Genomic DNA, 72,089 nt, shown 5'->3' on the forward strand with positions numbered 1-72,089 from the left:
TATGCAAGAAATTGGGTCTCATTCCCATACAGACTAGTAAGGAGTTACATAATTAGATAAAATAGAGGTACCTATGATTGGAGAGTTGAACTATATTCATATGCAGTTGGCTGCAGATCGAAGAGTCCAACACTTCATAGATATATCAGTTGTAGACATTCCAGATGGATATGGAATGCTCCTGAGTCGAGATTGGTCAAGGAGATTTAATGGTTACTTTTCAACCGATTTCTCTCACATGTGGCTACCATGGAGAGGTGTACCAAACCAGATCAAGATAGATAGTACCCCAAGATTAAGATTAATGATAACAGAGTATGGGGAATACAATGAAATTATTTTCCTAGAAACTGATCTGGGGAATTACAAACCAAAAGTTGCAGAGGTTTCGATGCTTCAAATCCCAGTTGAAAAGATAGAAGAAAATCATGAGATTGTGAATTCCACGGAAGTTGTAGTAGAAATTGATCATGATACAGATGAGGAAATTGACATGTTTGAAAGTTTTAGAGGATTTGTATTCAAGAATATTCAGCAGGGAGTTGAGCTAGGCAACCATGCTCGCATTCAATATTTATTGTTGCCTAATTGGTGCCGAATTCATGATGTTGCTTATTCTGAATTCTCTTGCGTGATGTGCAAGGTAGCTTTGAATGAAATACACAAGAAAATTCTTGAAATTCTGACACTTGAAGAAATTAGAGAGGCTTCTCCTATGCTAGATGAAGAAATTACAGATAAAACCAAAGAAGAAATAGATGATGAAGATCAAGTTTGGACATTGAGATTTGATGGTTCAAAGTCAAAGAAAGGATTGAGAGCTGGATTTGAATTGATCAGTCCCTCAGTACAAACTTATTTGGCCTCCCATAGATTATAGATGTAAGAACAATGTTGCTGAGTATGAATCCTTAGTTCATGGGTTGTTGTTAGTCATTCAAAAGAAAGTAAAGATTCTACATGTTTTTGGAGATTCAGATATTGTAGTGAGACAAGTGCGGAAGCAATATGTCAGCCACGACAAAAGATTGACAAAATACCGCAATAGGATATGGGATCTCATTGAAAGATTTGATGCTTTCAATATCAAGTCAATATACAGATCACAGAACCAAGTGGTGAATGCACTTGCACAGGCTGCTAGTTCCTTAGCACCCATTTCCCTGGAAGGATTGAAGAAGTTTATAGTGGAACTTGCATCAATTCCATCTATACCAGACAATATCACCAATTTCCAAGTTTTTGAAGACGATAAGCATATATTGGATTTTCTAACAAATACAAATATTTTCCTGAGTCAGGTTATTGATGAAGAGGAAGCCGAAGAAGTAGAATATGATTCAGATGGTATCCTAAATTTGAAGACAAACTTCATTCCTAAGGGAATGATAGAGCTAGAAAGAATATTTGATCGAGATAAAATAAAGGTAGAAAGATTGCATGACTTAAGTGGAAGTGTCTGTGAAAAGGTGAATTAGGGAAATGACAAAGAAGTAAAGAATGTATTCATAGGGAAAGCATGCACACCTAGTGAAAGGGAGGGCATATTGAAGAGCATGAGAGATTTTCCCGATGTGATTGCATGGGGATATGATGATTTGAAGACATATGATACATCAATCATTACACATACTATTCCCTTGAAACCAAACAGTAAGCCATTTAGGCAAAGATGGAGGCCAGTGAACCCTTTGCTGGAGCCTCTCATATATCAAGAAGTGAAGAAATTGTTATCAACAAGGATTATCTTTCCCATGCGACACTTGACGTGGATCACCAATTTGGTCCCAGTTAGAAAGAAGAGTGGAGAGATAAGGCTTTGTGTTGATTTCAGAAATTTGAATAAAGAATCAGAAAAAGATAACTACCCACTTCCATCATTGGATGAGGTTTTACAGATTGTGAATGGATCGCGGATGATGTCCTTTTTGGATGGATATTCAGGATACAATCAGGTGATAGTAGAATATGAAGATAGATTAAAGACAACCTTCACCACAAAGTGGGGTACGTTTGCATATAGAAGGATGTAATTTGGCTTAATCAATGTTGGAGCCACATTCCTGAGAGCTATGGATATTGCATTTCAAGATTTGATTGGAAAATGCATCATTATTTACATGGATGACATTACAATTTTTCTCAAGGGAAAGAGAAGATCACATTGAAGATTTGAGAAAGGTGTTTCAAAGATGCAGAAAGTACGGGATATCTCTTAATCCCAAGAAATGCATATTTGGGGTTATTGAAGGTAAATTGTTAGGGCATATTATTTCGGAGAAAGGAACCTCCATTGATCCAGAAAGAGTTGAGGATATATTCAAGATAAACCTCTCGAGCAATAAGAAAGAACTGAAGTCCTTCTTTGGTAAAATCAATTTTGTGAGGAAATTTATCTCTAGGTTTCCTAAGATAATACGACCACTAAATGAAATGTTGTTCAGAAAGATGCTAAGATGGAATGGACAATAGAAGCAAAGAAATAATTTGAAGAAATCAAGTCCACCATCATTGAGGCTCCTGTTTTGGTTAGTCCTAATTATGCGAGACCTTTTTATGTGTATTCGTTCGCCTCATAACATACTTGTGTTGCAGTCCTACACAAAAGAATGAAGATAAAGATGAACATCCCATAGCATTTATGAGCGCACCATTGAAAGATGTGGAGCTACGATATCCGAATGTAGAGAAACAAGCTTATGCTTTCGTGAAAGCAATAAAGAAATTTAGACATTACATTTTGAGGGCAAAAGTTCATGCCATTGTCCCAGATGTAGCAGTTAAGACACTCCTTATGGAGAATGAATTAGGAGAAAGAAGATGGAAGTGGGTTGCCACTATCGAGGAGTACGACATTGAGATCCAACCAATGAGACTTATTCGAGGTCAAGCCTTAGCGCAAACTTTAGCAGTTGATGGACCTGGATTAGTCCAACAAGTCTTTGCAATTGAGGATGTCACTCCAGATGAATGGTATAAAGATATTGTTGCTATTTATTGAACCAGAAATGCCCTGAAGTGTCAACATTTTATGTTACAAGGCTCAGTTTTAGACCGAAGAAATCATGAAGGAATATATTTGAGATGTGTTGGAAAGAATGAAGCTAAACAGATTGTGGAGCATTTTCATAACAGATTTGGGACAGGTCATGGTGCAAGCTTGGCTACTGCGCACCAAATTCTGAGAGCAAGCTATTACTGGCCTACCTTGTTCTGAGATACTCATGAACATGTGAAGACATGTCACACATGCCAAGTTGTTTCCCTTCAAGAGAAGAATCTAGCTATGCCGCTACAGCCCGTGATCGAGTCCAGACCTTTCGCTATGTGGGCTATCGACTTCATTGGTTTGATCAATCTACCTTCCTCTGCACAACACAGATACATTCTAACCGCGATTGATTACTGTACATGGTGATCAGAAGCTCAAGCTTTGAAGTTATGTACAACAGATGCTGTGATTAAATTTTAGATAATATCATTACCAAGTTTGGTTGTCCACATGCTATTGTTTGTCATAATAGTTTTGCCTTTACATCATTAAAATTTTTGAATTGGGCTTTTGAATATGGTATAACCCTTAAGTTTTCATCAAATTATTATCCTTGGGGTAATGGGTTAGCCGAATCAACGAATAATAGTTTGTTGAGTGTGATTAAGAAATTGTTAGAGAAAAATCCAAAAGACTGGCACACACAATTGAGATTCGTCCTTTGGGCAGATAGAATAAGAGTGAATAATTCATTGGGGACTTCCCCATATTTTCTGGTATATAGCCAAGAGCCTGTCTTCCCTGTACAACTGAGAATGCATACATTGAGATTCATACAAAATTACATGGAGGGCAAAGACAGAGTGCAAATGAGACTGGCACAGTTTATGAACTTAGAAGAAAAGAGAAATAAAGCATTAGAGAATTTCGCCAAACACTAGGGCATAGTTAAGAGATGGTTTGACATACAAGCACAGGTAAAATCCTTTAGGATTTTTGACCTAGTGCTATATTGGTATAAAACCCATGAAATAAGGGGAGATCACGAGAAATTTGACAAACTAATGAAAGGCCCCTGTCAGATTTCTAAGATACTGGGAGAGAATGCATTCAAGCGAGAACCTTAACTGGTGAGGATGTTTCGTTGTCCATCAATAGACAATTCCTCAAGCATTTCTTCCAACCTTAGGTTTCTTTTGAAGCCTACCCCTTGTATCATAGTTAGAATAGGTCTGCTTTGGTTTGCCTTAGTTTAGGTTCGCTTCCAGTTCTACTTTAGGTTTTAGGTTGGCTTTGCTTAGGTGTTAGTTCTAAGGGATATCCGCTTGTGATTTTGGAGTTGTTGTCAAGACACTCTGCGTTTCACCAAGTTTTGTTCAGTCCATTTCTTGAGCGATACCTCATGAAGTTCTTTGAATTAGAGATTATTTTTGTATGGTGTATCATAGGTTGAATCCATATTTGACGGGATAGGAAAAAATTTATTGTATTTTGACGTTGACATCATTTGATTATTATATTTTACACATATTAATTTTATCCGAGTTATTATAGATTCTTTAGGTGAAGTTGCGACTAGTGAAAAACCTTATATCCTGCTTCAGTGCCATTGTAATTCTTGAACCCTAGTAAGTTCATTACTTATGAGCCAAAGTAATTGATAGAATTTGAAAGTACGTGAAAATAAAATATCAAAAGAGAAAGAAAATAAAGAAATGCAAAGAAATGAATTATCTAAATTGGCTAAAAGGAATATGAGACTAACTCCACTGGGGCTATAGATGTCTGGCCGATAGTGGAGAAATATTCATGAGGTTATAATTGGCCACTTGCGAAGTACAGACATCTTATGTAGCTAGTCTCACTGGATCCTTTGACTTTACAATATTCTCATGAAGGTAATGAATGCAATTGCACACACGTGGATAATCAATGACTAAGTAACTTGATACAATTCTCGGATTCCATCTTTTCAAATGTGTTTTTTGACCTTTTGCTAAGTTATGCAAGGATTAATTGAAGATTCTAAGAGTCAGATTGAGCTTTGTTCTTGAAATGTTCTAGATAATTTCCTCACTGGAGTCGCCAGATGTTGTGACCTTTTCACACATTGCCCCATTGCTAATGGGGACCCCCTCTTTTCCTTCTTTATGCATTGTTAGGTTAGGGTTTTGGCTTCTTAGAGGGCAATTTTGTGTTTCCCGTGCCCGAGTCTCAAAGTTTTGATCATGCCTAGTGCCATTTAGGGTTTTTAGGTTATAGGATCAAGTTGCAAACATTGATATTTTAATGATCCTAAATTTTGTCTAAGTATTGACCTTCTTAAGCAGTAACGTGTTTTTAAAAACGTGCATCGGTGATTTTAAAGTGCAAAGGTATTTTCAGACCTTTTGGAGTTATTTTCTCACTCCTAGTGAATTATTCAAGTTGATTTAGCACTTTATCCCTACAAATTTCCTTGTGTTTCACTCAATTTTTTGGAAAATTTTCCTAAGTCCAGTTGAGTTTTATCAAGTTTTAAATTTTTCTAGCGATTTTGAGTGGTTAAAATGTCAAATTCCTAAGGGAAATCCATATTTTAAGGGTTAAAAGGTCAAAATTCCATGATAGAGGTGCTTTTCCATTCATATTCGAGGCTACCCATCCTTTTCCCCCACTCAAAATCCACACTACACATGGGTTTCCCCTGAAATCCATACTGGATATGATTTTCCACCACTGTTTATCCATGTATAGGTCATTTTTCCCCTGGAAGCATCAAATTTGACTAAGTGTCAGGATTTTTCCTGACTGTCTTCATTTTTCCACCAGAAGTGCAGACTGGAGTGCAGGCAAGAGTATGGATGAAGTTGAGGATGATTCCATGCCTAGGTAGATTTTCCACCAGGTATTTGTGACAAGTTAATGCAAATTTTTGTTCAGACTCTCAGTCCATACCCAAGTCAATTTTCCACGGAGAGCAATATGATGAGTTTTGAGTCCGGATTTTCATCCAATCTAAGGTCGAAATTCCACCAGGGAGTGTTTTTGCAGATGAAGTGAATTTTTGTGTGGATTCTTTATCCATGCACATATCGATTTTCCCCTGGCCTATTTTATGTGCATTTTGATGAGTTTTAGCATGGATTTTTATCCATACTGTAAGATTTTGCCAAGATCAAGAGCTCAATGAAATGTACAAATAAAGAGAAAAAATATAGGACAAGAATAAATTGTATTCTCATCAATAGATAGATAATCAAAAGATCAATGGTTGTTCATACAATGAATATGAGCTTGCATATATAGGCAAGGAAATATGGATATGTGAGAACACAAACATGACATGTGGCTCAATAAGAAACAAGGGTGGGTAGGAAATAGGTGTGATAGGTAGGAGAAACAATAAAATATTCCACATGAGGTGGATCACCCACCAAAGGTGGAATTATCACTCCACAATAAGTGGATATGATAGAGTGGTAATAGGATCAACACCATAAAAGGTGGAAATTCTCCTACATACACTATCCCAATGTAGCACAAACACCCAAGTGTCTCATACCCAAACTAATATGAAATGCATTTCCTAAGTAAACTTAAGTAAGGTGTAATAATATCCATGATGAATAATTATTTACACAAACACCCCCCCTTAAGTGCAACTTAGGGGAATGCACTTAAGTCTACAATGCAACTAAGCAATGCAAGATGGGTCCCAAATACAAGGCCATATTAGGTACCCATGTGCAAATGCAAATGCATGCAAACCAAAGCAATGAAATCTCTCACAAAGTAGGGAAAGAGAGAAAAAACCCTCCCCCAAAAGAGAGATGAAAGCTATACAAGAGAACTCTCATAGAAGAATATGAGGAACAAAGCCCCATGTGAGGAAAAAGTCCCCCCCATATGAGAGAAAAAGAGAAGCGACGTAGGCCCCCTCAATATAGAATCTGCGCCAATGATAAAAGCTCGATGATGTATGAAGAAACTGCTCCATGAACGTTGAACAACATTCCTCCCCTTAGGAAGAAACAAAACCAAAGGTGTATCCATGAATTTTCCCCAATCATGAAGGGAAGATGTATGAAAAAAACTCATGATGAATGAAGTCTCTAAAAAAATGCTCAAGTGTCCCCATGTCAATGCTGAAAGATACCTCCTCCAAAGGTGGTAAACTGCTACACACTGCTGAAAAAGGTACTCCAAGATCTAGTGGAGAAGGATGTAGAACAATGTCCAAAGACTCACATGTCTCCTCTAAACATAAAGAGACCTCCTCCAACTATTGTACATAAGTATCCACAATCATGTCAACCTCGAAAGAATGATCATGTAGAGAATGAACAAGAGGGCCAAAGTGCTCCCTCACAACAATTGAAGAAGGATCATCTTCATCAAAGAGAAGATGAATATCAGCAATGATGTCTCCCAAATATGCAATGTCTATCAAATACTCATCCCATGAAACTGAAGCTGGAAGACAATGAATATCCTACTACACTGAATCACAAGAAGGCAAAACTGTCACACTGTCTGCATCATCAGGTGCAATAGGTGATGTGATATCAATAGGAGGAGATGAAACACAAGGCTCAAGAACAGGGTCACATGTGAGAATCCCCAAGTGCAAGTACCCAAAGTTTTCCTCAAAACCTGAACCATCACAAGAAGTGTGATCATCATGTGTAGAATCATCATCAACAACAAAATCTGGAAAGGAGTATAATTGAGATGCATGATCAACCACCGCAGTTGCAATGATAGCTCTAGTCTCCAAGTCTCTAATGAAAACTGACTCAAGTGTGAACTCCACAATTCTCTTAGTTGTGTCATGTGTGATTTGATAGATGGAAAGGAGATTGTTTGTCAAATGGGGTACACACAACACATCATTGAAAGAGTTATCCCTAATGGCAATAGATCCTTTCCCATCAAAATTTGTGGCATGGTACAAAGATCAAATGTAGAAAACATAGATTGCGAAGATGCCATATGATGAGAAGCCATTGAATCTAGAAGCCATCTCCCTAAATCATGACTTGTAGTAGCACAAAGAGCTTTTCCTTTTCTTGTCCCAAAAGAGTGAGTCTTCCGACTTGTAGAAGCCATGAATGCTTGCCCTTTCCCCTTTGATTCTGAGGAAGTGGAAGTTGATGAATCATCCTTCTTGTAGACATTAGGCAAATCAATGTTGTTCTTTTTGAGGACGTGTGAGAGATCATCAATCTTCTTAGAATGGCAACGACAATCCTCATGACCAACCTTTTTACAATAGGCACAAGTAGGTCTCTCCGTCTTTGGTGAATTGTCCCTCTTGGAAGAGGATGAATCTCCTTGTTGTGGAGAAGGTGGTGCTTTGTCCTTAGGCTTTGATTGTCAATTCTTCTTGTTTGAGTTGTCCTTTCCTTGATTTCCTTCGTTGCCTTGATTTTCCACTAATGCTTGAGACATAGAAGCCTTAAGAATGCCCATGCTTATGAACTTAGTTTGTTCCATCATCAACATTTCGGAAAAAGCATCAAATGTAGGCATTGTGTAGCTTGAACCCATTTTCATCCTATGGGTTTGGAAACTAGAAACAAATGCTGCATATTCTTGTGGAATGTTTCCCATCAGATTGAAGATCAATTGAGTATCCTTCTTATCAATGTCACAATCCTTGAGTTGTGCCCTCAACTCTTTTGCCTTAGTGACATAACCTTGTATAGTATCAAAGTTCTTGGGATCTAACATGGTTAGATCACTATAAATCTGATATCCCCTAATCTCATCAACTTGACCATACAACTCTTGAAACTTTTGCCAAGCATTCTTGATTAGAGTACATTTCTCAATACGAAAAATGAGATCCTTTGATACATACTTTCTTAAGGTACTAATTGCCATGATATTTTTAGTGAGCCAATCCAAGTGACCAACAGGATCAGCCTTAATTAGGATCAGCAGGAGCAACAATAGTTCCATCAATGTAATGAGTTAGTCCTTTTTCCATAAGTTTACTCCATGCATCAATTTTCCATGTAGCATAATTAGGAGGAGTTAAGAGACACAAAAGCACAAGAGACACCCCCCAAAATTCAATCAATCAAAGTATCCCCCCCCCAAAAAAAATAAAAATGATGAGTTTGGCACTTTATATGTAGTGCGTGTACAATAGGCCACTTGCAAACAATGGCAAGGTGGACTTATGATTTTGTTTAACAACTGCCCCAATAGGCTGATAACTACAATGCAAAAGACCAACAAGATAGATCTATGCAATACAAGTGTCAAATTGGCCAAAAAAGACCATATACTGAAAGTATAATTTCTACCCAAAATAGCTACAACCTAATAGCATATTATGAGAGTAAACAAAAAATTATGCACTTTCAAAAAAACAACACCTGAAAAGGAGTTTGTATGAGCCTAAACGGAGTCCTGGAACTTGCAGAAATGAGGATTGGACAGGTACAGTCACCAAAAAGTGATATTTCTGAAACATTTGTCCATCAAAATCAGAAAATAATGCCACCACGAGAAATTACATGAAATTCTAGCCTATTTCAAAAAATATTGCACCCAAAAAGGAGCAAGATATGCCCATTTGAAGTTGAACTACAAAATCAAAAAGCTCAATGGAGGGGGCCTGCCAATTTTTTTTTTAAATGATGATGTCAGCAAAACATGAGGTTAAATTTGACGGTCATCTATCCGTCGCAAAAACTTAACCTCCCTACTGACTGGGCATCTGTACGATACAGACTGACACGTGGCACAATCTATTTGGCCAAAATAGTTGATGTGGTAGTGTGGAATGATGATGTGGATTATACGGAACTGGTGAAGTGGCGTTGATGTGGAACCCAAGCAGGCTGCTGACTGTGCAGGTGAGATGTATCACGTGGCAGATTCTGCTGAGTGTCGGCCAGTGTGGCAGGGGTTTATGTGGCGGTCGACGTGTCTGGACACGTGGCAGTGGGTCGGCTGTTGAGTTGGTTATCGGCAGGCGGAGAAGGCCAGTGGGTGGTGGAGGGAGCCAGAAGGCGGGCCTGGGGTTTCCGGTTGTCATAGGTTGTCAGAGCATAAATGGACGGCGACACAGTAGATCATGGCATCGATAGTCGGGAAGTAGCACTTCGGCAACGGGAGTTGTGCGGCCTGTGAGTTGTACGATCCCTGCAAAAAGTTGCAAACAAGGTACGAATCAGGTTGGGGTCAACTCACCCCCCAAAAAAATTTTGATTTTTAAAGACTTTTTCAAAAAAAATTCTCTAGATAATAATTTTGCAGAATTTTTTTTTTTGAAAAAATTTCGAAAATTCGTACCATACCGCCCAAATTGGGCAAAAATTTTCCTCCAAGCCCGAAATTTGATGTTCACCAAAATAGGCCGAATTTATACTCAAAATTCATGGAAATGGCCACCCGAATGCAATGGCAAAGTCGGATTAGGTCTAGGACGCCTCCAAAAGATGATTCTCCTCAGATATGCCTCTTGGCATTGCAATAATGCCTCTTAAAGACGATCAATAACGCTCTAATGGCTCTGATACCATGTGAGGTTTTTCCAATATCAAGAGCTCAATGAAATGTACAAATAAAGAGACAAAATATAGGACAAGAATAAACTATATTATCATCAATAGATAGATGATCAAAAGATCAATGGTTGTTCATACAATGAATATGAGCCTACATATATAGGCAAGGAAATATGGATATGTGAGCACACAAACATGACATGTGGCTCAATAAGAAACAAGGGTAGGTAGGAAATAGGTGTGGTAGGTAGGAGAAATAATAAAATATTCCACATGAGGTGGGTCACCCACTGAAGGTAAAATTATCACTCCACAATAAGTGGATATGATAAAGTAGTAACAAGATCAACACTGTAGCATCCTAAAATTGCGACACTTGCAATTTCGACCGCATTTGGGTCTTCACGATGGCGACGCAACACTGAACCTGAATGGAGACCCCGAAACTTGTTCATGACATCAAAAACTGCATTTTTCAGCACCCTGGCCTGATCCTCCTTGCACCCCGCTGTCCCTGGAGGTGGGACCATGGTGCCCAGCGCCTTGGTCCCTGGCCCTATTTTGGGCCCGGTCTCTTATGGGGCTACGGGTCTTTTTGTTTGCAAATTGGAAAATAATGTTTCCTAGTCGGCCTAAGGTTGGGAAAATCAGTTTTTTAACCCTAATTGACAAGTATATAAACTACATTTTCCTCTCCCATTTGGGAAAGATGAAAAAAGGCAGAAGCGATACTCAAGCGTTCAAGCATTCAAGAATTCAAGTATTCAAGCATTCCTTCAAGCAATTGAGCATTCTAAGTCTCCATTCAAGGCTAAGTGTTGCATTCAAGACAAGGATTCAACCATTGAAGAGGAGATCACTTACAACATATAACATACAACAACAATTACACCTTCGCATGTAAGAATACAAACATTCTTACAACAAGGTATCAAGTACTTGTTTACATTACAATCATTTACATTTACAGCATTTCTCATTTCTTGGTTAATTCCAAAACCGGGGTTTGACCTAAGGGCAAACCCCTAATCCCTCACCCCCCAATCGTCCTCTCTTTTCTGTGTGTAGGTTGCAGGTACGCGGCTGTAATTGAAGATTTGGAATCCTTGTGCAGAGACGAACAGATCCCCCCTCGTTTCACGGATTTTTCGGAGGACCGTGTGCACGCCGGGCACCATCGTCCCGTCAACTTTCGCTCAAATTTGCAGGACAGCACCGTCCCGACATTTTACTGCTAATTCCAGGTCCGCAACTTCATCCTATATTACTATCTCAGTTTATAAGTGAATCTTTCTCACTTTCCATGCATTCCTAGCTTAATCTTTCTATCTACATTCTTTACAAAAGAGGGTAGCCTTACTGTCTTAACCCTTGAAACTCATTTAGAATCCAATCTTGCATTGTGTGGGATTGGATCTTGTGGGTTTCAACCCCTCTTTTGAATGTAAAGTCTCCCCTAAGTGAAAATCGTCAACCCTAGTGACCTCCCTTCTCTCTCTTTAGAGTTGGAGAGGGGAGAGCAACTAGGGTTCGCTCGCGATTTTCCGCTTTACAAACACCATAAAAGGTGGAAATTATCCTACACACACTATCCCAATGTGGCACAAACACCCAAGTGTCTCATACCCAAACTACTATGAAATGCATTTCCTAAGTAAACTTAAGTAAGGTGTAATAATATCCATGATGAATAATTATTTACACCAACACATACTGATATCGATTTTTCGCTGTGGGGAATATTTTGGTGTTTTAAATTATTTTTAATGGAATTTCTTAATCCCTACATATATCAATTTTCCCGTAGAGGCTCAATTTTGACTTAAAATTGAAATATTTAATAAATAAGCCCCATTTTAATTGTTTTTAAACGATGATTGACGATTATTTAAAATTTTAAAAACAAAATTAAATAACTTGCAATGAGCATTTAATGTTTTTACCCTTCTAGAAGCAAGTTAGTTTTACCAAACAAGTATATAAGCAATTGTTTTATCCCACATTGCTTGTGTGGTGAAAGTGAGAGGCAAAAGCAAGTATAAGAGAGGTGTCTCCAGCAATATTTTATTATTAAGTTTGCCAGATGTCTCCATGTTTGGCGATTTTTCTCTCTTATTGGTGAATTTTGGTGAAGTGTTGAAGTGAAGTGTTTGATTGAAGGCCTCCATTTTTTCCATCTTGGCAATCCTTTCCATTACTACCATTGTTGCATCCATTTCTAGATTTTTCGATTTTTTGGTGAAGTTTGCCATTTTGGTGAAAATCATGATTTTGTTGGAAGGTGGTGATTTTGATGTTTGATGAGCTTTGGCGATTTTCCTTGCCTCCACCATTATTCATGGCTATTCCAAACCTTTATTGCAAACTTTGTGTTGCATATTCAAGCTTGATTGAAGACATTTTTTAGAATTTTCAAAAATGGCACCATAGCGGGAAATTTCGATTTTATTTTGGCAAGTGTTTGTGCCCTTGTTTGGGGTGGATTCCTTTCACACTTGGTGGCTTCCATCATTCCCATCTTGCTGATATGTTGCAGATCTGACTTTATCCTCCATTGTTGCAGCTTGTTTGATCTCCATAGCTGGTTGGAAAATCAATTTTTAGACTTACACTTTGTTCCCAGCTATTTTGTACCTTAAGAGATTTTATCCAAAGGGTTGATTGGAGACATTTTCAATCAAATTTCATAGTTATCTTCCATTATTGCAGACTTGAAACTCCATTGTAGGGTGTTGTCCTCAGAAAATATAATTTTTTTCCAGCCACCTACCTACCTTGCGATTTCACTTGTGAAGCATTCATGCTTCATTATGGAGTTTATTTCTGAGTATTTTATCATTCCTAAGGGTGCTGGTAAGTCTGAAAACTTCATTTCTAGATTTATCTTCAGACTAATTTTTCATTTCCAGCCTTACATGCATGCTCGTATTTTCTTATGTTTTCCTTGGAAGGTTGATTCTCATCAATTTATGCATATCTAGATGATTACAACATGTTTTGAAATTTTAATTTTTCAGGTTGTCTTTAGATTTTGTTGACCTCCATTGTTGACTGTGGAAGGTGTCCTCATACATACTATGTGTGAAAACACAACCTTTCACACCTTTCCTTAGTCATCATTGATCTGGTATACTCCTTTGCACTTTAGTTTGCACAATTTCTAAGTATAAGGATGTATTAATAAATTTTATAGAGGGTTTCCATGCCCTAGCATTGTCACATTTTTAATCTAAGTGTCAAAATCTACCAAGAGTGTGGACTATTTTCTTGACTTTATGTTCTAATTAGCTTAAAATATTTAGAAATTCAGGAATATTATTTATTTTTCTAAGTTCTAACTTCAAGCTTCGTACAGGTGCGATGTCGAAGTCCGGATTTAAGGAAAGGAAAGAACTACTGAAGATACTAGCGACTGGATTCTATCCAAAGCCCAAGATTTTATCCAGATGGAAGGAGATTACATATACAAACATGCATTTCCTAGACCTGAACCAGATATGACAACGGATGTTCAGAGTTGAAAGTCATATTCCTTCCCCGACATATGTGAACGTTATGAAGAGAGGTATTTTTCATGCCACTGGATTTCCACAATCCATACAATGCAGTGAACTTATCCTGGAGTATGCACGATGTTAGGATCCTCTCACACGAATGATCAAAACTCTTAAGGGTGTTGTCATTGCCTACCTTGCTGAGGATGCTATTGCTGAGGTGCTCAGAATTCCACATGGAACAGATATGAAGGATGCGACCAAGGATGAATATAAAGAGCGGTACACGAAGAAGATGGGTGCTTGCAAGAATATGATAAACAAAGAGTGTGTGATTGAGCCTAGGCTTCATCATTCCAAGGCTCCCAAGACACTCGTGTGCACAGACTTTAAAGAGGAGTATAGTGACTTAATATTCCTACTCAACAGAGTGATGGGGATGACACAAGGAGCAATATTTCATGGATGGATATTTTATTTCATCCAGCATTGTCGTAGAGGAACATTGGTAAATTGGTCTAAGATTATGTGACAATCTAGACTTTCAGCTGAGGAATGTAGAGCGGTCCAAGTCATTCACAATGACTTCCTACCTGGTATACCTGCTTGCACGGTTCATTTCATACAGAGGATTGATATGCAAAGGTGAAGTCAAGAATGGGCAAGGACAATTTAGGAGTCATGAGTTCTACCCCAAGCTAAGAATGTATAGAATTGAAGTATATAAGAGAGTGAATGACGTATTCACAATGTACATCATGTAGATTCTGCAAGGCAAAATCCATAGAAGATTTTCCAAGGAGGCAATAGAGCTAATAGAGAAATATGGATCATGGTATATTCAGTTTCCCACTTTCACGTACCTTAGGATTCATGGGTTTCAATCCGAACCCTACAGGCTTCCTAGGTACCCATCCAACAGAATGATCTTGTTGGAAGTGGTGAGACAACTTTTAGAATTTGATGCCATTTAGAGAGAGAATCATAGGATAGGCATGACATTCCCTATTTTAGTTGGGAAGACATCAAAGGTTTGCCAATCAACCTTAGCTGCCAACACTGCGACTGAGGAGCTTGCATTCTATCAATTTGCAACCTTCAAGAAAAGAGAAAAATTTGATCCAGACAAGAAATTTGGAAGGATCAGAGGAGAGAAGTTCATCCACAACATTGACATAGAATATTATTGGGCCAACCTGATGGACGAGCAAGCAGTAAAGAGAAGAATGTGGTCCAGAATTTTAGTGGATTTCATGAGGAAGTGTGGACTTTTCCTCATTCCTGATCAAGTGTTAGATGGCATGGATCATACATATCCATAGTATGAGAATGAAATGAAGAAGGCAATCTTGTTTCCTAATTGGTCAGAGTCAGAAGAGATTGACCTGAATGTATTGATGAGAGAGGTCTTGAGTTTTTTCCATACATGGGTAGATATACAGATAAATAAATTAGTTGATATTGGTGTTCCCTTCACTTATGAAAATATGAAGCTGGAAGAGTCTTCTTCCAAAGATGATCAGAGGACTATCATTGATGTCAAGATTCATGTAGACGAAGAGAGTCAAGCTCCCAAGAGAAGGAAGAACATGCTAGGAGAAGTCAAGGCCAGAGGGAAGAAGAAACAAAAGAATATCATTCCTCCACCTATCACTCCTTCACCACCTCTCAGTGTCTCATCAATTAAGGTGATTGAGGTAACAGAGCAGAACAAGGAAACCCAGCAGTGTTCCAACATAGTGATACTACCAGATAATATTCAGGAGTTACATGCCACAATGACATCGGCACCTCCAAATGAGAACGATGATCAGTCGGGATCCCCTACTGTCCTTTTGGAAGTTATTTTGGGAAATGAGATATACGATTCGACCAGGGATAATCCTGATGATGATGATGATGATGTTATCTCGGAATTGAGAGGACTTGATCAATAAATGTGTCTCGATGATGGTATGGAGATGTCTGCTATTCCTGATTGGTTGATGAGAAGTATGGAGAAAAGTAAGAAAATGATAGAGGTACAGCCTATTGACGACATTGATGACTACCTATCTAGGAGTGCTAAGGAGAAAGAACCCAAGAGAGCTGATATTTTGTCGCACATAACTAGAGATGAGACAGGAATGCAGATTGCGCAGGTTGTTGTTCCTATTGCAGGCGTGACAACTAACATTGCTATTCCTATGGATTTCCAAATCACTTCAGTTGTCCTTGGTCATACATCAAGAGAACAAGAGTTTCAGGAGGTTGGTGATAACCTCAAGGCAATCGATGCAAGGTTAGACAAAGAGATTACGAAGAAGGAAAGGTATAGAGAAGAGAATATCAGACTTAGAGTATATTGTAGGGATAAGGCTTGAAAATCCCACCCTTATTTCCCCTATTGCAATTGACCATGGAATACATTCACACTAAGAGGCAGCAAGAGATAGACTCTCAGAGGTGTAAAAATGGAAGAGAGTACAAGAAAGCAGGCAGATGATTTCCTTACGAGAATTAAGTCCAGAACTTCATTGATAAATCTTAAGTTGTCAGTACACCTATTCCGCATCTTCATGATTGAAGAAGATAATGCAAACATTTGCATAAGTCCCCAAGTGAACACAACAATTCACATCGACCATTGAGTTACATCTGAGGTGATTTTTTTCAAGAGAGGGTAAATTACCTTGGTATTTTATTCTGAAATGTTATGTGCATAAAAAGCACATCAACAATTGTATGCATCGATGGGCTACTTTTTCCAAAAATCGTATATATGACACTTAAAATTATTAATAAATCGTAAAAAATCATAATAGGTAATATATGTTATATATTACTATAGTTTATAATATATAAATTTATTTTAAATATTTTAAAATTGTAGAATTAAGATATAATTGTTTCTAATTTTATATTTTTTTATATGAATTTTTAGTGTGTTTTTTCTTATATAAATTTAGAAACTTTGTTAATTTATTTTTTTAATATTTTTTATAAGATTGTGTTAAATGTCAATTTAGAATAATTATTTCTAATTTTTAAAAATATTGTAATAAAAAAATTTAGAATAGTTTCTATTTTTATTATAAAGAAGATTTTTGGGTGTGAATTTAGAAGGTTTTTGAGTGCATTACTAATTTATCATTGTTTTTTAAATTTTAACGTTCTTTTTATCCAAATGGATTTTTATTTGGATTTTTATTTTACAAATTTGTGAAGCTTTATCTTGCATTTGCAATAATAAATTTGTGAAGTTTTTCCTTGCATTTGCATTTTTTATAAGTCTACATTTGTTTTTGTTTAGGTGCTTCAAAAATGTCTTCAAAGAGAAAGAAACAAGCTACCATTGGAGAAATGTATAGGTAGACTGGAGACAAAGATTATGGAAGTTTAAATTAATAACAAAATTATTTGCACATTGATTTATTAAAAATAAAAAATGTTTTCCATGTTTGATATGTATTATTCATTAAATTGATAAAAATGTTTAAATATAAAAGAAATTATATTAACTATTCACAAATAAATAAAAAATGACACTTCATAATTATCTTAAAACGTAAAATAAAAAATATTAAAATGACTTAACTGTCATTAAAAATTCATAAGACGGGCAGGGGTGGCCATCAAATTGCAGGCCTGATTTAAACTGGTAAGAGTTACCGAGGATCCAATGTGGGTGTTGTCTGCCACCTACACAATAGTTTTTTCCTATATTTGAAGTGTCCTCCAAAGTCTGTCGTGCCAATATGTGTTTCAGCCAATCGTAGCTCATGGATCTTTGCAAAACAATTCGTGTTAATAGTATATTCAGTATTATCAAAGTGATCACTGCTGTCATTCAAATTACAATCAAATAATACCCAACAATGGCATCGAAGAGGTAAATGTGCTACTATAAAGATGTCCTACTAGTCATAATTTCAAAGAATAACAAAAGCCCTAAATATCTTAATGAGCCATTGCCTATCAATTTATCCAAGACTATAGATTTTGTTACAGCTGTGGGTGTTGAAGCGTTTGCATGCCATCAACAGTGAAGCCGCTCTCACATTGTTAATATCAGCAGCACTTCCAGAATTTCTGTAAGTGACGCTAAAGCTCACCCTTTGTTTGGGAGGCTTACAGTTTCATAGCAGAAAATTTTAATTTGCTAAATTTTCTTTATGATCTGCATTACATCCTCATGATCCTATAGAAGAAAGTGACAAACAAAAGAGTTGTTTCAAAAAAGCTATGTTGATGGTATAGACGGCAAGTTCAGTTTACATGCAAAGTAATTAAAACTTCCCGTCAACATGCAAGATCTTACCTTCCCAACTCTTTGTGGTTTATGCTTTGCGCTGGAACCCCATACCAATGCACTGTTCAGTACATAAAAGGTTCTACATATATGACAATAGAACAAGAATATAAAACAATAGCAAATGCATAATATCATTGTAATCAAACTTACTAAAACTGTTTTTAACATATCCTTATGAATGCGGATGCAGAAATCTTCAACAGTCCGCTTTTTTGATGGAAGAATGACAGGAACTTCACAATCAAGATTGAGCCCCTTTGGCTTTGTATATATTCGAGTTAAATCCAAATATTCCCACACTTTCTCCAGCAGACAATCCAAATCCCATTCCAAGTGAGCACTATATGAAAACGAATCAAAGATTAGGATTAACAGACAGATCTGTGTCCCTAGGAATGTTTTTGTTAAATTTCAACAAACCACTGAGTGCAAAACCAATAACTGGTTTCTGACTTTGAACAACTCAAATAAACATCATAATGGTGCATGTCCAGCAGACCCTGGTATAGTTGTAAGATGAAGCAATTCCATAATGGTGACCCAATTTTTCCCTGCTAGGAATGTTTCCAGCTTTTAACCAGCCATAAGTGCAGAAAGGATGGGTGCAGGTCACAAATAAATTTTGGGAGAAGACATAGCCTTCAATCAGCTTTACTGAAATTAGATCCTAAGCTTCATAATGTACTTCTGATGGGTATGAGTGCTTACGGATTCAAAAAAAGATAATAATAAAGGCACTGGCAAGGGTTGTCATCTATAATGAGACTATCAAAGTTGCCACTAAGAACTCTGAGCCTATGTGTAGCCCATACCTACCAAGAAGAGTTATTCATAGGCTAAAAATGTGTGAACCAAAGGTTAAATAAAGCTTTCATCAATCATGTAAGTAGAGCAGTTAACTATGAGGCAAACTCTGTTGCCGGGAATAATCATTATGTTATGTCGTTATATTATGTTTATGTTGTCGTCGGTAATAATGAGTTACGGCGGTTGGTTAGTTAGCCGACGGGTAGGTAGTTGGAGTCGCGACGGTTGTGTCGTACCCCTTCGGGTATTATATATTGTGTACCTTTTCTTCGAAGTAGGATCATGTTAGTCATGTCAAATGTAATGTTATAAGCACTTATTGTACATGGACTGTGGAATTAATAGAGAGGTTGGTTATTTAATATATTTCCATTATGTTCTGTGCATTTACTTTCTGCATTTAACCGTTTACCCAAGAGGGCAAACATTTGGCGCCGTTGCCTAGACGAACTCGGGAACGGAAGACATGGATGGCGCACAGACACAATGGGCCTACCCGTTGGTGAAGTAAACCCGGAGGCCGACGATGCGCGGACAGAACTTTACACAGGAGAAGACACGGCAACGTGAGAATTTTCAATTTTGCTCCAAGTAGCCATTCAGACATACGTTCGATGAGAAGCGGCGGAGGCAGAAATCCCACCAAGTGCCGGGTGGACAGCGCTGGAGGTTAGCCCAGCAGTAAACCGGTTAATGAACCACCTCCCCCGGTTGCTTGCACAGGCATCATTGGCACAACAAGCCCACCTGGAGGAGATTGCCCAGGAAGAGCGACGACAACAAATCATGCAACGCTACAAAGAGAACAGCCAACGAGAAACGGAACGAGATGGCGCCAGGCCAGGAGGAAATTGAACCTTATATAGAGTGATGAATGGGAAGTGGCACAAACCACGTTGAATCTCAGACAGCAGATAGAACGAAGGCATAGGCTAAGGCAACTTGCCGAGGGATGACCGACCGAGGGGTTGCCCGAAGGGAACCCAGGAGGTGTCACGGAGGTTGCGGAGGCAGAGATAGACGGAGAGAACTACACTGTATACACTATTGTAGGGCTGCCAGAAGGAGTCATGGAGGGTGCCGGAGGAGAACTCTACAGTTCGCCAGAATACCACCGTAGGGTAAGAAGCCGCGAAGAGTTGGTGGAACAAACAAGGCGAAGTCTAAACCTGGTCGACGCTACTAGAGACTTGCTAAAGAATTTGTCCATTTCAGAGGACAATCGGAGGGAGACACCGGAAGGTGATGGTATGACCGAAGGTGTCGAGGGAGCACAAGGGTACCGTACGGGAGGCAATTTGTTTGGTTCGGTGTCAACAACTTTTTCCGGAGGACCCACGAGTGGAGGTTCAGTTGCAGGAGGCGGAGGATCGCTAGGTACAAGCACACAAGGAATTAGAGGAGCGAGACCCAGTGGTGGGATGGTGAGTAAACAAAAATTGCCAAAATTCACAGGGGAGGGCAAGGAAGACCCCTTACAGCACTGCCGTACATGTGAAACCATTTGGTCCGCCAACGGAGTAATAGACCAGGATGACTGGGTACAACAGTTCCCAGCCACGTTACGAGGAGTTGCCATAGATTGGTACTCCGATGTGGACAAGCAAAAAGTGGCCACGTGGGCCAATCTACAGAAGGAATTCACGGGGGAGTTTCGGTTGCTCCGTGATGACAATGAAATTGTAACGGAGATATACAGTACCAAACAAGGTACCAGGGAGACAGTACGGGCATACAATCGGAGGCTGAAAGAATTCTTGGGTAAAATGGAAAGCCAACCCGCAGATGGATTGAAGAAACAATGGTTCGTTGAAGGGTTGAAATCCTCCCTACAGAGGAAGATGAAAATTGTACCCCCGACGTCATATGACGACGCTTATAATAGGGCGATGGACATGGAGAGCGAACACAAAACATCAAAGAAGAAGAAAAGTAATAAATCCTCATCCGAGGATGATGACTTTTCATAGGAAAGCAGCAGCGACGACGAGGCTGGCAAACGGGTGCAAGCGCTCCAGAAAGACATGGAGCGAATGAGAAAGGAATTCAAAATAATGAGAAGCACTGGTTGGAACGAAGGGGACATATGGTGCACTGAGTGCAAAGAGAAAGGGCACACCAAGGGTACTTGCCAAAAGAAGGCATTCTGCGAGATTTGCCAAGTGATGGGACACTCCACCAGGGAGTGCCCATACAACATGAAAACCCGAGGTACGCAAATGAACCAGGTGATGTTCACGAAGCAGGCCACAACATCCGCACCAGTGGGTACCAGCCAACATACTAACACAACGGCATCATCTGGAGGATACCGGGACAATAGACGCAGCAGCAGAAGGAATAGCAACAATACCAATAACGGAAGCCGTATCTAGTATGACGCCAAGGGCCGACGGTCAATTATCCAATGTAGGGCCTGTAATCAGTGGGGGCACTTCGCCCGTGATTGCACGAAGGAAGCCACCCCTCAACACCTCTGCCGTTGGTGTGGGCCAAGCAACCATGAGGATGCAAATTGCTCGCAGGCAGGGGTTAATCTCCTCAACATTGAGAAGGCTGAGAAGACTGGTGAGAAAGAAGTACTGGCGATCACTCGTGCCCAGATGAAAACAGCCACTTATCCCGACCCCCATACGGAGGAGAGATTACGGGAGGCAAAGGCCAATATTGAACGTGAGATGACGACCGAACGATGGGACAACGAGGTGGCGAGTACATCATCCCGTACGGAAGCGAAAAATAACATCATTGGGCAAATCTTGCAGATGGAGGTGCCGATAAAGGTAAAAGACCTTCTAGACTCTATGCCACAATTGAGGACTGCCATCCTCACCAATGTGCAAAGCACCGCATCGTCGAGTGCACCACAGGTAGGGGTTCCCGCCACCATATCGTCGAGTGCACCACAGGTAGGGGTTCCCGCCACCGCTTCGAAGAGTACACCACAGGTGGAGGTTTCCGTCAGCTCTTCGACTGACCCGATGTTACTAGCCTTGAGCAGTGGTAGACACCCAGCTGTGGTAGAAATGGGTATCCGTGGGACCATTCTGAAGGACACCATTGTGGACGGGGGGTCTGGGGTGAATGTAATACCAGAAGAAACATGGAAGCGGCTGGGGAAGCCCACCCTGTGGCCACCCACATTCAACCTAGTGGGAGCGGACCAACACGGCATTAAGCCACTCGACCTGTTGATGGCCCAGCAAGTGACAATTGGTACGCAACCATTCTTGTTAGATTTCGTGGTTATTCCCTCGAAGAAGAAAGGCTATGACGCCATCCTGGGGAGAGTGTGGTTGATCAACGCGAGGGTAAACCACAATTGGAAGAAAAATACACTTTCCATGGAGAAGGGAGGGCGGAAATATACCATTGACCTACACACCCAAAATGTCGGCGAAGAGCTCGCCTCTTCCGACTCGGAGGACTCTAATAAAGGGGAAGGGGGTCCTGATGAAAGCAAGGGCAAGAACGCGATGGAGCCGAACAGTGAAGGGGTGCTCAAATTGGAGGGATGTTCTGAAGATGAGGTATGCTCACTTAACGGGCTCTTCCACTGGCAAAAGGGGGATTACGAAATGTTCCAAAGCTACAGGCTAGAAGTAGAGGAACCAGAGAAACCAACAGAGGTGTACCTGCCGGAATACAAAGAATATTGGAAGGGAGACGCCCCAAACCCTGGCGACGTAGATAATCCGAAGAGTGTTGGCAACAATTGGAACCTTGTGTGGAAGACCGCAGTCTTCAAAATATTTATTATTCTTCTTCTTCTTATGTACGGGAAGGAGACCATGGTCCTTGTAGAATTTGTGGTTCCAGGTCTTCGGATGGCCATGGAAAATAAACTTGCCACCAATAGGTTCAAATTGAAACCCTACCACGAGAAGCGCATAGGGGACCCGAGAGGCCGGAAGGACACCCGGGAATCCAGAGGGGGACCCGAGAGGATGGAAGGGGACCTAAGAGGTCGGGCAAGCGACTCGAGAGGCAAGGGACAAAAGCAGGAGACTTTTGGGCGAGGAAAATCGAGAAGGATGAAGAGCGATCCCAGAGACAGGGGACTCGAGCTGAAGACTCTCTAGACAACTTGACCCAAAAAAAAAAAAAAAGAAGAAGAAAAAATTCGCACGGTCGTACAACAGCGACCGTACGGTCAAAAAAAAAAAAAAAGAAAAGGGAAAATGGTCACCGTGCGGTGGAATCACCGACGGTGGCACCACTGTGCGGTGGGAGCCACTGAAGGCAGTCACCAAGCAGCCCGCGAAAGAATAAAATGCCGCCAAACATCAAAGACGCCGCACAACACCACCGCGATGAAAGAACAAAACAGCGCACTTGGGGCGCTGCCCCAGGACCCCGCAGGGGCACTGCCCCAGACCCCGCGAGGGGCGCTGCCCCTCGACCCCGCTGGGGGCGTTGCCCCTAGACCCCCAGTTTATTTTTGAGCTACAGAATACCACGGGAAGTGTTGTGCTTGTCCATACTGTGAGAAAGAAGCCTGCAGCTAAGCATTGGCGGGGAAAAAATAAGCCGTAGAGAGAGACGGATTTGGAGGTTGCGAACAAATAGAGTTTGAGGGAAGGCATTATAGGTCCGTGCAGTCGTACGACAACAGGGAGTTATTCAGTTCAGTTTTTAGCCTTTGGGGAGTATGATGGAGGATTTGAGGTGTCTCCTAGTATTTGTGCTAGCGGATTGTGGCCACCTTCAGGCATGACTGGTACGCTTTGAGGAACTCAGAGTATGTCTCGATTGGACGTGAGGTTGCCGTGGTGGATGCACAGAGGGCTCGGGAGGAGCTGACCACCAGGTTGGAGGCACTAGTCGCGTGAGACTTAGTTCAGTGTACCCAGGAGTTAGATGCCGGGAGAGCAGCACGGGTGGCTATCGAGGATAAATTGGCTAGGGAGACAATATCAATTGAGTAGCAGTTGGTGGAAGCTGAGACTGAAAAACGTGTTTTGCAGACAAGTTTGGGTTAGGCACAGGAGGACTGTGATGGCCAAGGAAGCAATATTGGTGAAATCCGCACTTGAGCATCGGATGGTAGCAGAAAGAGGTTTTCAGGCGAGGACGCAGCAAGTGTATAAGATCCGGGTCCGACTGGCGTCAGTTGTTCCTGCCGTTCATCTCTAATTTGTATTAAGTAGTCGGAGTCAACTTCTTTTCTTGGGGGGGATGATGTTGCCGGGAATAATCATTATGTTATGTTGTTATATTATGTTTATGTTGTCGTCGGTAATAATGAGTTACGGCGGTTGGTTAGTTAGCCGACGGGTAGGTAGTTGGAGTCACGACGGTTGTGTCGTACCCCTTCGGGTATTATATATTGTGTACCTTTTCTTCGAAGTAGGATCATGTTAGTCGTGTCAGATGTAATGTTATAAGCACTTATTGTACATGGACTGTGGAATTAATACAGAGGCTGGTTATTTAATATATTTCCATTATGTTCTGTGCATTTACTTTCTGCATTTAACCGTTTACCCGAGAGGGCAAACAAACTCCCTTGCTTCTGTCGCTGCTAACTGTGATTGAGAGGCTCATTCTTAGGTGGCAGGAAGTATTTGAGAGCTTTTATCGGCAATCATGATAGTACTGCTAGGACTTTATCAAAGAAAGAGGAAAGCAAGAGCCTATTAGTTAATAAAATCAGAATCTCCAATCCCCATCACATCAGATGTGGAGTCATCATCATTTAAACGATACTATGGTATGGCCAGATTAGAGCAAATGATAGCTTCAACTATATGCATCTCAAGTACTTCTGTAAATGACCTTAGCTCAAATGTCATTAAATAATTAACGTAGAGGATGTGAGGGGAGAGATTATAACAGATTTGAATTCTTAGACAGAAAAATCAAAATCATGACTGGTAATCAAAGAGTGATGGCCCAACACACAAAATTTACTAAATATAACCTTGAATCTATCATAGCTATTCATACCTGTTAGTTGGGGAAGAAACGACTTTGTTGTCTTTCTATTTGTTTCGTGGAGAGGTTTCTTTATATTTACCATAGGTATGTAGGATGGTCGTTGTACTCAAGACAGACTCGTGACAGACTTAGTGTTGACCATCTATCTGCAAGGTAGCCTGTTATGATGAAACAGCTCTGCTTGCAATGAATAACATCATTGCATTATAAATTAGAAAGTAAGTTGGAAATATAAAATAAAATTAAGAATTACCTGACCGGACAGTAGTGTGGAAGTTTGCCCAAGATCTCCAACTCCTCGAGAGTAATTTGGTCAACCTTGTTAATAACATATATGCAAGGCATATATATACAACTACCTTCAATCACATCTATAATGTCATCTGCAGTGGCATCATAGTGAAGAGATATATCAGCATTGCGAATCCTGTATTCTCCACAGATGTCCTTAACAGTTTCAAGGTCCAAGTTTGTATTGGTTGAAGTAGATGTGAAGTTTATTCCACCCTTGTCCTTCTTCCTAAATGTCAGATTAGGAGGTTCCTTGTTCAGCCTGCAAAATAAAATATCCTTATGGTTAGCAGCCTACCTCTACCTTCCTGTCAAGGTCCAAAAAGTCTGAGCAAGCATTTCATTCATGTACTATACTCATTCTATAGTGTAAAGTAGTGCTCAGTTACCAATCAAATCAAAACACAACAAACAAATACAAAATTGCAATTGCTGGTTAAGGCACTTACAGCTCGCCAGGATACAAATCACCGAATATTGATTAGTTAAATTAATATACAATCTTCTAATATTTTTAAGCATGTGACGGTCTGTTTTGTTGTTTATTGTGTTATTTCAAATGTCGCGAAACCATGCAGCTGGTTGGAAATGCAAATTAATAATCACATGGAAAAAGAAGTATCAAAATATCGATGAGCAATATCAAAATGCAAAATGAAAAGTTAGCATACTATTGACCTTATTCCAAAACCTTCAAGCTCCTTTCCTATCAGGCGTTTGTGAGTAATTGGCTTAATACTATCAAGCACTACTAAAATGCAATTGCATGTTCGAGCAGTACTGATCACCTAGAAAAAAACATGTTTTACGTAAGCAACTCTTGGCAGCAAGTATAACTTAAGAAGTTACAATTCAGAGCCTCATTACTGAATATAGGACTTCTTGCTTGCCTTCCTCTTCATTTTCCATCTTTTGCACCGTCAATAATCCCTGGAATATCCAGTAACTACAGTATACAAAAGCAATCAGAGCTATTTCATTTTTTAGTATATTGCATAGCTAGAAGATAATAACTATTAAATGGTAACAAGTAAATTTGATCTGAATCCTTGCACCTCGATAGCGAATGACACGAGGAATGCTGCATGTAAGAGTTGTGAACTCATATGATGCCACCTGATACAATTTCATGAAGTAGATTAGTTTCAAACTTGAGAGAAGGAAGCATCCAAATTCTACATTTGGTTTCTCATTTCAATAATTTGGAACAATTCAGTAACCATATATTTCATCACTAAGGACCTGCAGAATACTAGTGTACACTGCTTATATTTTACAAGCAAAATAAATAGGAATATCCAAAATGTTGTTGAAGCATTTGAGAGTATCTCAGAAAATGTACCTGTCAACTTGTTAAGAAGGGTCGACTTTCCAACTGATGGGAAGCCCACAAAGCCAACTCGAGCATCCCCACTAAATTCGTAGCATCAAAACCTTCACCAGCACCTCCCCCTCCTCTTGTCGGAGGAGCAAGGATTTCTCGTCGTAATTTAGCAAGTTTGGCCTGTTGCAAGAATGCACCTTCATTATTGAATGACAAAAATGTTATGCAAAATGTTAGAATATTTAATCTTTACTTAGCTTAGGTTTATTTTTTATTATTTAGTTTAGGATATTCCTTTGGAATTCCTACATGTAATTTGTCCTCTAGTACATGTGTGAGGACAAGTCATTTCTTTTATTTTCCTTTATTAAGGAATATTAGATTTCCTCCATAAGAGGATGTGGACACATGGCACACACATTTTATGAATGGTGGCATTCATAGATTTGGGAGTTACTTTGTAACTCCTCTCCTCATCTCTATTTAAGAGATGCCTCCTCTCTCATTTCTTCTTAATGACAATATTGTAAAGAGCTTCTTGCTCTCTCTCTCTCTCTCTCTCTCATTTTTAGGCATTGCCTCATTCATAATATCACAAGGGGTTTTTCTTTGCTTTTCCCCTTTCAAAAGTTCTTGTGCCTCCTTCTTCACATTTGGGTGATGCTCCAAGGTTATTGCTTTTCTCTTGGTAACAATTACTTCATCATAAACTTTCTTGGATTAATTTTCCTTTCCTTGCTCTTTTATTTCCTTTCATGGTATCAGAGCAGGTTTCTAATCCTTGTTTTAAGTTGACATTGATGAAGGTTACCATTCTGTGGAGATCACCTTTTTGGAGGCATTCTTGAGAGGAGAAGAAGTTCTTTTACTAATATTTTCTATTGTGCAGGTTTTGGTTTCAGATTTTAATTTTTTTTTTCAAACTTGTTAACAAGTTTGCCTGCAGGTTTAATCTCCTATTCTAGTTAGTTTTTATTAAAAAAAGGGCTTTGGAAGGCTTGCCGCCAAAGTTCCTTCTCTCTAGTTTAAATTTAATTATTTTTAAAGTTTTGGAAGGCTTGCCGCCAAAACTTCGGTGCTAACTTCTTTTCCTACATACTTTAGATTTCATATTCATTTGTTTTGGAAGGCTTGCTGCCAAAACAGTTTCATCATAAAGTTGTTTCTCTGATTCATATTGCAGGTTCTCTCATTTTGTTTACTTGCAAGCTTTTTTGATTAAAATAAAAGAAATTTAAGCTTCCTTGCAGGATTTTGTTATCAAATTTTCTCATTTTCTAACCTCATTCACAGAATACTAACTCTTTTTTAATATCTATTGATCTATTTCAATCTTTGTTTGTGCTTATTTCAGCCTGGTTTACTTTACATAATAAATCTTGCTGCTGACTGTATACAAATTTGAAAGAGCCAATCCCCAATGCAAAGTCTAGTAATTTGAATTTGAAGAATCAAGTGTATGTAAAGAAAAGCGAATAATTTTTTTTAACCTAAAACTGAATCAATCTATTAAAGATATTATTCAGAGGAAACCCATTCCTCCCTTGTATGTAAATATAAACAATGAAATGTAAGAGCTTATTTTAAGAAATACGTAAAACCAAACTGCTCTTTCACAGCATAAACGTTGGACAATATAAGATTAAAAAAAAAATCTTTTCATTACTCCTCATCCTCTCTTTCACAGCATAAATGTATGCCATTTCGAACTTCTGGTAATCTATTAAATGATTGTAGCATCAGTTCTGTTGGTGTTATAAGCACATAAAACAGAGTCTTCTGTAAAAATATTTTTTTTTTTATCAGACTCTCTAATATTTTCCTTTCAGCCAAATTATCTGCATCTCCTGCCTTGGTCTTCTTGACTCCACGAATCTTCTTAGATCTGTTCTTCCTTTCTTTTAATTGCTTCCTAGACTTCTCCACCTTAGTAGCAAGCCCATTCCTGATAAGCCTGTACTTCAGCTCATATTTCTTGGCACTCTCGAGGCTGTCCATTTATAAAGAGAGTGGCCCAAGTTCGAAACCCAACATTACAATAACGATTTGCCTTCTTGTGAAAGACAGGTTTTGTCTGGCCTCCTTAGCCTGATTGTTTTCGATCATACCGCCGTTTTCCTTGGGCTGCAAGACTGTCCTTGCCTTTCTTGTTCTGAGTAACCTTGTGCAAAGTGTGCTTTCTGCATGCTTTGTTTTTGCAGAAGGTTTTCTTAGTTTTTTGGAACGTTCACCATTGCTCCTGCTGCGCTGAAAACAAGCTACTTCTCCTCGGCGCTCTCTTCTTTGGCGAAATAACTTAGTTTGCGGATCCCTCATTTCTAACTTGCATTTGGTGGATGTCTGCGTCCTGCTTTATTCTGATTTACATGTGGAAATAACCCAAACAATGCATTCATCAAAAATTTCAATATCAATCTAATTATATTTGTTATGTTTTTGCAATCGGTATCGAGGGATTCTGGTGCATAAACTTCTCCTCTATAATTGGAGATTTTTTGAGAGAATAATCTTCCTTGTTCTGACTGTAACAGACATCAAAACTCCTCTTACGGTACCCTCAGATTCTCCAGTTTCACCTGCAAGTTTGTTTTTTCTGTCTGAACGCCTCTGCTTGCTTCTACCTCTTCTTAAGTTTGCAGTAACGTCCCTGTTCATAACCGTTTCTTTTTCATTCATAGGAATCTTCAATCATTTTCTATTTGTCTCTATTATAACATTTAAATAGTAGTAAAGTTTATATTTTGTTTTAAGTATTAATATATATATTTTTTATAAAAAGTTTTTAATATAAAATTGTTTTATTATTAATATTTAAAGTTTTTAATATAAAGTTTGTTTAAATAAAATTAAAGTTTTTAAAATAGTTAAAATTTATTATTAATGATTTTAAAAAAAAAAAACATACTTTTCGATCTATAATATTTTTAAATCAAAATTGGTTATTTTAATTAAGGAGGTTAATTTTTTTTCAAGTGGTTATTTTTTTAATAAACAGGGCATTTTTTATTTCGAATCATTATTTTACTATCATGTCTACATTAATTCCAAAAATTAAATTAAATAGTTCCAATTATCATTCTTGGAAAACACATATCTCATTTATTTTTCGTTTCAAACACCTTTTGGATGTTGCGACTAATAAAACATTTGAACCCGCTACATCTGCTCCTCAAGCCGACCTAGATAGATGGAAGGCTCAAAATGAGGAAGCACTTGGTTTAATTGGTATTTCAATGGTTCCTGATTTGTATGTTTTAATTGAAAATTGTACAAAAGCGCATGAAGCTTGGGAAATTTTAAAGACTACTTATGATAGCTCAAATGAATCCCGAAAAATTCAACTTCAAGATCAACTTGAAGATCTAAGGTATATGGACTTTAAAACTATGGATGAATTCTTATTAAAGTTTGATTCTGTTAATAGTCAATTAACTGGTTTAGGAGTTACTCTTGCTGATTTACGTTTAATTCATCTTATTCTTAAAAAATGTCTTCCTCGTCAATTTCAACAATTTATTACGAATATTCATGCTCAACTTGCTATTCCTAGCTTAGCTACTCAATTAACATATGATATTTTTCGTAATTTATTGCGTCAAGAGGAAGCTAAATTAATTCAATTTGGTACTCTTAAAAGTAGTGAACATGCTTTTATGTCTAAAAATCAAAATCATAATAATAATTTTAGATCTAATAATAATAAACATAATCATAGTCATAATCATAATAATAATCATAATAATAATCACAAATCTTCTAATTATCAATCTCATTCTAAATCCTATCATAATAATAATCATAATAATACATACAATAATCAAAGGAATAATTCTCAAACAAGACCCCATTGCACATATTGTGGGAAAGATGGACATATTACTAATAATTGTTTTAAGAAACAAAATGGTAAAAAGCCCATGAATCAAAATAATCAAAATAATCAACATAAACCTCATTATAAGAAGGGTAATAATAATGGTAATTCATCTCGTCATGCATTTACATGTACTTATAATGTTTCTCAACCACTTGAGTGGATTATTGATTCTGGTGCATCTCAACATGTTACTTCTCATAAAGAATGTTTTGAATCTTTGCATCCCGATACTTCTAATATTCCTGTTCAATTAGCTAATAATCATAGTTGTAAAGTTGAAGCTATTGGTGATGTGAATGTTCCTAATGGGAAATTACATGATGTTCTTTATGTTCTTGAATTAAAATCAAATTTGATTTCAGTTCCTAAACTTTGTCAAGATTATAAGATTAACTTTTATAGGGGCATATGTTATATCATTGATCCAAACACTAATCATGTTATTGCTACTGCTAAAATGGATAGTGATAACTTATTCAAGTTCTATGAATTTGCTCCTCCAAAGTATTCTTTGCTTACTACTATTGATTTTACTATATGGCATGAAAGACTTGGCCATCTCAATTCTAATTATATTTCATTGATGCAAAAAGCAAATATGGTTGATGGATTGCCTAGTATTGTTCCTTCTCAAATTGTTTGCAATGGTTGCATGAGTGGTAAGATGCATAGGGAACCCTTTCCTCATGGTCAATCTTGGAGGGCATACACTAGATTGCACCTCGTTCATAGTGATCTCTTGGGTCCCATGGAGAATCCCTCCATCCAAGGTTCAAGGTATGCACTTACCTTTGTTGATGATTTTTCAAGGAGAACATGGATATATTTCCTTCATAGTAAGGATCAAGTGCTTGATGTGTTTATTGAATTTCATATGTTTGTAGAAAGGCAATCTGGTTCTAAAATTAAGATTCTTCGTACTGACAATGGAAGAGAATATGTCAATAATGCATTTAATGCTTATTTGAAATCTTTTGGAATTAAACATGAGCTTACCGTTCCTTATACACCACAACAAAATGGTGTGGTAGAACGGAAGCATAGGACAATTGTTGAAATGGCTAGATGTTTATTGCATGCTAAAAATATGGATTACAAGTTTTGGGTTGAAGCTATGGCTTGTGCAACATATTTAATTAATAGAACACCTACCAAAGCCTTAAAGGATAAAACTCCTGAAGAAGCTTGGTCTGGTAGAAAGCCTAATTTGCAGAATTTAAGAATTTTTGGTTCCATAGCTTATGTTCACAAACCTAAGGAGAAAAGGAAAAAATTAGATGCTAAATCTTCTCCTTTTATTTTTGTTGGTTATGATGAAAATACTAAAGGTTATAGAGTTTACAATCCTATTACTAACAAGGTAAAAGTTGCAAGAGATGTTTGTATTGCAGAAAAGGGCATTCATGATTGTTCTAAAGTGAAGGATGATGAACTTGGTCAAACCAAAGTTGTCCTTGTGGAGGACCAACCTCCTTCTCTTAACCCTACTCCTAATGCATCTCTTTCTATTCCTTCTAGTGATAGTGATGATGATAATAATAACTCTACTCCTCATGACTCTTCTTCTAGTGATGAATCCATTACTTCTAAAAGAAGACCTAAATGGTTTAAATCTTTAATTCAAGATAGTGATGAATACTTAGCTAGAATGGATAAACTTCAAGCTAGAAGAGTTAATTATTGTAATTATGCTTTAATGACTACTATTATGAATTCTAATTATCCTAAAACATTTGATCAAGCTAAAAATCAACCACATTGGCAAAAAGCAATGAAGGAAGAATATGATACTTTAACTTCTAACCAAACTTGGGATTTAGTTCCCTTGCCTCATGGTAAAAATCTTGTTTCTTGCAAGTGGCTTTATAAAACTAAATTGAATGCTAATAATCAAGTTAGTAAATTTAAAGCTAGATTAGTTGCTAGAGGTTTTTCTCAAATTGAAGGCTTAGATTATACTGAAACTTTTGCTCCTGTTGCTAAAATGCCTACAATTAAACTTGTGCTTGCTTTAGCTTCTAGAATGAATTGGCCTATTCACCAAATGGATGTTAAAAGTGCTTTTCTTAATGGTGATTTACATGAGGAAATTTATATGTCTCAACCTCCTGGTTTTATTAAAGAAGGTAATGCACACTTAGTTTGTAAATTAAAGAAATCAATTTATGGATTAAAGCAATCTCCTAGGGAGTGGTATTCAAAGATTAATGAATTCTTTCTTTCTCAAGGCTTTATTAGAAGTAAAAATGATCCTAACTTGTATATTAAACATAGTGAAGCTGATATTATAATTATTATCTTGTATGTAGATGATTTGATTCTTACTTCAAGTTCCAATACTTTGATTTCTGATATTAAGTTTCAACTTAATCAAAAATTTCAAATGACTGATTTAGGTCCTTTACATTATTTCTTAGGAATGCAAATTTGGCAAACCTCTAAAGGAATTTTCTTATCTCAAAGTAAATATGCTCAAGATCTCATAGATAAGTTTAAAATGAATGATGCTCATCATGTTTCAATTCCTATTGAATTAGGCACTAAGTTAATGCTTGATATGCAAACTCCTCTTGTTGATCCTACTTTGTATAGACAATTAGTTGGAAGTTTAAATTATTTAACTCTTACTAGGCCAGATATTGCTTATAGTGTTGGTTTGGTTTCAAGATTCATGTCTAAACCTGAACAAACACACTTTAAAGTTGCTAAAAGAATTTTAAGATATATTAAAGGAACTATTAATGTAGGTTTGTTTTATGATGCAAATTCTGATTTTACTTTAAAAGGTTTTACTGATTCCGATCTAGGTGGAGATCCCAATGATGGGAAATCTACTTGTGGTTATTGTTTTTTTGTTGGTTCAGGAGCAATTTCTTGGAATAGTAAAAAGCAACAATCTACCTCTCTTGGATCCACTGAAGCTGAGTACAAAGGATGCACTAATGCTTCCAAAGAAGTCTTGTGGCTTAGAAGACTACTTGAAGATTTGGGTCTACCTCAACATGAATCAACTCCATTGTATTGTGACAACCAAAGTGCCATTGCCTTGGCTAAAAATCCAGTTTTCCATGCAAGGACAAAACACATTGCTCTCCAACACCACTTTATTAGAGAACAAATTGAAGACAAGCAAGTTTCACTCCTCTATTGCAAGGGGGAAGACCAAGTTGCAGATATTTTGACCAAGCCACTTTGTAAAGAAAAGTTCCAATTTCATTGTAAAAATCTTGGATTACAACCCATTGAAAGGTTTGATGTAAGCTCCCCAAGTAAAGCTTAAGGGGGGGTGTTAGAATATTTAATCTTTACTTAGCTTAGGTTTATTTTTTATTATTTAGTTTAGGATATTCCTTTGGAATTCCTACATGTAATTTGTCCTCTAGTACATGTGTGAGGACAAGTCATTTCTTTTATTTTCCTTTATTAAGGAATATTAGATTTCCTCCATAAGAGGATGTGGACACATGGCACACACATTTTATGAATGGTGGCATTCATAGATTTGGGAGTTACTTTGTAACTCCTCTCCTCATCTCTATTTAAGAGATGCCTCCTCTCTCATTTCTTCTTAATGACAATATTGTAAAGAGCTTCTTGCTCTCTCTCTCTCTCTCTCATTTTTAGGCATTGCCTCATTCATAATATCACAAGGGGTTTTTCTTTGCTTTTCCCCTTTCAAAAGTTCTTGTGCCTCCTTCTTCACATTTGGGTGATGCTCCAAGGTTATTGCTTTTCTCTTGGTAACAATTACTTCATCATAAACTTTCTTGGATTAATTTTCCTTTCCTTGCTCTTTTATTTCCTTTCACAAAATGCACTTTATATTTGAATTCTAAACAAAAAACATTGAGCTTTAATGAAGCATAACTTGGTGATTACCTTTAGCAATCCCAAATGATGGGCTGTGGTTTTATTTTTTTTGTGTTCTTGCCGTCTGCAGCAACAAACAAAAGGATTCAGATTCTCTGTATGATGATTTCACACAATCCCCGACTGAAGCAATCATAGTTAGTATATTTTAAATTTTAAATTGTTAAAACTTGTGGAAGGTTTGCCATAATCCAAACTTGATTTTGATTCAAAACACTGACATTATTTTTACCAGAATCATTCACATGGACTGTGGAAATTTATGACTGTTGAAGTTGAAAATTGTCCTATAATTCAAATTACATGGAAAAAGATACTTGGGAGACAGGGTGCCATGTGGGGAGGAATAAGATCACAAAATTAAAGTTGAAATGAGGTAAGTAGGAACCTTCTAAAGTGTAAAAACCTACAAAACCAAACTCTGCTACAAGATTTTATATCTAATTTATCAGTAGCAGCAGTAAAACCGATGTTAGGACCAGGTACTTGGGAACTTTGCAACACAAATATTAAAAGTGAAGACTGATAGATAATGAAACTAGGAAACATTGTTGTATAATATAATTAGCAATCACACCTTAGTGTGCAATAGGTATGCCAAAGAGGTTTGGAAGGTCAAATAGAAAACATTTTGGTCTATTAGTTGCATACATTTATGAAGTACATGAGGTTAATTGGTAGTCCATTTAGAAAATGATGTCATTTGTACAACAAAGGTCTCAATGGAGAAGTGATAGCTTCAAATCAACTATGCATCCACTTACAAGGATCCAAACACAAATGAAAGAAAACCTGTAAGTTAAGAAGATAATCAGGACCCATTACCAACATGCTCAAGTTATGTTTACAATAGGGAGAGATGGAGAGACATGAAGAGATAGGGTTAGAAAGATGTAGAGATTGAGGAAGTAAGAAGAGGGGGGTGAGCAGCTAGAGAAAGGGGACAGAGATAGAGATGAAGATAAAAATATATATGGAGAAGGAGAGGGAGAGATTACGAGAGCGGAGAGAGGGATATTTAGATTGAAAAGATAAATATAGAGGGAGACATAGGAAGATAAAGATAGAGATAAGAAGTGATACATAGAGGTAGAGTGAGGGACAGATGTAGAAGCAGAGAGAGATGGAGAGATAAGGACATAGAGATAAAGGGGGACATAGAAGGAAGAGAGATATAGGTATAGAGGTATAGGAAGAGGGAGAGGGAGAGAAAGGGTGACATGTTTAGACATAGGAGAGAGGAAGATAGATGATGAGATGAATATAGATGGAGAGAGGAAGAGCGGGAGGAATATAGAGAGAGGTGGAGGGAGAGATAAATATAGAGATAGGGAGGTAGAGAGGGAGAGATGGAGAGAGAGATATAGATGGTGAGATGGAGTGATAGATAGATAGAGATATAGAGAAAAGAGAGAGAGAGAGAGAGAGAGAGAGAGAGAGAGAGAGAGAGAGAGAGAGAGAGAGAGAGATATGAGAAGAGAAAGAGAGAGAGAGAGATAGATGTAATGTCTCCATTTGGTAATTGCCTTAATTTTGTCCTAAGACAACAATTCTAACTTAAAGTGAGAGTTGTAACATATTAATAAATATAATTTTTTTCAAAAATGAATATATTTCATTATAACATTTAACTTAAAATTCTAAGAATAGTTCGGAGGATATAAGTTATCTTGATAACTTTCTTTGATTTGACAATAGAAGATATACTATGATTAATAGAATCAATGATGCCTACCAATCTGAAAGTGTTGCTCCTGATTTGAATGTGATTCCTCACACAAATTGATATAGTTTTGATAACTTCTTTATTTAATTAATATCTCACACCTATTTCATTTTTATTTGCTTCATTGATTTATATTATTCTCCTTTTGATTCAATGACTTGCCCTTCTACGTTTTTCCACACCCAATTCACACTACACCCCATACACCAACTCAAGTATGCTCTTAATTTCAATGATATTATTCTTTCATTCAAAACACATTCCTAATCACTCTTTTTAATTATCATATATCTTCCTTATGTCACTTCATATATGGAGGTAATCCTTTTCAAGCTCATACTCTTTTATTTAGATATATATTCTTCTTTACACTAAATCAACGCTGATGCATCAATGATATTATTCTTTCATTCAAAGCACATTCCTAATCACTCTTCTTAATGATCATATATCTTCCTTATGCCACTTCATATATGGAGGTAATCCTTTTCAAGCTCATACTCTTTTATTTAGATATAAATTCTTTGCTGTTCTAATCTGAGCGCCGCTTTTGGTAATCTCCAGCACTTCCTTATGCCCCCTCTTACCACTATTCTTCTTCTAAAGGTCATACCTTTTGGGAATAGCCATTTCTTTGAAGAGACATCTTATTCTTTACTAATCGATGTCTTTAACCAATATAGAGAACTTTTCCTTTCACATAATAATTGTTTGTTTTAATAAACATACACCACTCAAAATCGTGTCTTTCCATATAAATCAGTTCGCCCCTATTGGGAATATCAAATCGCACCTCTTGAGACATTTGTTTGCTTTTAACTATTATTTATCGTATCTTGCTAACTATTATTTGTTCTTAATAACAAGGTCTTGTTTTATCATTTAAAAGATCCATCACTTAATTGAATCTTTTATTTATCGCCACATTTATCCTCCCAATAAAGTTTATTAATAAAGTCTTCTATAATCTCTTATCAATGGCCCATGATGAAGTCGATCATCCTATAAAAGAAACTCCCCCATGATGAAGACAACCATATGAAGACTGCTGCACATATCAAGACATATACATTGCCGTGTATTTTGGATCGATACGACATATGGTTGTTATCAAACAATCTCTTGTCACCATACTAATGAAGTCAGTGTATTCATTGACTGGTTGATTGAAAGATATCATATATCTATCTTTAAACTTCGTTGATTTTGTACAGTGTGATCATACGTCTCCTTCTAACATACATTCCAGCAGTCATGGTCATTAACATATGGGTCGCTGTCCTAGAGGAAGTCACTAGAGCATGTACATTGGTTCTGTCCATCAATCCGCCATCAGCACTACCTGTATAATTACTTGTTGACTTCTTTATAAAGTCGTTTGCTTCTCTTGTTTCTTCTAAAGCCGACCTTCATTTCTTAATCAGGTCTTTCTAATCATTCCAATGACATCGTTCTTTCCTTCATGTCTTTTCTCTGATACAAATCACTTCATGACCATTCAATGTATATCGATCAATAACTGGTCGCTGTTATATAATCTGCATTGCAAGCCTGTCGATGTAGTCGTTGATGTTTAGACAAAGAGATCGTTGTCATATAGTTAAGGAAGTCGGCAATATTGTAAGCGACTTGCCTAGCATAGGAGGTCGACCAGCATTATTGTCATTGCATTAATTCCAAAGGAATTCGGGCAGCATTAAGTTGGTCAGCCAGCAATTATATGTCTTGTACATTGAAGGCAATAGTGTGACATCCCATCTTGATATCCTAATTGAGAAAATTTTGTTGATGTGTTCACATACTTAAGTCGGCTGTCATATCTTGTATAGTTATATATGTACATGTATATGTCTGTGTCTGTGTCTGTGTTTGTGTATGTGTATTATATATAGATATACATATACATACACATATATATATCTTTATTTTCATAAAGTCACTATTATGAATTAATCGTTAAACTCTGCTCTTGACTATCATGACTTACTTTATTTTCTTGATTACCATGAAATGGAGTTGACCTCTGACGCTAATGATGATAACCTTGTTCATTTGCTTTTATATCAATGATAAGTCGTAATGACAAACCATTCCAACAATCCTTAGAGATGATACAAGGAGCTTTCTCAATATTAACAATACTTGACGAAACCTTTTTTTGGAGGGGACATCACAATAGAGATATATGAGAAGAGAAAGGGAGAGAGAGAGAGAGAGAGAGAGAGTGGGGTAGAGATAGAAAGATAGATAAGGGATAGGGAGAGAGTGAGAAAAGGAAAGATGGGGGAGATATAGAGGGATGGAGGGAAAGAAGGGGAGAGAGATAGGTAAAGGAGGAAAAGAAAGAATAGGGGAGAGAGGGAGAGATGGCCCAATATATAGGGAGAGAGAGGGGGATAGATATAGATAGAGGGTGATATAGAGAAAGAGAGGGACAGGGAAAGAAATATCAAGGGAGAGAGATGGGGAGATAAAGTAGAGAAAGATATGGATAGAGAGAGAGAGAGAGAGAGAGAGAGAGAGAGAGAGAGAGAGAGGAGTGGGAGGGAGATAGAGATTAATAGAAGAGAGAGAGATATGGATAGAAAGAGATAAAGTGGGAGTGAAAGGGATATAAAGAGAGATATAGATAAACATAAATATAAAGTCGAAGAGATGGTGTGAATTTAAGAAGGGAAAAGATAATGAGTTATAGATAGAAATAGGGAGGGAGAGATGAGGAGATAGAAAATAGGAAAAGCATCTTGTAACAGTAACCAATGCACCATTCAAACTATTCAACACTATTTCAAAATAGTAACTGTATTGTCCACATTTAAATTTTAATTAATAGTATTATAAAAATGCATTAATTTTTTGACAAAACAGTCGAAACTAACATCATCCTAATATCACTATACACTACTATTAACCAATAGAATTACAAATAAGAAAAATTTTAAATTTTAAATAAATATAAAAGAATAAAAATATTAGAAAAAAAATTCTATATACTTTAATTCTTCATTCCTATTGATGAATGTTTTTAGATTATATTGAATTAGGTGAATACCTCTGCCTTTTTTACAGGAACTAATATGATCCCCTCACAAATTCAATAACTTAAAAAAAAAATCATTACATTTTCCCCAATAAATCAATGACTTCCTTTAATAGAAATATGTACGGTAGAATCTCCACAAGAAAACAAACCCACACTTATCTTGAAGACCCAAATTTGATCTACACATCCTGTAGATGACAGAATTTATGTGGACTTGTATTTCCATCAAAATATCTAGGGATTACTTCCGCGAAGGAATATGGTCCACGCACCTCTCTGCAGATGACAGAATTTCTGTGGACTTGTATTTCCATCAAAATATCTAGAGATCGCCTATGTGTAAAGAGATTGCTTTACTAATAAGTTAAAGTCCTGGCACGCTGCAGTTTTAGATCCGTTTTCTGCCAATCCTCTTCCTCGTAAATCCATTCTCCTACCCAAATGCTCACTAAACAATCATTTTAAAAAACCCACAAAGCAAGAAATTAATAGTGACAGATCAGTAGAACAGCATCAAAGATTCAAGACAACTAAATCTATACGATTTTTTATATTTTTCCTCACAATACAACTAGAATTTGAGAGAAACCCTAATTTTAACTTTCTAGATTAAAAATAAACTACCAGTTACCACGACATTGGAAATTGGATCACTTTTTCTCGCTTAATCTATATTTTTTTTTTAATTTTTGCTCACAATGCAATTAGAATTTGAGAGAAACCCTAATTTTAACTTTCTAGATTACACTACCCGTTACCATGATATTAGAAATTGGATCACTTTTTCTCACTACAAGTGATAATTTCTACTATATTAGATTGACCTTTTCATTCCTACTCACACCGAGTTTTTTTTTTGAAGCATATCAGATTTCTCCTCGGACTGGGATTCGGGCTAATGGTGCCTACCTCTGGTACCACTGTTTTAAGCTCAAGCAGTCCCGAATTGGTAGATGAGAACACACAAATTCATCTCAACCCGGATCTTGAATGCTTTCATAAACCGCATTGGTTGAGTATAAGAGCATGTTAAGTCCCAGGTTGAGATGAATCTGTCTTTGTTATCATTCTGAAACGTATTTCTTTTTGTTATTTGGAACCCAAAAGTGAGTTGTAAGCTGTCTATTCTATTCCATCTTCTATTTTTCATGAAAATGTTTTCTTTTCTAACTGCATTTTAGGTTTTTCCTTGTCGAAAAGATAAATCTCTTTTTATTAAATAGAATATTTTATATCATCGTTAGACCTCTTTTGAGTTTCAGTTTCTCAGGGCAGGGCAAACAAATTATATAGCAGCAGAAGTTGACACCACAGGTATCACTGTCTGTTAATCTTTTCTTCCATGTTCTACTATTAACAAACACTAAAAGTTTTGGTGTATCTTTTCTACTCTTTTACTTTATGATTTTGTTGTAATTATTTTAATTCTTTTAATATCTCTTTGATGCAAGCAACACAAGCGACTAACTATGTTGGTCACCATTCAGAAATATCATTGTTTGTACGGGATGTTACATATAGAATCTTTAAGCTTGTTGTATAGTCTACGCTATTGCAGCAGCGTTTATATGAATATTTAGTAACCACCCAGTTAGATAGAACAATGTTTTTTTTCTTTTTTCCTATTATCAGACAACAAACTTTGGTTTAAGCGTTAATATGGAAACCAGTGTGTAATTGCTGGTGTCTGACAGAGAATCAAAACACTTAGATATATTGGCAGAAGCATTGAGCGATTAAAAGGTTAGCAATATGTAAAACACGAAATACTTGCAAAAACATTTTCGCTGTTTGAGGTTTATAATAACTTTTTAAATATATTTATAATTTGTTGGTATTGGAAGTATAGGGAATGGATACCCCTCAGCCTTTGGTTCTTAGTCGAAGAGGTTCAGCCTATTGGTTTGTGCTCTCCTATTGGATGGCAAAAAATACTTCGAAAAAACCCTCGCTGGACTGACAGCTCACGTTAAATTTAGAAGCATATTGATAAATGTCGGCAGGATACAAATCACCCAATATTGATTAGTTAAATTAATATACAATCTTTTAATATTTTGAAGCATGAGATTGAGGGTCTGTTTTGTTGTTTATTGTGTTATTTCAAATGTCGCGAAACCATGCACCTGGTTGGAAATGCAAATTAACAATCACATGGAAAAATAAGTATCAAAATATTGATGAGAAATCTCAAAATGCAAAATGAAAATTTAGCATAATATTCACCTTATTCCAAAACCTTCAAGCACATTTTCTATCAGGCGCTTGTGAGTAATTGGCTTAGCATCAAGCACTTTTGGCAGCAAATATAACTTAACAAGTTACAATTCAGAGCCTCATTATTGAATATAGGACTTCTTGCCCGCCCTCCTCTTCCTTTTCCATCTTTTGCACCTTCAATAATCCCTGGAAGATCCAGTAACAATCATCAGACATATTTCATTTTTTGAATATTGCATAGCTAGAAGATGATAACCATTAAATGGTAACAAGTAAATTTGACCTGAATCCTTGTACCTCGATAGCGAATGACACCAGGAATGCATGTAAGAGTGGTGAACTCGTATGATGCCACCTGATACAATTTCATGAAGTAGATTAATTTCAAATTTAAGAGTAGGAAACATCCAAATTCTACATTTGAGTTCTCATTTCAATAATCTGCAACACTTCAGTAACCATATATTTCGTCACTAACCTGCAGAATGCCAGCGTATAACAGTCACTGCTTATATTGTATCCAAAATGTTGTTGAAGCATTTGAGAATACCTCAGAAAATGTACCCGTCAACTTGTTAAGAAGGGTTGATTTTCCAACCGATGGGAAGCCCACGAGTCCAACTCGAGCATCCCCACTTTTAGTAACATCAAAACCTTCACCAGCACCTCCCCTTGCTTTTGTCGGAGGGGCAAGGATTTCTCGTCGTAATTTAGCAAGTTTGGCCTGTTGCAAGAATGCACCTCATTGTAGAATGACAACAATGTAATACAAAATGCACTTTATATTTGAATTCTTGGTTGTACCATTAAGAATAGCTGATAAAAAAACGCATTGATCTTTAATGAGGCTAACTTGGCGATTACCTTTAGCAATCCCAAATGATGGGCTGTGGCTTTATTTTTTTTGTGTTCTTGCCATCTTGAGCAGCAAACATAAGGATTCAGATTCTCTGTATGATGATTTCGCAGTCCTTGACTGAAGCAATCATAGTTAGTACATTTGAAATTTTAAATTGTTCCAACTTGTATGGAAGGTTTGCCAAAGTCCAAACCGAACATGATTTTGATTCAAAAATACTGACATAATTTTTACCAGAATCATTCGTGTATGGAAGTGAAATTTTATGACTATTGAAGTTCAAAATTGTCAAATAATTCAAAGTATATGGGAAAAGATACTTGGGAGACCTGGGGTATCATGTGGGGAGAAATAAGATAACAAAATTAAATCTGAAATCAGGTAAGTAGGAACTTTTTAATGTGTAAAAACCTGCAAAACCAAACTCTGCTACAAGATTTTGTATCTAATTTATCGGTAGCAGCAGTAACACCCATGTTAGGACCAGGTACGTGGGAACTTTGCAACACAAATATTAAAAGTGAATACTGATAGGTAATGAAACTAGGAAACCTTACTGTATAATATAACTAGCAATCACACTTTGATGTGTAATAGGTATGTCGAAGAGGTGTGGAAGGTCTATTAGTTGCATACATTTGTGAAGTACATGAAGTTAAATGGTAAATCATTTAGCAAATGATATCATTTGTACAACAAAGGTCTCAATAAAGGTCGTAATGGAGAAGTGATAGCTTCAAATTAACTATGCATCCACTTACAAGGATCCAAACACAAATGAAAGAAACCCTCTAAGTTAAAAAAATAACTAAGAACCATTACCAACATGCTCAACTTATGTCTGCAATAGAGAGAGAGGGAGAGACATGAAGAGATAGGGATAGAAAGATGTAGAGATAGAGGGAGTAAGAAGAGAGGGGTAAGGAGCTAGAGAAAGGAGATAGAGATAGAGATGAATTTAAAGATAGATATGGAGAAGGAGAGGGATAGATTACAAGAGAGGAGAGAGGGATATTTAGATTGAAAAGATAAATATAAAGATAGAGATAAGAAGTGATACATAGATAGAGATAAAGAAGTAGAGAGAGATGGACGGATAAGGATAGAGATAAAGGGGGAGATAGAGGAAGAAATATGGAGAGGTAGAGATAGAAGGAAGAGAGATATTGGTATAGAGGTATAGGAAGAGGGAGAGGGAGAGAAAGGGAGACATGTTTAGAGATAGGAGAGAGGAAGATAGATGATGAGATGAATATAGATGGAGAGAGGAAGAGGGAGAGAAATATATAGAGAGGCGGAGGGAGAGATAAATATAAAGATAGGGAGGTAGACAAGGAGAGATAGAGAGAGATATAGGTGGTGAGATTGAGTGATAGACAGATAGAGATATAAGGAGATATAGAGAAAGGACAAAGATATTAGAGAGAGCGACATACAAATAAAGAGAAGTGGAGATAAACAAATAGAGAAGGATAAAGGGAGAGATAAATCAAAGGAGATAGAGAGTGAGAGAGAAGGGAGAGATAGATATATATGGGAAGAGAAAGAGAGAGATAGATGTAATATCCCCATTTGGGAATTGCCTTAATTTAGTCCTGAGACAACAATTCTAACTTAAAGTGAGAGTTGTAACATATTAATAAATATAATTTTATCAAAACTAAATACATTTCATTATAACATTTAAATTAAAATTCTAGGAATAGTTCAAAGAATAGAAGTTATCTTGATAACTTTCTTTGATTTGACAATGGGAGATATATTATGACTAATAGAATCAATGATGTCTGCAGATTTGAAAGTGTTGCTCCTAATTTGAATGAGATTCCTCACACAAGTTGATATAATCTTGATAACTCCTTTATTTAATTAATAACTCACACCTATTTCATTTTTATTTGCTTCACTGATTCATAGTATTCTCCTTTTTATTCAATGATTTGCCCTTCTATGTTTTTCCATACCCAATTCACACCACCTCAAGTCTGCTCTTAATTTCTCTTTAATTTTGCTTATATGTTTCTTCTTTGATTCTCCTCATAGCTCTTCTTTTATATCTGAAAACACATTTTCTCTATCTCTCACATATATTCTTCTTTACATTAAATCAATGCCGATACATCAATGATATTATTCTTTTGTTCAAAGCACATTCCTAATCACTCTTCTTAATGATCATATATCTTCCTTATGCCACTTCATATATGGAAGTAATCCTTTTCAAACTCATACTCTTTTATTTAGATCTACATCCTTTTGCTAATCTCCAACACTTCCTTGTGCCCCCTCTTACCATTATTCTTCTTCTCTATTTATGACTTTATCTTCTAAAGGTCATACCACTTGGGAATAGTCATATCTTTGAAGAGACATCTTATTCTTTACTAATCGTTGTCTTTAACCAATATAGAGAACTTTTCCTTTCACATAATAATTGTTTGTTTTAACAAACATACACCACTCAAAATCGTGTCTTTCCATATAGATCCGTTCACTCTTATTGCAAATATTAAATCGCACCTCTTGAAACATTTGTTTGCTTTAAACTATTATTTATCTTATCTTGTTAACTATTGTTTGTTCTTAATAACAAGGTCTTGTTTTATCCTTGAAAAGCTCCATCACTTAATTGAATCTTTTATTTATTGCCACATTTATCCTCCCATTAATGTTTATTAATAAAGTCTTATATAATCTCTTATCAATGGCCCATGATGAAGTCGATCATCCTATAAAAGAAACTCCCCCATGATGAAGTCAACCATATGAAGACTGTTGCACATATCAAGAAATATGCATTGCCGTGTATGTTGGAGCGACAAGACATATTGTTGTTATCAAACTGTTGGAATAAACAAACAATTTCTCCCGTTTGTATGCTGAAGACTGCTCTAATCACCGAGAGAAGAAGACAATCTGATCCTCTATAGCTGCGATGTGTTTTGTCTGCAAATTGATTTGTCTACAATCTGATTTGTCATTATCCTTGGTGTCGTCGGGAGGAAAAGGGTATGCTCTGTTTTGTCTTCTACCTCCTACCGCCAATGAGGATCGACCTTGCATAAAATTTGATTTATGGTTATCCTGAGTTGTTGTGATTTTGTTTATCTCGAGTTGCCTTGTATTGCAAGTTTTTATAACCGCCTTTGTTCACCGTCTATATGGCATCCTATAAATGTATTTTGGGTGCAACTGTGTGATGCAATTTTGAAGAACAAGATACAAACATTTGAACTCTGTAGAGTTTTCATTTTTTTGCTCTTATTATTCATAATAGAAAATCTAGTTTGTATGTTGTAGCATACTGTTATTTACATGTTGTTTTGAGTTTAGTTTGTATGCTCTGTCCTGTTATATTCCACTAATCTGTATTACTGTGATTTCCCTATTTCCTTCAGATTCGTATCAGAGCTCAGAGATTCAGGGAGAGAGCTACTCGTTGTATTCAGAGAAGTTTGAACATTTTAGCTATCTGAAAGTTGAAGTAAAATGACTTCAAACAGTTTGGCTCAGTCTCAGGTTCCCATTTTGATGGAGAAAAACTATGATTCCTGGTCTATTAGAATGAGAACATTACTTCATTCTCATGATCTTTGGGGATTTGTCACTGATGGATATCCAGAACCAGTTGACCAGGCAGCAGAGTTGGCCCTATCAAATTCTGATCGAAATCTATTGAAGGAGATCAGAAAGAAAGATAATAAAGCTCTTGGTCTTAATCAACAAGGCTTAGATGGCACTATATTTCCAAAGGTTTCTAGTGCAGAGTCTTCAAAGAAGGCTTGGGACACTCTTGAAACTTGTTACCAGGGTGTGTCGAAGGTGAAGAATGTCAAGTTGCAGAACTTGAGGAGAGATTTTGAGAACCTGAAAATGAAGGGCAGTGAGACTGTGGATAGTTTTATGACTCAACTCAACTTAATCGATGAAGTAATACCTCTCATTCATCCCGAACTCATTGATGGAACCAGCCAAATCCCCCATACCTTGACCATTTCCAAAATGATGAGGTGCTCATAGACTTTCTAGAATTACGGGATACCATACCAAGCAGGGATCATAAAGCTGGGTTCTCCATTGAACTTAACAGCACAGCATACTTTGGGGCAGATGCCAAACCTTTCAGCTGCAAAAATATTACAATAAAACATGGATCTTCTAGTGAAAACCACACGGTGGCACTTTTTGATCCCCAAAAAGTAAAAACAAAGAGCGTATCCAAAGGTGAAAACCTCTCTGAGGCGCTTGAAGATGAAAGGTTTGACATCCTCCCCTTTAGTACAAATCAAGAGAGATCAACTATTCTAATAGAAGAAACAAAAAAATTCAATGTGGGGACTCCCGAGATTCCTCACACAATACATTTGACATCTCTATTAACTCCTAAAGAACAGCCAAAATTTGTGGAATTCTTCCAAAAGAGCCAAACCAACTTTGCATGGTCTTATTCAAACATGCCCGGCTTAGATCCAGATTTGGTCATGCATCACCTAACTGTAGCAGAAGGAGCTAAACCTGTCAAACAAAAGCTCAGAAAGATGCACCCACAGATTGTCGTTCTTGTCAAGTCTAAACTTAAAAAGCTCTTAGATGCTAGTTTCATTAGACCAATTGATTATGTAGAATGGATCTCCAATATTGTACCTGTTGGTAAACCTAATGGGGGCATCCGTATCTGTACAGATTTCAAAGATTTGAATAAAGAATGTCCAAAAGATTACTTTTCATTACCAAACATCAATATGATTGTTGATCTAACAACAGGTCATGCAATGCTTTCTCTTATGGATGGTTTTTCAGGATACAACTAGATCAAAATTGCTCCATAGGATCAACACAAAACTGCTTTCACATGTCCATGGGGAACATACTGTTGCAATGTGATGCCATTTGGTTTGAAGAATGCAGGGGCAACATATCAAAGAGCCATGACTACCATCTTCCACGATATGATGCATACAATAATGGAAGATTATGTGGATGATTTACTAGCTAAATCATTAACAAGAGAGGGTCATCTTGTAGTACTAGATAAAATCTTCAACTGACTAGAACAATACCACGTCCATCTCAATCCAAAGAACTGTGTCTTTGGAGTGACTTTCGGGAAGCTCTTAGGATACATTGTCTCAAGTAAAGGCATTGAGATAGATCCTGTGAAAGTCAAGGCAATCATGGGCATGCCTCCTCCAAAGAATATCAGTTAATTAAGGACATTACAAGGGTGGCTACAATCCATTTGCCGGTTCATTGCACAATTAGCTGATAAATGTCATCCCTTCACCCATCTGTTACATAAAAACATCCGCTTTCAATGGGATGTAAAATGCCAGCAAGCATTCCAAATGCTTAAAGACTACCTAATGAATACATCATTGTTGATTCCACTAGCTCCAAGCAGACCTCTATTGTTATACATTTCAGCACAACCACGGCATTAGGAGTATTTATGTTGTATTCTTATACAGCATAATGCAGAAGGAAAAGAATGTGTTGTCTACTACATCTCTTGAACACTGGTAGGCTATGAACTCAATTACACACCTATTGAGCGAGCTTGCCTAGCAGTTATCTTGGTAGCCACCAAATTAAGGCACTACATGTTAACGCACAAAATACAACGCATTGCCAAGATAGATCCACTTAAGTACCTACTCAGCAAGGAAACATTGACAGGCTACTTGGCCGAATGGGTTATGATTCTGAGTGAATTTGATATTGAGTATGTGGACCGCAAAGATATCAAGGGATAGGTTATTACAAATCAGTTGGGTGATACACCACTCAAAGGCTACCATCCTCTTATTTCCAACTTTTTGGATGAGGAAATTTTCATGATCACAGCTACACAACCCTGGAAGCTATATTTTGATGGCTCATACACTAGACATGGCTTGGGGGCAAGTATTCTTTTTATCACACCTCAAGGTGACATCATCTCGAAGTCCTATAGGCTCACCTTCCCATGCACAAATAATATAGCAGAATATGAGGCCTTGATCATAGGACTTGGATTGGCTATACAATGGAATCTAAAAGAGCTACAGGTATATGGAGGTTCTCAGTTGGTCATCCAACAAGTCACTGATGAATACCAAACAAAGGATGATAAACTCATGTTGTACAAAAAGATGGTGGATAGTTTTAGAGAATCATTTACAACTATCACATTTGAGCAAGTACCACAAGATCATAATCGAGTTGCCGATGCAATGGCTACAATTGCATCTCTCCTGGATCTTCCACAAAATTCGACACACTATGAGTTCTTGGTAGAACAACTTTGAAACTGAAATGATATGTTGCCTTACCAGTTCTGACTCCCCATGGTACGGTGAGTTTTTCACTTACCTACGTGATCAAACACTTCCCCCTAACCAATCAAACAACCAATGAAAAACCTTTATCCGCCAAACCGCTTGAGACACCATCATTGCCGAAACCCTATACAGATGAAGTCTTGATGGTACTCTCCTTCGATGTTTGGAACAAGATGAGATAACAAAAGCCTTGGAAGAGGTACATGAAGGAATTTGTGGGGCTCACTCAAGCGGTCCTTCACTAGCAAAGAAAATCATGCGAGTCGGTTACTACTGGCCCTCCATGGAGAAGGACTCCTACTACTTTGTCAGAAAGTGCAAGAAGTGCCAAGTTCACGGAGATCTAATACATGCCCCAACACAGGAATTACAACCAATCACAACACCATGGCCCTTTTGTTAATGGGGACTTGACCTTGTGGGTAAAATCCATCTATCTTCATCCAGCGGCCATAAATTTATCATTACCGCCACAGAGTACTTCACAAAGTGGGTCAAAGACGTTCCGCTCACCCAAGTCACCGGCAAGAAGATCGCCTCATTCATCCTCAATTACATCATTTGCCGGTATGGTGTACCCATGTCCATCATCACAGATAATGGGCTCCCTTTCAAAAATCAAGATGTCTGTGAACTATGTGAGAAGTTTCATATCCAACACCATTTTTCCACCCCATATTACCCATAAGGCAATGGTCAAGTCGAAGCATCCAATAAGAATATACTGAGGATCCTCAAAAAGACAGTCAATGTTGTTGGTCGTGATTGGCACATTCGTTTAAATCTAGCACTATGGGCATTTCGAACTAGCATTCGAACCCCTATAGGTGCAACCCCCTACTCATTGGTTTATGGAGCAAAAGCCATCTTTCCTATTGAGGTTGAATTACCATCTATGCGGGTCTCCTTGCACAATCTCATAAATGATGAAGAATATCGAGTCTCACGCCTTTAGGACTTGGAACTACTGGATGAAAAGCGAAAAGCTGCTTATAACCACTTAAAAGACTATCAATAGCACATGAGCAAAAGCTACAATCATCGGGTCAAACCTCGCACATTTGAAGTAGGGGATCTTGTTCTCAGGGAAAATCCTCGTAATCAACCAAACAAAGAACATCGAGGCAAATTTGAATCTAATTGGCTAGGTCCATATGCTATCACTTTTGTCTTCGGGTCTAGGGCATATCAGTTAGCAACTTTAGAAGGAGAACCGCTAGCAGATCTGATCAACAATATGCATCTAAAAAGGTTTCATACATAAGCTGTGTAGAGCATCAGACTCCTCCAAAAACAAAAAAATACCAAAAACATTCAAAAAAATATCCTGAAGAAACTACAAAAATACACACAAAGAAAAAGTAAAGAAAAATCATTCATCCAAATGGTGAAAACCACTTTGGTGGCACCTTGGGTTAGTACAGTGGTGCAAACCTGTTAAACAAGCGCCATTCGTAAAAAGCTATGGCTCCATTGTCTTTCAAACTTGTTGTGATCACATCCATTGCATCCATTCATCCATTCTTTATACCATGGCTTGTTATTGATCTGCAGTCAGTGTTAGTACTTCATATGTCTTGCATAATGCTTTCATAGCCACATCTAATTGGGGGCAAATGTTCTTAAAACTACTGATGGGAGTGGATTCTCCATTTCTTGTGATTCATCGAGTGCCTCATTTAAAAATGTCCTAAAGATAATACCAAAAACATTTATTTTATAAACACTCAGAAAATCCCAAAATATTTGCAAAATGCTTTACAAAAACATCAAAAACCACTCAAAAACATTGCAAACGTATTTTATTTTCCTGTACATACACATCGCAACAAACACCAAGCAACATTTTGAGAAACACAAATGATGACCACCTCTTAAATCAACCAACCAATCAAAACATTTACAAACAACCGTCTTCACAAGGATGCATACTTCCTCACAAAACAAGACATGGTTAACATTTTCTTTGACAAGAAAATTTTGTTTACCTGATAAACACTTGGTCGATTTGTTATTTATTTGTTTGTATCAGATTCCTACGCTACTCCAAGATATCCACAAGTGATTAGAGTAGTCGGGATGGTTCTTGATATCTTTTTCTTTGTTTGTTGTCTGCAGATTGTTCGAATGAAGTTTTGGGGCATATACTAATGGTGTCTATGTGGGAAGTTCACTATGCTATGCAGTCCTATGCAAAAATATAGTCATGGATCACTATGGCTTACTGACTACAATGTATACCTCGACCATTTGTACATGAACCAGAATGGAGGGGAATTTTCCTTGTTTGTGATACTTGCTTATAGGTGAAACTCCCAACCTTGGTTCTTGCTACCTCGGCCAAGATCAATACTACCATTCTCTATGATGAAAATTAAGCACTGTAAATAATCTATGGATTGTCATTTCGTCTCATCTATTTATATTGTGTTTTGTTGCATTCTAGATCCATCCATACATCCATATCATTGCATATCATTCATACATAGTCATGACAATGGATACTCTATTTTGCTCCTCTTACATAGGAATGGGTCCTAGGTCCTCCATACCTTCTATCTAACATTGAATCACCCCCCTCACCTTCCCCATCTCGATCATCAGCATCACGTACCCTACATCATGCCCCATCAACCCAATCAAGCCATGTTCATCTTCGTCCATCTCTAACAGGATGGGTTGCACTTCCCATCCTTGGTCATCCTATAAGCCAAGCAAGTTACTCTGCCTACATAGGTACATCGACTCACGCACACTTAAACTATCAATAGATACTTTGATCAAGTATCTTCGGGTCTCAACAGGTAATCGATCATGGAAAACCTAGACTACAACAAACATTTCTCATAATGACCTAGTCTCAATGGGGATGCTATGATTCACCACAAACAACCTACAACGCAAACACTATCGATTGATCAACTAATCAAACATAATCAAAATGGACAATTACATCAATTATCTAAGTCTCAACGAGTATTTTGCTTCAGATACCTTGACTTCGTTGGGCAATTACATCAATTGTCTAAGTCACAACAGGTCACTTTGATTCACTTACTCAGACTTTATCATGTCCAAGAGAACAACTGACATCAACTGTCACGCTTTGACTCAATCGAGGCAATTTAATGGATTGCACTAGATTGTCCAACCAATTTTGATCAATTGTATAACATCAATCAAAAGAACACACTACCTTTGCAATGTATCTCTTGCATGACCTAAGGGTACTCATTGGCTTGCCCTTTCTCCGTATTCACTCCGTTTTCTCCCATTCTTTCACCGTTATTTCTAAATTCATCTATTTTTTACCTCCCCTCAACTTCTTTCTCTTTTTCGAGAGATCGCCCGATTTTTCAAACAAAAAAATCAGCCCATCTCTCGAGGGGGCATACCACCCACTAAATTAACATTTATGGGGCATATTTCTCACACCTATCTTTCTTTCTTTGAAACGACGCGATAAAACGCACCGCCTCAAAGAGGGGCAAATGTAGACACATAAATTTGTCCACTTAATTAAATTAATATTTAATATTTATTTAATCAATTAACCATCACTCATCAATTAATTAAATTCATTATTAATTAATTCATCTTGAACCTGTTCTTCTATCAATTAAATAAATTATTCAATTTATTTAAATTAATTCATTAAACCATACTCTAACAATTAATTAAATGAATATAGCATATTTGTTTAATTAAAAACCCCCTTTCTTCATTTAAATAAATATTTATTTAAATTTCTAAACCACCCACTTGCATTCTCCTACAAATACAAGTTGCACAATTTTAGTTGAAATAAATGAATTTTATTTTAATTAAAATCCTATTTTCTCTCACCCACCAAACCCACTTGCATCCTAAATCCCCTTCTAGACTCTTCTAACCCCTTATAATTAGCCTAATCCATCTCCTAATTATTGTCACGTTCCTAAGCAAAGAGAAGTCACTTCTCAAAGCCTCAAAGTCTTTGAAATGCATTAAAGGCTTTATGTCTTCAACAAGTTAACCCTCAAAGTCTTCCAAACCACTTATGGCTCTTGCATAACCATTAATGGTTAACTCAACTCACCCACATGGTTAGAGACTTTCCCTTTAACTTAGCCCCCATCTAACTCATGTGTCTCTTCAAGCATTTATTGCTTTGACCATGGTTATCCCCACTAACTCTTGCACAAGAGTTTGTCCATTGGATAAAAGCAGTACCCATGGATAAAAGCTTTATCCATTAACTCAAGCCTAACCAAACCCTCCTAGGGTAACCCTCATGTCATCTCAAGCCATCTCATGTTGACACTTGTCATCACGAGATTGGGTTGAAAGCCATCACATGGATCACAAACCCATCAATCCTGGCCCTTGTTGAGATTACTCAATCTCAACCATCCATTTCTCTATTTTCCCTATAAATAGAGCCCATTCCTTCTTCAAAAGGATCCAGAAATCTTGTATGCATCAGACTTATAGTTATTTTGAGAGAAAATTTAGGAACATTTGCTTTGTTATTTTGGCTGAAATTAACATAGAATAATTAAGGTGCTTTCTCATATTAGCTTGTTTACACTTGCAATCTTAGTTATTTCATTTTCATAATCTTGAATCTTCATAAGACATCCATAGATAGTGCAAAAACCTGAGAGTTACACTCATGTGGAACTTGGAGAAGAGAGGAACAAGGGAGGAGCAACTTGTGAGGAGCATCTCAGGGAGTTTTCTTTCCTTTTTCCGTTTTTTTGTGCTTCTTATTGTTTGTTTTATATCTCTCTTGATATGCATGTTTAGGATCATAGGTTCACTTATCTTTCATTTTTTATTGGAACTAACACATTAACGTTTGAACTTGTGTCTTATGCTTCGCCTTTTTAGCGTGCATCAATATTTACTAAGGGTACAATTTTTTAATTTTTTTATAGGTGCTACCAAGGGGGTAGCACCCATGTACAGTGTGGAGCAACAATAGCAAACAAAATTAAAGTAGTTCCCCAATGCAACACCCAGACCATCACCTATGTAAAGAACATAGGGCCAACCATAACAATCACAGCTCACAATCAACGACCCAAGTAGCGATGCCAGAAATCAATCATTCACCCAACTGCCCCCAATGAAAATCTCACAGACGCCACCTATTGTCAACATGTAGGGGCTACCAAAGAACAATGGTGAAATCAACAAAGCCCAATGAAAATTGTCTGCCTACGACAACCCCATCAAGTGCCCTAAGCCTTAGCTCCCCTCTCCATATTAATAAGAGTTGGGAGACACGGCCATGTCATGGGATCCAAGTCTTCCAGAAACATCATGTCATGTACAACCGCTTGATTAGCCACATAGTCAGTCGCCTGATTGGCCTCTTGATATATATGGTTCAATGAGTAAATGCCTAATCGGCCCAACAGGCCTCCGATGTGATCCACCCATTTTCTCAAGTGCCAATTTGGAGTACCACCTGAAGAAATTGCTCTAATGCGGAGGAGGGAATCTCCCTCAATTTCGCCACCATTCATATCAGTTTCAAGCAAAGCTCAATTACAATGGCTAAGGCTTCCATCTCATCTGCATTGTTGGTGCACTCTATTAACTTTTTGGAAGCTCCTCGTATAAAATTCCCTGATGACACAGTCGGCCCCGCCTCTACCCGGATTGCCTTTGGCAATGCCGTCAAAGTTGAGCTTCCATCTAAAGGCCTTTGGATATCTCCATTTCACCTAGGTCCGGTTGACCTTGCACCTAGCCGGCAAGCATGGAGGACATTTCAGCTTAGGCCATTGTTTTTGGATATCCTTATCCCACTTTGAAAAGAATGCCTTCCTCTTAATGGTTGTCCTATTATTGGTTGTTTCAATAATGGCCTCTCGGTTAATGTGGATGAGATGGTCTTTGTTACAGGCCTGGCCTTTGAAAACTCTTATATTCCGCTCTTTCCAAATATGCCAGATGATCAGGGAGGGGGCAGACATCCACAAACTTGACCAGTAGTTATGTCTGTCAGTAGAAGGCCAGCTTATTAAAAAGTCTTTTAAGTTATCTTACCTTGGGATCTTCCATTGAAAAGTCTCTATTAACTAGTCCCAATAGGCAACCGCCACTTGACATGTCATGAAGAGATGGTCCACACTCTCCTCACTGCATTCACACGTGTAGCATCATGAAGGGCCATGGAACCCAGTCCTACATAGATTCTCGGTTGTTAAACATTTATAGTGGAGGGCGACCCAAAGGAATGTCCCCACTTTAGGCAGCACTCTCATGTGCCAGCATAAGGAGAAGAACCTGTCCTTGCACTCCTTGATGGTTGCTTGAATAGCATAGCCAAGTTTGGTGGAATACCCTTTGCTTTTGGCTCCACACCACACTATAACATCCATCTTGTTATTGATTCTACAAGATCTTTTTCCAAGCTCTGAACTTAGTGGTCCAATTATATCTTTGGAAAAAGGTAGTTTGGCCAAATCCATCCATTTGTATTCACGGCCCAAATTCAACTCATTCTGAACCACATAGTCGCATACTATAGATCTAAAAGTTTATGTTAATTGAGGAATGAAGTCATATAAATGAAGAATGTCAACAAGGCTTTTGTGCCCGTCCCAAGAATCCCTCTAGAAGTCAGCGTACATTCCATTCCCAATATTCCAAGTAAGATGATTGTTGATATGGTGTTTACAAGAGTTCATGAATCGCCAAGTCGCTGAGCCGCCATATTGTCTTGGGCTTGTAAGGATTCATTTATGGTCGTCGCAATCCAGGTATTTAGACTGCATGATCTGGCACCATTGTTTATGGGGCTGTGAATACATTTTCCAAATGATTTTCGCACCCAGTGCCAAATTTTCTCCTAAGATGCCTAATCCCAGCCCCACTAGCCTCCTTACGTCTACAAACAGTATCCCAGTTAATTAAGTGGGTCTTTATGGCCTCTTTCGATCCTTGCCACAAAAAATTCTCAAGGGTGCTCTCCATGTCTTTCTCTGCCTTGTTCGTTAATTCCATACAAGACATATTGTAGATACGAACAATAGACATCACCAATTTTGCCATAGTAATATGACTGGGTAAGGTGAGCCATTTATGCCGCCATGATAAAGCTTTGTTCCTTATTTGCTCCATAATCTTCTTCCAATATTTAGTCGCATTAATGACACAAAAAACCTGAACTCCCAGAATTTTAGTTGGAAGCTTATTGACAGTGAATTGTAGTATGTTGGCAATTCGAATCAATTTAGCCAATTTGATGTTTATAAAGAAAATATGAGATTTTCCTTTATTCATTTGCTGCCTCGATTGGCATTCATAGTCCAATGAGGTGTTCCTTATACATTTTGCCTCCTAGATGGTGGCTTCCCCAAAAAGTGTTATGTCATCAACAAACTGAGTGTGAGTGATGGGATCGTAGTTGCTGCCTATATTGATTCCCTTCCATTTCAATCTTTGAGAGCGGCTCTTGATTGTGTAACCCAGAGCCTCTGCCATGATGAAAAACAAAAATGGAGATATTGGGTCTACCTATCGAATACCATTGGAAGCGTGGAAGAAACCGTATAGGCCCCCATTAACAGAGACCAAAAATCTGACTAAGGAGATACATAAGTTCATGAGTTTCCACCAGTGATCACAGAATCCCATTTTCTGCATAACTTCATCCCAAAATTGCCAAGAAACCCTGTCATAGGCTTTAGAAACACCCAATTTAATAATCATGCTTGGCCTCTTTTCAACCTTTAATGAATATGCAATTTCGCTGGTTAGAATGATTCCATCAATGATATCTCTTCCTGGCACGAATCCACTTTTCTCCTTTGCGACGATCTTCCCCAAGATCTTTCTAAGTCTGTTTGAAAGCACTTTGGCAATGATTTTATATATGGTGTTACAGAGGGAGATTGGCCTATAATCATTGAAAGACAAGCAATCATGGTTTTTGGGAATTAATGAAATCATGGTATTATTAATATATTTCACATACCGCTTAGACTTACGGAAGTCTTCAACCAACTGCCATATTTCAGTTCCCAAGAAATGCAAAGAATTCTAAAAAAAATGAGTTGTGAACCCATCTGGACTAGGGGCCTTGTCGAGGTGGATTTGAAACACTGCAGTTTTAACTTCCTCTATGGTGATTTGTTTGCATAGCATGGAATTATCCTCATTGCTGACAAGTTTGGGTATATGATCCAATATGCCTCCATGATTTGACAATCACTGCTCTCCTCCAAGCAATTTTTGGAAAAAGGAGACAGTCGCCTTTCCAATATCATCGAAGCCTTCCACCGAATTACCAGTATCGTCCAAAGTTTTTTCAATCTTATTGGATGCCCTACGTGCCTGTACCAAGGAGTGAAAGAATTTGTGTTGGCATCATCATCCCTTAGCCACATTTCCCTGGCTTTGTCCCACCAATACAGTTCTTCACATTTCAAAACTTCAGCCAACTCTTCCTTTAATCTCCTTTCCAACTCAAATTCCTCACATCTCATATCATTCTTGATAACCAATTCATTCAGCTACATGAGTTTATCCTCAAGTTGTGATTTTCCCTGAAAGATATTTAGAAATCATGTTTTATTCCAATTCAGTACCTTCCTTTTAATACACTATAGTTTTTTTACCATTTTGAAACTGGGAGAGTCGCCTATCCTCAATTCACTCCACCATTGTTCTAGCAATGAGGGCAGATCCTTATCACGCCACCACATGGACAGAAATTTAAAAGGTGCAGTTGGCCTCGGAGAGCTGGGTGCAATATTCAACTCCACGGGGAAGTGATCAAGAACCGCTGAGGGCCAAGATTCGGGCTTCAATGCTTGGCATCCTCAGAAGCCAATCGGGAGAAATTAGGAATCTATCAAGTCATTCAGCAATCACAGTAAAATCTTTATGCATGTTTGTCTAGGTGAAAATACCATTTCCTGTAGGACAGTCAATTAATTCGGAGGCCACCACAAAATCTCTGAAATCACACATAGTCTGACTCACCCATCTCGATCCCCTGCTCTTCTTGGTTGAATCAGTGATTGCATTAAAATTGGCACCTAAAATTGTCAAGTATGAGTTTGACCTAATAAAATCCAGAATTGTGTGTCAAAGATTATGCTTTTCCTCTGTGCTTCTAGGGCCATAAATATTGATCAATGTGAATGTAACACTATTTATGAGATCAATAACCTTAGTTGCACACTAATTCCTGTCAGAGTGGGATACCGTGATAGACAAAGCCTTATCCTTCCAAAGAAAATCTAGACCACCTGATCTGCCAAAGGAGTCAAAAAAGATGCACTTCCACAGACGGCAGTGCCTTTTAATAATTGTGCCTTCAACAGCAAAGAGTTTCATTTCTTGGAGCAGGATGAGATATCCAAGGTAAGTTTGCAGGTGCCTCTTGATGAGGCATTGCTTGTCAGGGACCTTTAAGCCCTTGACATTCCAAGTTATAATCTTCATTGTTTCCCAAGGGAGTATTTTCCTCCCTTGGTAATCAATAACTTTGTGATACAAGTGAAGCTTTTAGATGCAGCCTCCTCTTCTCTCAATTACCTTAAAGACTTTCTGCCCTTTTTTCGCTTTGCACTATCGACCTTCCCCTGATTTAGCAGGGAAATAGAAGACTGGGATATGCAACGGGTGTCAACATTATCCAATTCATCTCACTCATCCTCAAACTCAGCCTTGGATTCTGATCTGCATACTTTCTCCATCGAGTTCCCCGCCTTATCTTGAGTCGCTGTAATGATCCTGTCATTAGCCCTGTTTTGAGCATAAACCAACCCTTCGGTTTCGGGCACTGCATCCTGTTCAAGGGGAGGTGTAGGTGATGGAATCTCCTGTCCACAACGTGGATCATTGAGTGCATTGTGTGCGACAGTCAACTCTGTGGAGTGCTTTTCTTTCCAGACCATTTTGGTTCTACCTATAAACTTACAGTCCTTTTCAAAATGAGACATGGCCTTACAATGCAAGCAAAAAATGTTTATCCTCCTCGATCTCAATCATTTATCACCACGTAACACCATTCACCACAAGCCCTATCGATGCAAGAATGGTCTTGATTGTAGTGACCTTAATCCTCGCAAATTTTCCCAAGTCATTGTCAATTGCCTCTAGATCAATATCGATAAGCGCGCCCAATGTTCTACCAATTTTTTCCAAACACTGTTTGGACCAATATTCCAAGGGAAGGTTATGTAATCTTATCCACAACGGTTTCTCAAATTGCTGGAAATTTGTTGGGTCAAAGTTGCAGTTCCAAGGCATCATGAACATTTATTGGAGTTCCAAATGTCAGCGCCCACAATTCTTTATTTGATTTCTTCATTTGCAAAAATTACACTGAAGAATTGATTGGGCATAAATTTAAGGATAACCTCGGTTTTCCAGTTTTGTGCAATCCAATCTTTAACCGCTTTCCTACTCGGCCTGATGCCCGTGAACCTGTAAATGAATGCCAAATCGCTTAAGATTTCTATCTCTTCTCTAACTTCCTCTGATACCTCAATTTCAACCAGATCCTCCGACGACCTCAAGGGAGCCCTAATTTCATGGCATCGATTGTTAAGCCATTCAAACCTTTGCACATTTCTGAATGGCGCCTTTTGTCGATGTCTCTTTCTTATTTTGAAATTATGATTTGATCCCTGTCGAGGCTCTGCATGCCCACAACCCTTGGAAGGCTGTTGGGAATGGCCTGGCCTTTGACCGCACCCGGAACATGGATCATAATGGTTACGATCCTGATGAAATGAAAACCCTTTGTCCACCCATCTGTCGCCTTCGAAAACCCATTGTGCCACATGCCCTATCCCCCTCTGCTTAGAATAAATCATGTCCTCCATCGCAGGTGAACGCCAACATTCCTTCGTTGCTCGATCCTTGATTGCCTCCATGGGAATCGCTTCCTCCGCCTCCCAAGCCCATAGGCATGTATCTCTCGCTGTTGGTCTTAGCCCTTCACCTATTGCCTTCGCCATTACTAAGGGTACAATATTATTAATAATATATAATGCTAATTCTAGCCTAATCTTAATCGTGTAATATTATTTTAGTAGTGTATTATATTAAACTATAATATTATACTTATATATTTTATATTTAATTATTAGTAACAAAATTATTTAAAAATTAGGAATAGGTTTGAGATTATGGTTAGATTTAGGATTATGCTTTGGGTTAGGGCTGGGATTATGGTTAAGGTTTCAGGTTAGGTTTTGGATCATGGTTAGAATTAGGGTTTACATGGTTAAGGTTATGCCTAGGATTAGGTTTTGGGTTAGAGATAGTTAGGTTTAGGGTTATTATTAGCTTAGCTTAGCTTAGGTTTAGGCCTAAAATTACATTCAAAGATAATATTAGATATAGAATAATAGTTATTGTAGGTTCTAGCTCAAGATTAGGGTTAGGGTTAGAATGATAATTATGGTTATGTTGCTATTATGATTATAATAATTATGCTTAGGGTTTGGATAATAATTATAATTAGGGGTACAATTTGAAATGGGGTTAGGGTTATAATTATGACTACAATTAGGGTTGGGATTATAGTTATGGTTATGGTTTATGAGTGAGGGTTAGGTTTTGATTTATGATTAGGGTTAGGATTAAGGTTAGGGTTAGGGTTAGGCTTTGGATTAGGTTTTGTGTTAGAGATATAGTTAAGTTTAGGGTCATTATTGGATTAGGCTAAGGCTTAGGGTTAAGATTACATTTAGAGATAGTATTAGAAATAGAATAAAAATTATTGTAGGTTTTAGCTCAGGGTTATGTTTAAGATTAGTGTTATGGTCAGAATAATAATTATTTTATGATTACGATTAGAACAATAATTATGGTTAAGGTTATGGTTAGGATTAGGGTTTTTTAGGGTTAGGGTTAGGGTTACAATTTTCTATTTATATTTATATAATATTTTAATTTTGATAACTCTTTAAGCTTGGAAAGAGTATCTACAATTTATCTTCATTATTTGCACCAAGTAATAGTTATTTGGAAATTAGTCCAATTGAATTTCCATGTTCATCTTAGATAATGTATTATTCCTAGAGTCTCCAAAGTTGTATTTTGATGCTCCATCAATGTTCATTTGGATTCTTGATTATGTCATATCCAATAATACTTTTGTAGTGTCGTAAATTGTACACCCTTGCTAGGGTGGTAAAATTTCACACTTAGTTTAGCACCCACCTTAGTGTGTTTGCATCTTGCATTTCTAATTTCCCTTTAAGCTTTTAATTAATTAATTTAATTTAATCCAAAGTCATATTTCATCACTCCTTACATTATAAAATTCGGCCATTTACCCTAAGTGTGCCCTTTTTTATTTTATTCCTCCAATAAATCATTTAATCATAAACCCTAATTATGTCCTATTTCGACCTTTAAGGCCTAATTTCACATATCAAAACACCTCGAAATCAATAGTAACTTTGGGATTTTCTCTAATATCATTATATCTAATGGCCCTAAAAATTTGGTGAAAAGTTGGTCAGACCGTGTGCGTTCCCGCCACAGTCCTCGTCTTTTTTCCCAAAATTTCGGGAGCACAATTCTATGATATTATAATGCTTAACCCCAAAAGATTGGTAGGAAATTCGATTCCTAGGTTGGCCTAAAGGTGTAATTATGTTGAAATTAAGATCTAGGGTTTCATACATAAGAGCTCTCTTTCTTCATTTGAAGGTAACTGAGAACTAGATGGAGGGATCGGTCTAAGAATCTAAGAGTAGGTTTTTGGAGCACAAGAAGCCTTCTATGTAGTGAAAGAGAAGCCTATGTGGAGTTTTCAACAACATTCAATAACATTTCATCAAGCATTTGTCAAGCCTTCATCATCAATTAGGAGCTTTGAAGACATTGAAGAATAATAGGAGATCTTGTGGCAATATCTCTCCCTTGGGGATTGTTATGATTTCATGTTATTTTCATGTCTTTGTATGATCTTCTTGACATCAATTTGCATATCTACATTCATGCTTTAGATCATTTAGTATATTTGGTTTGAATCATTGTTATTTACATTCACATTTATATTTAGGGTTTACTCTCATGCATAGAGTATCTCTAGTTTCTTATCATTTAGGATCTTGCATGCACGCAAGGTTCTAGCACACACATTTTCAGTATGTTATTGGCTATTTTTGGAGGTGGAAATCACCAAAATGGGGGTTTGACTAAGGAAAAACCCTATATAGCCACCCAAACCTTCCCTTTTCAGCTGCAGGTATAGAAACAAGCATCTAGAGGCACTTTTAGCTTAGCAAAAGACATAGGAATCACCCAGAATCATCAGATCTGCCCTAATATGCCTAGGACAGGGGCATTCCACCTTGGTCCTACCCAAGACAGTGGCATGGCACCATGTTCCCTCTTCTTTTCAGTGATGTTTAGCAAGTTGCAGCTTCATGTCATCAGATTTGCAGTGTCTCAATCGCAGCCTAATGTCTGCAGAAATAGGACAGTGGCGTGGCACCCTGGTCCAAGTTAGTTTTGGTAAATTTGTAATATCAGGTACACATCCATAATCTTCTCCCTTTCATGCTTTCATTATCTCAGTTTCAGATCTGCAATTTTGTTCAATTTCAAGTTCATTTGTGGTTTATTCTTTATCTCCTAGTCTAGTTGATCATTCAAACCCTAGTTTTTCTCATCATTTGCAACAAGAGGAATAGAAACCCTAAGAGTTGATCCTTGGCTCTCTCTTTCTCACAAGAATTATCCAAAGTGATCTATCTCCCTGGGCTCTTTCGTATTCCTAATGTGTTGGCTAAAGTGGGATTAGGTCCTAGTCACCCGATCTCACTTTTCCTGCCACCACATTTTGGTGAACCCGACATGAATCCAACCTTCTTTAATAATGATTTATGTTCTCAGATCTAAATTTTTTTCTATTTCAAATTCAAATTTACATTTACAAGTTTCAATTCCTAACAAATTTCAAAATTTAGAGATGAATTTTGTTAAAACCCTAATTTTTCAATTCAAAATTGAACTTGTTGATTGCTTAATTTGGATCATTAATTTCAGATCTGATTTAGGAACACATTTCATTCATAAATTTCATTTTCTAAATCAAAATTTAGAGTGCTTTCATTGGTTAAAATTGAACATTTCATTCTATTTTGTATGTGTTATCATTTAAAAGGGGAAATTTTTTGTCATGATGCATTCATTTCATAAATGTGATAATGGGTTAGCTTCCCTTGTTTCAATTTTTCCATCTCTTAAAGAACCTCCTCCTATCTATGAAAACATTTTAATGCCTAAAAGAGTTGTTACCAATCCCTTCAAAGATCTCCTATTCTCTAAGGATGAATATTTGAAGAGTAATCTTGACAATTCTCCTAAAATGTGCCCTTCTCATCTAGCTATTTTAGAGGAAACAAATGATATCATAAACACCATTCTTAATCTTACTTTACCTTCCTTACATTATGCCTCTCTAAGTGAAAATTTATTGATGGACATTGACTTATCTTCTCTTAAATTTGGTCTTACCAATGGGGGCATGTTATTACAACAAGAGGTTATGAACACTTATTCCAAAGATTACCTTCCTAAGCATGAATCTTTGGAGAAAGATGTTCATCTTCTTCCTAAATAATAGTCCCCTCATGAGGTTCATTTTGTGCAAGAAGATGGTATTGTCCCTACTTTTCCTAGTGAGGGCATTTCCTCTTTTGATTCCAACAAAATTCCCACTAGAAGTAATGCATTAATGAGAAATGCTTTCCCTTATGCTAAAGTTTGTCTTACCCCTAAAGATGCCTTAGAGAAAGAAGATGAAACCATGACCAATTTCCTTACTTCTCTCTCCCCTAAAGATCCTATTGAACACATTTTGAGGCAAGAAGATGATGTAAACACATATATTGATGCTCTCCTTCCTAAGGATGAATAATTAATGAACAATGTTGTCCCTTCTCCCAAAGTTGTCAATAACAATAAGGACATATTTGTGCAAGATATTTCTAATACTTTCTTCAATGACCTCACTATTTGGGATGAACCATTAGAAGAAGGTGTTGATTATTCTCTACCCCATGAGATAACCCTATCCCAAGGGGATGAAATCATAATTGATAACTCCCTTGATATCATCTCACCTTCCAACAATATCAATCATTCTCCCTCTAAAGATAAATCATCTCCCTCCCCTCAACTTGGTTCTACTCATAAGGATACCCTAGTTCAGAACAAGATGGTTAATATCTTTTTCAAAGATGACCCTCTCAAAGGTGAGACTTTAAAGAGTAATTTTGATCCTTCTCCTAGAGAGTTTATTCCCCATGTATATCCTTTTGTGATAGAGGATGGTATGACCTTTACTACTAATACTTTTCCTCCTAAAACATAAATGCCTACTCCTAGTCTCTCTCCTAAAATTGATCTTATTCGTGATAACATTTTAGTGCAAGAAGAGACTATCAACAATTCTTCCAACAATCTTGTTCATTCTTCTTCTAAAATTCATAAGGAAACCTTTGATATTCATAAACCATCTTCAATCAATTTGATACATGTGAATGAAACACCTAATAAACCCCTCTTCATAGTTCAAGGTGCTTGTCCTTCTCAAAATTCCCCACGTAAGCTTATCTTAGTCGTTCAAGGTGGTTATGCTAATGATTCTTTTTCCACTCCTAAGAAACATATTATTATTGTGTAAGGAGGTTATCCTACTAATAGCCCTTATGAGCATGCTAAGAAAATTATTCAACAGAGTTATAATACGATTTCTCATACTTACAACACAAGAAACAATAGGCAACCTATTCCTCATCCCATTATCCCAACTTCACTTCCTCCCTCTCAAACTATTCTTCCACAAGCACCTCGTATATCAAATCTTAGCAAGGAGTATGATCTCATTCAACAACTTAAGGCCACTCCTACTACAATTTCTATTTGGGATTTGGTTCAAAATTTGCCTGCTTATCATGGATTGTTACAAGATGCTTTAAAAAACTTAGATGTCCCACCTGCGGTGACACGTAATAACATGTCTGCTTTGATTGATCCTACAAAAAAATCCAAAGCTCAAAATGTATTCACACAAGATGAGTTACCTTCTCCTGAAATCCAAAACCAATATGATCCTCTTATGATTGTGGTTATTATCCATGATAGTGTTATAAGATGAACCCTTGTGGATAATGGATCTGGCCTTAATGCTTGTGGTGTGGAATTATTAGATAAGATTAATGTGGATTTTTCTCTCATTGAACCTTCTTCTCTTACTATTTGAGGCTTTGATAATGTTGCTAAACAATGTCTAGGTGTCATAATCTTGCCTGTTATGGTAGGTCATGTTGTGTTACCTACACCTATTCATGTTATGCCTGGTAATTTGACATTAGCCTTCTATTAGGGAGACCTTGGATTCATAGCATGCAATTTTTCCCCTCAACTTTGCATAGGCAAGTCAAATTCATTTATAACAATACAACATATAACTTGTTAGCTGCCAAACCTCAAGAACCATTAAAATATGGATCTTCTTGTTCAACTACTTCCCATTCTTCTTCCAATCCTTCTTCTTCTTCAAATAGTTCTATTTCCTTTAATGATGTTGTTCCTTCTAGTACCCTCGATTCTTATACTCAATCAGAGTCTCCTCCCAAAGATATATTTTCTCATGAAGAAGTGCTCGCAAATGATGATTGGGGATCTCTAGACTTTGCTCCTACTTTTATAGGAGAATATAGGGTACCTTGCAAAGGATCTAAAACTAAGAAGGATAAATCTAATGAGGAACCCAAAGAGCAACCCACTTTGTCTAAACAACTAAGTAACCACTTTGTGGTTGCTTCTAATTCAAATGATTCTTCCATCCATCCTCTAATTCATATCACACTGAGACCTATGAGGCATCACCATCTCCTTTTGATTTTGCATCCCTTTATGGTCTTGGTTTTCATATTTTAGCTAAGAGTGGCTATGATGGAAATGGTTGTGGCACAAATGAACAAGGAAATAAAGTTCCTTTAGAACATAATACACATGAAGCTTCATTTGGACTTGGATATAATCCTTCTAAGCCCACCAAAGAATCCAAAAGACCATATCTCAATGTGAATTCTATATTTAGTAGCGATGATGACCTCACCTCAATTAAATCATCTTCTACTTATTTCAACACTCATCCCCCTCATAAGGAAATCTTGGTGATGAACAAATCTCTTTATGAATTTCCTCAAGAGATTTCTAATCCCCCTTATGAGACTTTATCTTCTACTCATTTTAAAATCCTTTCTTCTATGAATAAGGCTCTAATGAATTACACTTATCCCTCTCCTAAGATTTCTTGTGTGCAAGAAAAGTATGACTTAGTGGCCTATTCTTCTCCTATAAACTTCTCTCTTTCTAAAGACTTTTCAACATTCATCATCTTATACATGTTTTTAATCTCACTTGTAGTAAAGCATATAACATGTCATATTCAAATACCTCATTCAATCTATCATGTCTTTAAATAACATTAATGCCCATTATGTTGCTCATCATTATGTGGCATTGGTAGCTCACTTACTAGGGGCTCATTGTCATTCATGATGGTACAATTTCATGTTAAATCATACTTTTGGAAACAACATAATAGCCTATTTCAATCTCATCTCTTCTCCCTATATATATGGGGGCAAGAGTGATTTCAAATATCTCTCCTTCTTGAGATTAAAATTTCCCCTTTTTGAAGTAGTGTCTTCTATAAGGACTTCTTATTGATCATAGAGGTGTATTTATATTTGAATTCCTTCTCTCATATTGAAACAAGCATCCCTAATGAGGATCTTAAGTACATATCCTTAATTAGGACCTCATCCTTGGTATTGGAAGTCTTTTAATATTCATCAATTTCTTTTATTCATTGAGTAGTATCTTTTACAATAAACCCTTCTATTTTGTGCACGTGCATATCCCTGATGAGGATCTCTTGTCTTCTTTTATAAGAGTGTTGTTATAAATAATCTCTATTTGATATCATCTCAATCCTCTTCTCTTTTCAAAACTCTTGCATTCATTCGTTCTAGAAGATGTTATGTTTGTCTAAGACAACTCCTCTTGAAGGTAGATGTCTTTTGAACAAAGATCTCTTCTCCTCCAAGGATCTCCTTTACACTTATATAGAAAGATACTCTTTTGAACTATCTTATCCTTGCTTGAAGAGTATTCCCTATCTTGCTTGGATTTATGACATTGTTGCATGATGGATATCTTCTTGGTGTTGAAGGTAGGTATCCTTGTTCTACTTGCACACACATGCACGAGGTTGAGTGGAACTAACAGTGTTCTCACTCTCCTCCCTTACATCGATCACCCAGACAGACTCTGGGGGCTATTTTTCCATGTCCTTCTCTCCATGGATCACCTAGTTTTAGGGGTGAGATGTCCATGGTTCCTATTCTCTTCTCGTGGATTACCAAAGTGTGTATTCATTCTTTCTATCTCTTCTTCCTTCTCTTTGCATTTTTTTTCATTTAAATATTTCATCTTGTGTTAGAGAGCTCTGAAATCCTCACACTCTTTGTTGTGTTGGAATTGAGGCTTAGTTATCTTTCTTTCCAAATGATCCTCCATTAATTTTGTAGCTTGTATCAAATCTTCTTGTGAACATTTGTCATCAATCTTTTTTCACAATTCGATGTGGTGAACATGATACCCTATTTCAACTCACTAAAATTAGTAAGCCAAAACAGGGGGGCATATAGCTACCCTCAAATTTTCATAACCTTCCTTAGTAAGCATTTAGGTGATTTTGTGGTTTTATCTAACATGTGGTTTTGTAGGGTGTGGATCCTAACTATGTACTGCAAATATCGTTGGGGGCTTCATCGGACAACTTGTGGATATATCATTTTTCATGAATGTTTACTTTTCTTTACTTTAGCTTGCATATGCACGCAGTGTCATATGACCACTAAAGTGGGGGCTATTTGTAGTGTCATAAATTGTACACCCTTGCTAGGGTGGTACAATTTCACACTTATTTTAGCACCCACCTTAGTGTGTTTGCATCTTGCATTTATAATTTCCATTTAAGAGTTTAATTAATTAATTTAATTAAATATAAAGTATATTTCATCACTCCTCACATTATAAAATTGGTCCCTTTACCCTAAGTGTGCCCCTTTTTATTTTATTTCTCCAATAAATCATTTAATCATAAACCCTAATTATGTCCTAATTTGACCTTTAAGGCCTAATTTCACATATTAAAACACCTTGAAATCAACTATAAGTTTGGGATTCGCTCATATCTAATAGCCCTAAAAATTTCGTGAAAAGTTGGTTGGACCATGTGCGTTCCCGCCATGATCCTCGGCTTCTTCCCAAAATTTTGGGAGCACAATTCTATGATATTATAATGCTTAACCCCAAAATATTGGTGGCAAATTCAATTCCTAGGTCGGCCTAAAGGTGGAATTAAGTCAAAATTAAGAGCTAGGGTTTCATACATAAGAGCTCTCTTTCTTCATTTGAAGGTAACCGAGAACTAGATGGAGGGATCAGTCTAAGAATCTAAGAGTGGGTTTTTGGAGCACAAGGAGCCTTCTATGTAGTGAAAGAGAAGCCTATGTGGAGTCTTCAACAATCTTAAACAACACTCAATAACATTTTATCAAGCATTTGTCAAGTCTTCATCATCAATTAGGAGCTTTGAAGACATTGAAGAATAATAGGAGATCTTGTGGCAATATCTCTCCCTTGGGGATTGGTATGATTTCATGTTATTTTCGTGTCTTTGTATGAACTTCTTGACATCAATTTGCATATCTACATTCATGATTTAGATCATTTAGTATCTTTGGTTTGAAGCAATGTTATTTACATTCATATTTACATTTAGGGTTTACTCTCATGGGTAGGGTAGCTCTAGTTTCTTATCATTTAGGATCTTGCATGCACACAAGGTTCTAGCACACACATTTTCATTATATTATCGGCTATTTGTGGAGGTGGAAATCACCAAAAAAGGGGTTTGACTAAGGCAAAACCCTATATAGCCACCCAAACCTTCCCTTTTCAGCTACAGGTATAGAAACAAGCATCTGGAGGCACTTTCAGCTCAGCAAAAGGCATAGGAATCACCCAGAATCATCAGATCTTCCCTAATATGCCTAGGACAAGGGTGTGGAACCTTGGTCCTACCCAGGATAGTGACGTGGCACCATGGTCCCTCTTCTTTTTAGTGATTTTTAGCAGGTTGCAACTTCAGGTCATCAGATTTGTAGTGTCTCAGTTGCAGCCTCATGTCTGTAGAAATAGAATAGGGGTGTGGCACCCTGGTCCAAGTTAGTTTTGGTCAATTTGTAACATCAGGTACACATCCATAATCCTCTCCCTTTCATGCTTTCAATATCTTAGTTTCAAATCTGCAAGTTTGTTCAATTTCAAGTTCATTTGTGCTTCATTCTTTATCTCCTAGTCTAGTTGATCATTCAAACCCTATTTTTTCTCATCATTTGCAACAAGAGGAATAAAAAACCTAAGAGGTGATCCTTGGCTCTCTATTTCTCACAAGAAGTAGCCAAAGTGATCTATCTCCCTAGGCTCTTTCGTATTCCCAATGTGTTGGCTAAAGTGGGATTAGGTCCTAGTCACTCGATCTCGCTTTTCCCGCCACCACAACTTTATATATGATTATGTGTACCTCTTCAATGTGAGATAAATATTTTATTTGAAATAATAGGATTGGTCAAAATTAATAATTTTTAAAGTTATTAGATTTCCACAATCCATGAGACTATCTGAATGTGCTTCTGGATTTGATTATGTGAGTTTTTTTTTGGCATCAACATTTCGGATCACACTTTGTGATCCATCATCAAATGATAAAAGAGCATGAGGAGAAAATGAAAAAAGTTTCAGAATAAACCAACTAAATAGAGAGAGAGAGAGAGAGAGAGAGAGAGAGAGAGAGAGAGAGAGAGAGAGAGAGAGAGAGAGAGAGCGGCAACAATTAGGAAAAAGTATCAAAAAGTGAGAAAAAGAACCTAAAGAAAAACTCGCAAATGCTCAACCTAAAGGAAGACAAAGCTCAAGGCCTAGACAAAAAAGGCACTAAATGGGAATGACAAGACTAAGAATAAAAAATTAGACTATGAATAAAGAGAAAAAAATAACACTAATGTTGTTGGCATAAATTGTTTGTTGTTATGTTTGATAATATTTGTTATCCGACAATGTATTAGTTAATTGTATTGAGTGGGTTGTCAATCTCAGGCAGTTATGTGTCGGTTGGTTGATGGTTGTGTACCTCTCGGCAACCATCGAGTCCTTTAAATATATCGTGTACTACCAAGGAAGGGGCATGGTATTGTTAGATCTATTGTAATCCTTGGCTGACCATCTTTGGTCTCTTCTCTGTAATAATTGAATGTGCGAATAAAGATATATTTTACTACCGTGTCCGGTATGCATTGTCATGTACATTATTATTTATTGTATTTAATTTATAAGTTGTAGCGGTAAACATTTTGGCATCGTTGTCGGCGACCGAACCCGGGTCACCCACGTGACAGGCGGGAATACCTATACATGAGAATACGCCTTGATCATAATTTTGACTTCATTGGCCTCATTCCTAACGTCTTAAAAAAGCAGAAAATTGATGCATGCCATGTAATTTTGTGTGGGTTTGAAGATTGTAATTTGGTGTTGGCCGTGAGGGTTGCCCCCACAAGGGGCACTGCCCCAAACCCCCATTTGATTTGGCAAGTACACTACAAGTTGGGGTTGTCCAGTCTAAGTCAACTTTTCTTTTGGGGGGGATGATGTTCTCGACATAAATTGCTTGTTGTTATGTTTGATAATATTTATTATCCAACAATGTATTAATTAATTGTATTGAGTGAGTTGTTAGCCTTGGGTAGTTATGTGTCAGTTGGTTGACAGTTGTGTACCTCTCAGCAACCGTCGAGTCCTTTAAATATGTTGTGTACTGCCAAGGAAGAGGCATGGTATTGTCAGATCTATTGTAATCCTTCGCTGACCATCTTTGGTCTCTTCTCTGTAATAATTGAGTATGCGAATAAAGTTACATTTTACTACCGTGTCTGGTATGCATTGTCATGTACATTATTATTTCTTGTATTTAATTTACCAATTGTAGCGGTAAACAACTAACAATAATTAAATTAAAACTACAAAATAGGACTAAAAAGCAAGGCCAAATGGTATAAGAAAGAAATAAAATAAAAGATAATAAACTAATAATAGAACTAACAAATAAATCTTAACACTAAAAATATCTCTATGTGTGTGTGTGTGTGTACACACACACACACACACACACATATACATATACATATACATGTACATAGATGCATGCATACATACATACATACATACATACATACATATAAAACAAAAAGAAAAGGAAAAAGAATATCAACCAGCAAGAAAAGAGGAAAAATAAATCAGAACTAGGGAAAAACAAAGAAATAAAAAGAAAAAACACAAAACACAAAAATAAAAAGAAAAACAACAAATTGGCAAGCACATAAGACACTAAAAAGAATCCAAAGGTGAGGAGAGCCAAACCTTGGGGGAGAAGGAAACTGAGCCTAATGGCTAAGCGAACACTAACCTAGGAAGCAAAGGGGGAGCGGAGTAGACAGGGAACAACAAACGAGACGAAAGTCAAGGGAGGGAGTAACGAAGGTTTTTGATGTTGGAAAGAAATGGATGTCATGATATTCTTCAACTCCACCCTTCGTCATGATTTAAGTTAGAGGGGTGGTGGTGTATTTAAATGGCTTCTTTTAGCTTCCTCTTAAAGAAGTTATCTTCTTTGAACAATTTTTTTGTGCTTTCTAAACAAATATGGTGCTTGGTAGCTCAAGAGTGTTCGGCTAGGGTAGTTTTAAGAATACATTCATGTCTAATTTTAGCCCCATGCTCTTTGATTCTGGTGCTAAAGGAATGACTAGTCTCACCTATGTACGGTGCACCACATGAACAAGTTACCTTGTAAACTCCTAACTCTTAGAAAATGTCTCTAGAGTCTTTGAGAGGGGGGATTTGATTTTTCACTGTCGAGAAGGGATTAAAGGCCACTTGAAAGCCTCTTTTGGAGAGGATTCTTGATATTTTGTGGGAAATGCCTTTGATATAAGGCAAGTAAATGCAAGGGAGGTCAAGAGGAGAAGGATGAATGGCATGGGAAAGGAAGTGAGATTTGGATTTGGTTGAGAGCTCTAGAGATTTGCTTGTTGGAATAACCATTCAATCTAAAGATATAACGAAGATGGTCCAACTCATGGTTTTTTTTTTTATCACCACAAATATAGTAGGCTCTCATGGCCAAGGTTTTGACAACCCCAACTTTTTAGTAGGAGTAGTGATGAGATAACTAGTGAAGGTAAAGATCAGTGTGGGTGTCTTTGTGAAACACCCAATGGCCAAGCGAACCATTAGATTTATTAATGAGCAACACATCCAAGAAGGGGAGTTGGTTATCTAATTCAATCTCCATGGTGAAGGAGATGGAAGGATGTATGCTATTGAGGTGGGAGAGGAAATCTTCAAGTTT

General features: G+C 37.3%; 1 pseudogene; it reads right to left on the bottom strand.

Annotated features, from left to right (window-relative positions):
• Positions 1-17,795: 17,795 nt before the first annotated feature.
• LOC131076774 (developmentally-regulated G-protein 3-like) lies at positions 17,796-42,718 on the bottom strand (annotated as a pseudogene).
• Between the last annotated feature and the right edge of the window lie 29,371 nt (positions 42,719-72,089).

The sequence above is a fragment of the Cryptomeria japonica genome, chromosome 10 (genome assembly GCF_030272615.1).
Source record: "Cryptomeria japonica chromosome 10, Sugi_1.0, whole genome shotgun sequence".
NCBI lineage: Eukaryota > Viridiplantae > Streptophyta > Pinopsida > Cupressales > Cupressaceae > Cryptomeria > Cryptomeria japonica.